The 72089-nt window shown below is 37.9% G+C and overlaps 2 long non-coding RNA genes across 2 annotated transcripts; one reads left to right on the top strand and one right to left on the bottom strand.

The window, feature by feature from the left end:
* Positions 1 to 6745: 6745 nt before the first annotated feature.
* Positions 6746 to 17204, bottom strand: LOC149920188 (uncharacterized). Its single transcript, XR_016470064.1, has 3 exons — positions 17061 to 17204; positions 7699 to 7839; positions 6746 to 6931 (listed from the first exon to the last, which is right to left on the bottom strand). It is a non-coding gene; the product is annotated as an uncharacterized LOC149920188 (long non-coding RNA).
* Positions 17205 to 17301: 97 nt separating this feature from the next.
* Positions 17302 to 27273, top strand: LOC149920189 (uncharacterized). The gene is made up of 5 exons (XR_016461525.1): positions 17302 to 17713; positions 22725 to 22802; positions 22955 to 23059; positions 23712 to 23800; positions 24866 to 27273. It is a non-coding gene; the product is annotated as an uncharacterized LOC149920189 (long non-coding RNA).
* Positions 27274 to 72089: the final 44816 nt, after the last annotated feature.

A 72089-nucleotide genomic window follows, 5' to 3' on the forward strand; every position in this document is an offset into this window, starting at 1 on the left:
AACTGCAGTGATTGCGAGGTACAGGGGGGTTTCAGTCTGTTCCTTTACTAGGGGAACCCTGAGCTAACAGAGTGGTCTGGCAGCTCTCGTGAGAGTGGCTGAGGTGGTGTGGGCATTGCCAAGTCAACAGATTTGCATCCATGCCTCTTGCCTTGGAAAAAGATTCTGGGACAGTCATGAAGCAGCAGTGTAGTGAGGAGAAGGCAGCATGTGTGCAGCACCCACAGCATACTGCAGCAGCAGGTGTGGTAGCTTGTGCAGCAGGCAGCAGAAGTACTGTCCCTTCTCTCTCAGGAGACCAGCTTACTTATTGACAGTCTCCAAGACCAGAGATTTACCATGTTCTCCACTAGGAAATGTACTAAGTTTGCAGATGACACCAAGTTGGCTGGAAGTGTCAATCTGCCTGGGGGTAGAGAAGTCCTACAGAGGGATCTGCACAGGGGGGATAGCTGGACTGAAGCCAGTGGGATGACGTTCAACAAGACCAAATGCCGGGTCCTGCACTTTGGCCACAACAACCCCAGGCAATGCTACAGGCTTGGGGCGGAGTGGATGGAAGACTGTGTAGAGGAAATGGACCTGGGGGTATTGATTGATGCTTGGCTGAACATGAGCCAGCAGTGTGCCCAGGTGGCCAAGGCTCTCTATAACTACCTGAAGGGAGGTTGTAGTGAGCTGGGGATTGGACTCTTCTCTCATGTAACTTGTGATAGGACTAGAGGGAATGGCTTCAAGCTGCGGCAGAGAAGATTTAGGCTGGATGTTAGGAAATACTGCTTCTCTGAAAGAGTGGTCAGGCACTGGAATGGGCTACCCAGGGAGGTGGTGGAGTCACTGACCCTGGAGGTGTTTAAGGAACGTTTGGACATTGTGTTGAGGGATATAGTTTAGTGAGAACTATTGGTGATAGGTGGATGGTTGGACTGGATGCTCTTGTAGGTCTTTTCCAACCTTGGTGTTTCTGTGATTTCATCCCACAAAGACTGTGGTGACCCAGATGGAAGCCCTGCCCAAGAATGTGACTGTTCAGGTCTCTGACTGCAGGGAGTGACTGGGCCTGCAGCTGCCCAGAGAGGGCAGCAGGAATTCCATCTGTGTGAGGTGTGAGCAGGTGGAAGATATGCTCAACATGGTGGCAGAGCTCAAGGAGGAGGTGGAGAGGATAAGGACCATTAGGGAGTGTGAGCAGGAGACTGACCACTGGAGTAACTCCCTGGCAAGCCAGAGAGAGAAGCACCAGGGAGACAGCCCCCAGAAAGTGATGGATCCCATACCTTATCACTGTCAGTCAGAGAGGGGAGACCTGAGAGATAGGGAGAGTTGGAAGAAATCGAGCAGAGGAGCCTGGTGACCAACATGGCTGAGCAAGGACCTGCAGCTTAAACTTTGGGAAAAGAGAGAAGTGTACAGAAAGTAGAAGCAGGGTTCTGTAGCCTGGGACGAATACAGGGACATTGTCTGCATTTATAGAGATAAGATCAGGAAACCCAAGGCACAGATGAAGCTGAACTTGGCAAGGGATGTGAAAAATAATAAGAAGGGGTTCTATAGGTACATAGGCAGGAGGAGACAGGCCAAGGAGAGTGTTTCCCGTCTGATAAATGAGGATGAAGAACTGGCTTCCTCAGACATGGAAAAAGCTGAGGTGCTCAATAAGTGCTTTGCCTTGGTTTCACTAGTGGTCAGGTTTCCCGTGTCTGCTGGGATCCCTTACCTCTAGGTGTGGGTGAGGGGAGCAAATTTCGACCCACTGTAACAGTGGAACAAGTCCGAGACCTCCTCATGAAACTGAATGCAAACAAGTCCATGGGGCCAGATGATATCCATCCAGGGTTCTCAGAGAGATGGCTGATGTGGTTGCCGAGCCTCTCTCTATCATATTTGAAAAATAATGGCTGTTGGGTGAGATCCCCAGTGGCTGGAAAAAGGGAAATATTACTCCCATTTTTAAGAAAGGGAAAAAAGAAGAGCTGGGGAACTACAGGCCCATAAGCTTCACCTCTGTGCCTGGGAAGATCATGGAGCAGATCTTCCTGGTTACCATGTTAAGGCACACACAAGATAAAGAGATGATCCAAGACAGCCAGCATGCCTTCACCAGGGGTAGATCTTGCCTGACCATTCTGGTGGACTTCTATGATGGAATGGTGGCATCGGTGGACAGGGGAAGGGCAAAGGATGTCACCTACCTGGATTTTTGCAAAGCCTTTGACATGGTCTCTCACCACATCCTTCTCTCTAAATTGGAGAGGCGTGGATTTGGAAGATGGACTGTTCAATGGATTAAGAAGACTGGTTGGCCAGTCACTGCCAAAGGGTTGTGTCATGGTTTTATGATTTTTGGTTAACGGTATTACACATCATAACATCATGGAATGCACTGGGGGTTTGACTGTTGATGCTCAAGTTCCAGGTGCCTCTCCGGAGGAGGAGGAGAACTACATTCCCCAGCAGGCTTTGTGGTCAGCAAGGAGATATAACTCCTGGCAAGATCACCTGATGTTCTTCTTCTTCGTCTGCTCTTCTTCACCTGCTCTCCTTTGTCTGCTCTTCTACATCTGCTTCTCTTCCTCAGCTCAACTGGATTGCACTTCTCACCTCAGTGTTGTGGTGAGGCCTATCCACCTTTCGGACACACTCTCACTCTCATTATATTTTGATTTATTAGCTTCAATTCCATTATATTGTATTATCTTACATTCTGATGCTATATTTAGTAAATTAGTTTGTTTCACCTCAGATTGTTGCCACTGTTTTCAATTATTTTGGAGTCCCCTGTTTCCCTTTTCCAGAGGCACGGATTCGCGGATTCCTCTGTCCCGCTAGTCATGGAAACAGGCCGAACCAGCCCGTAAACCGCTGACAGGTTGTAATCAACGGTTCTATGTCTGGGTGGAAGCTGGTCACAAGTGATGTTCCCCAAGGGTAGGTCTTGGGACCAGTGCTCTTCAACATCTTTATCAACGACATGGATGGCATCGAGTGCACCCTCAGCAAGTTTGCAGATGACACCAAACTGAGTGGTGCAGTCTATATATAGGAGGGAAGGGAAGCCATCCATAAGGACCTGAACAGGCTGGAGAAGTGGGCCCATGTGAACTTAATGAGGTTCAACAAGGTCAAGTGCAATGTGTTGCACTTGGGCCAGGGCAATCCCAAGTATTTATACAGACTGGGGAAGACCTCCTCGAGAGCAGCCCTGCAGAGAATGTCTTGGGAGTCCTGGTAGATGAGAAGCTGGACTTGTGCCAGCAATGTGTGCTTGCAGCCCAGAAAGCCAACTGTGTTCTGGGCTGCCTTAAAAAAGGAGCGAACAGCAGGGAGAGGGAGGTGATTGCCCCCCTCTACTCAGCTCATATGAAGCCCCATCTGGAGTATTACATACATGCCTGGGGTCCCCAGTACAAGAAGGACGTGGAGCTCTTAGCAGGGCAACTAAGATGACCAGAGAGCTGGAGCACCTCTCCTACAAAGAAAAACTGAGGGAACTGAACTTATTTAGCTTGGAGAAGAGAAGGCTCTGGGGAGACTTCATTGTGGCCTTCCAGTATTTGAAGGTAGTGTATCAACAGAGGGGGAGTTTACATGGGTTGACAGTGATAGGACAAGGGGGAATGGTTCTAGTTAAGACAGGGGAGATTTAGGTTAGATATTAGGAGGAAGTTTTTCACACAGAGGGTGGTGACACACTGGAACAGACTGCCCAAGGATGTTGTGGATTCCCCATCTCTGGAGGCATTCAAGGCCAGGTTGGATGTGGCTCTGGGCAGCCTGGTCTAATGGTTGTCAACTCTACCCACGGCAGGGGGTAGGTTATTATTGAGGTCCTTTTCAACCTAGGCCATTCTACGATTCTATGATAAACACAGTCCCTTAACTTTACCCCTTCTTTTCTGAATAACTCCACATATTAGACTTCTGAACATCTGGTCAAAGAGCTGAAGGGGCATAGCAGCACTCCATTGTACAAATGTTCTCTTAATGCTGCAGAAGATCATAATGCTCAAGGCATTATATTTGTCAAATCTGCATTTCTTGTGCTTGTAAATTAGCTGTAAATTCTGAAAAACCAATAATCTCACTAGATGCTGTATGTTCCAATGTAGAGTTTGCTTGAGCTTGTGGCCACAGTTTGAATTAAGTTCTGTTACTGTGTTATGCAACTAAAAAGCATCACAATCTTTGTGTTTTAGGGGAGGCTACATTGCACCCCGTGAAGTAGATGATTATATCTATTAATTTCAGTATTAGTGTGTTTCCTGACAAGGTTTTGTTCCATCCCAACTAGTACTCTTCTGGACAGGCACAGTGAATAGATAGCACTGCTGAAGGATGATTCCCAGTATGCAATCCAGAAAAGCCACAGTAATTCTGGAATGGGATGCAGCTTGGAGACACCCTGGAAATGAAAGATTTTAGGTAAAAAGGCCTACGGAATCCACCTGAGTAAAGAAACTCTGGTTTTCTGCTCTGCTGGGAGGAACTTCTTGGAAGTGAAACAAGACAAAGATCTAGCAGAGGAATTTAAACTCAGAGCTCATGTTACTAGAAAACTGCAAGGAAAATCTAGCTTTCTGAAATAGAGAATGCTTCTAGCTGTTGTTCTTTGAGTTCATTGGAGGTTTTGAAGCCATCATTTTCACTTTCGGATTCTGGTATTCTGGCAGCAAGATTGTCAATTCCAAGAAAAAATATCATCCGTGATGTGATACTGTCAAATACCTCACTCTAAAATGGCACAGTTGCTGTATGCTGAAAGGTTTTCCTTACCCTCCGTTCCTTCAGTGTAATGCCTTCTCAGGAAGTCAAATCTACCTTTACACAGATGTTTCTTCCAGATCACCACAATTTTATTTATTTTACTGTTCAGTTTTCAGTAGGAAAAAAAAGAAAAAAAAGGATAATTATAGTAAATTGCTAAAGGCATCTCAAATCTTCTTGCAAAAAGAAAACATGATGTTTTTCACTGAGATTGTTTTCAAATATCAACAATCAGACATTAAAAATTTTGCAAGATTCCCTAATTTTTTTTTATTTTTATTTTTATTTTCATTTCCCATAGTTCTTTTATTCAAGGGTCATAATAATCTTAAATACTTTTGTTCAACTGCAATATTACCAACTCAGTTCATCCTTAAAAATAGTAGAAGTCTTTCTAATGTTCACTTAACTGCATCCACTTTCCATTTCATTCTACAAGAAACACATAGCTAACATCCAAAATATGTGAGAAAGAAAGAAATTCTAACAAAATCTAGGCAAGATAAACATAGATTCCTGACCTCAGCTTATCCAAGCAAGGATTCCAGTGCTACAGAGATTAATGTTCCGTATACACTAAAAACTCAAACAATCAAGAAATATTAGTCTAAAAGTGGAGTCTATAGACTGAGAGGATAATAGTAGAAGAAATACAGCTGCTGTATATATGTAGGAAAATAGAAGCCTTTTACATCTAGTAGTCTTAGACTTACCTGAGTCAGTAGAAGAAGGAATGATGTAGTTACCCTGGTAGAAGTTCTTAGAAAAGGATGACAACATACAAGAACCTAGTTTTGGTGCTTGTAGAAGAGGTTCAGCATTGAGAAACTTTTGGACAAAATGGGCTAAAGGAGAGGCAGTTATTAGCTGGATGGTTAACAACAGAAGTATATTTTCAAAGAATAAACTGTAAATATACATTGAGGTCTAATAGTGCTGGATGTGATCTGTATGCAGAGGGGAAATTTGAAAGTAATGATACTGGAAAAGACTGTAAGTGACTGTGTTCCTATTCACTTGAGAAACATTGCTTCAGTATGTAGGTAGAGGACATTTAGGATGTGTAATTTCCCCTTAATGCACTGTCAACATTATCTATTTCTTGCAAGAATGACTGGAAAATTATGGGAGTTTTGGACATGGCTTGTCAACCCAAGTTTCTTTGAACATCACTAGTTGAGATTTCTTTTTTTCCCCTTAAATGCTTAATAGTGTTCATGCTCAATTATAAAGGCTATTTATCTTGCCATAATTACAGAGGCCCAAGTGTACATCCCTTCTAAGTAAAAGAGGAACAATAATCTCCTTTCTTGGGAGACAACAACTCCAACTTTTACTGGAGTTAGCTTTTCACCTATTTCTGCCTTCACAAAATAATGAAACTTGTTTGCACTTTTGTCCTGCAAAGCTAAAAGTGGGAACTTTCTAAGTACCTGCCACACCATCCTGAGGAAGTTAAAAAAGAAGCTTGCACCACAGTTCTGTCAGTGGAAAGGACATTACTCACTCTATCACAGTGTTGGCATTACATTAACTTCCTCATTACTGCTAATATGTGTGAAATATCTTAGTAAATTAAAATATCTAGTAAAAGAAAGCATTTTATGTTGCATTTAATATGGCCTAAAAGTAGTGGCAATATTTCTTCCCACAGCTCAGGTAAAGAATGATGAATCACGGAATCACAGGGGGTTAGAAGGGACTGCATGAAATCATCTAGTCCAAACGCTCTGCTGAAGTGCATTCCACAGAATAGGCTGCTCAGAAAAGTGTTCAGGGGAGCTTTGAATATCTCCAGAGGAAACTTCACAATCTCTCTAGACAGCTTGTTAAAGTACTCTGTCACTCTCATGTCACTGAGCTCCAGTAACATTTATTAGACCACACAAGACCTTATAAGATCAGACATAAATATGTTGCTAAAGAACACTCACTGAACTTTTGCATGAGGAAAGGAAATTTCTTTCATGAAATTAAATAAAGAAATCACAGAGGATACCTGAAACGTTGAACACAAAACAAAGAAATAAAGCAAATAATAATGGAAAAAAAATCAATATTTTAATAGAAGTGACAATTTTAGGGTGTTACATGTGAACGGTGAGACTTAAAATCTTTTAGTCAATGTTTGCATTAAGTTGTTTGGGTTTCTTTACATTTAAAAGTCCTGGAATGAAAGCAAACAAAGTAAAATCGGTTTCCATATACATTAGGGAAGCTTATACTGCTCCTATCAGGTAAGTTATACTATCCCAAAAAGCTCTAAAGAAGTATGAGGAAATATTGCAGTTCTTTTCCTATACATTGCCCCAAGGCTCTCCCACTTGTAGAAAAATAACTGTTCTGTCCCTTACAAACCCATGAATAGCAAGTTGATACTAGACTGAGGGTGTATATTGCACATCGCAGAGAAAAAAAAAGGTGTAAGTAATGAAAGTCATATATTTATCAAGCATCTACTGATACCCAATCCTTAAACAACCTGATGAGTAACTTGATTGTCAACAGAACAAACAATCTAAAACTCATTGCTGCCCCTACTCAGATAACAAAAGATAACAAAAGCAGCTTTTTGTAAATTTACTCTCAGACAATTAGTAGATAAATGTACTATCTTGCCATGATCACTCTTCAAAACACTTTGTCTTTGATTAACCTTTAATTGTTAAAATTTCAGCTGGAGTTTAAAACAATGACAAGGAGCTATGCTGAACACAGTTGGTTTTAGAACAAATAATTGCAGTCAGTATAGAAAAAAAAAAACTTAAAGTGTTTTTCCTTCTGAACTTTCTTCATTTCTTCAAAAGAATCAAAAGAAAATCTATTCTATAAGGTTGAAATAATCTCTCTAATATTGGTACCAAAATAGCAAAATGCAGTAATTGCATCATTATTTTGTCAGTCTCTGTCAATCCATTCTAAGAAAATACTCACTCTATCACCTTTCATTATGTTCCTTTTTCCAGGTCTTAACACCTTCATAATGTATCTCTATTGTCTTGGAAAGCATTCTTTTCAAGTCAGGAATATGTCTTCCACTTGTCTGTAAAATTCCTGAATATATACTGGACTTCACTAGTAAAGCAATAAAAAGTAAGATTAATTGAGTTTTGTAGTCCTTAGTGCCCTTTACAAATTGGAAGAGCCCTTTAGTACCCTTTAAAGCCCTTAGTGCCTTTTACTTTGGAAAAGCAGGCTGCCTAAATTACACATCTACTCCATATAGTGAACATTTTTATTGACCCTTATTCAACACAAAATCACATTCAAAGCTCACTCACCAAAAGAGTGAAAAATCATATTTCTTGGGCAATAGTACTGAACAGAAATGTCTAGCTTCTACTCACTAGTCTTTTGGGCTGTATCTATTATAATATATCAAATAATATCTGGGAGCATTTTCTGAACACTAGAATAGTGTTATCTAAGTAATTTCTTTCATGTTTTTGGCTTGTTGCAAAAAAGCATAGGCTCCTAACAACAATTTTAAAAAAGAACAATCCTCAGAACACCCTATGATTACAGTTTCTAGAGGGTGAGTTTATTGTATGAACACAATAATAATAAAGCATGCTAAAGAAAGTTTTTCAGTAGTATAGATACAGTTTTAGACAGCAAATTAACAAGTAAATTCTGTGGATGAAAATCTAAGATGGATCTCTGTTTTTATTATAGAAGTCTGAAGCATTTTTGAAATTAGTAGTTCTAATTTGGATTCACCTCTGCTGGGATGGCAAATTCTCCTCCTCCAAAGTCAAATTCATAAGAAGAAAATAGTCCACCAATATTTGGTGTTCTGTGCATCTTATTCTTAATTTTACACTAATAAATTCAGCAACAAGCTAAATTTATCTAAAAGTCGTATTCTTTGTAAAATCACAAAAATCTCAGGAAATGAAAGTGTGTCCATAACCTTATGTCTTATAACAAATATATAGATAGACTTTATATACATTGAACACCAAATGATATTTAGCTAACATGCCCATTGATAACTCAAGATACATGATTAATTCCAGGTTAACAGTTTAAATGGCCATAGGCCTTCTGAGTCTGCAGTTTATCCTAATGAACTAACCAAATCATTTGCACATTTTAACCATTTGAACATTTCTTCAGTCTGTCTAGAAGTTTAGAAAAAGTTCAGAAGGAGTTCTTTGCAGACTGGTCTCTCAGAACTTGTTCGATTGTTTTAATAATTGAAACCGAGATAATAAGTTGTACAGAAAAAAAAAAGGTGAAATATAAAAAATCTAGAGAGGATCTTGTACATTTTTAGTGACAAATGTTTTTGGCATAGATTTCAAGCAGTTCTGCTTAATGCAGGAACACTATATGCAGTGTTATGTAGTGAGTTGAAAAAACATGAATAGCTTAACTAATCTAATTTCTTTACTTTGTATTAATATGAGACGTCAGATATTGAATACATGTGAAAAGTGCCCAGTAAACAGAAACACAGTCAGATTTAAATAGAGTAATATTGGCAAAGATACTTTAATTATTCAATGAACACAAATAATTTTCATGGAGATTTCTCTCTTAACATTGCAGTTTTGCATAACTGTACCTGGAGGTATTTTGCAACAAAAGTGTATTAAGGTAAATGGAGAATTTCAGATATATTATATCTACAGCTCTATGATTCCCACTGCAGAAATCTCCATAATTATGGAGATTATAGAGATTACACACTAATACTAATTCTCCACTAAAACTGATGCAATTAAATGATAGTAGTGGTTCTAAATTAAAACCTCAAATTTGCATTTGAAAGATAACAGTTAGATTAGTCAATAAAACGTTGTGAAGTATAAATGTAATCTTTGTTATTTTTTCAGGGAAAAACAAATGAAATAAAAAGTAGGAGAAAAAGAGTGAAGGAAAAATGTACTTATTTACGGTGCAGCTTTGCTCTCCTAGTCACTGAGACATTTTAGTTCTGGATTTTGGGAACATCTGTTCATACATGTAATATGTATATCTAAGCTGTTATAAAAGATAAATGATAATTTTGGCTTCCAAAGCTGTTGCTGCTTGTATCGTTGAGTTTCTCAATGTACAATATCTTTCAAGTATACATTAGGCAATGGAGGTGCAGGAGAGAGAAGGAAAAAAATGGCACAGCTGACCTTTAAGCACGGTGCAGTATCAAGAGCTAAGTTCATTGTAAGTGATGATAATGATTTTCTGAAATGGTGGACAGCAAAGTTATGAACAGCTTAATAAGAAGAATTAAACATTAAAAAAGTTTGATCAATCACTAGAAACAAAAAATGTTGAAGAAAAATTTGAAGGAGAATCTTTAACATAGTTTATAGGCTGAAACCCTAGAATTATTTTATTTAAAATAAAGCATGGAAAGTTAGAAATTTGATGTGCCTTTCTGTTCTCCAGGAAATAGAGATATTTTAGCATTTAGCATTAGTGGCCTAATGTCAAATCCAAGAAAATGGATTACAATTGCATTTACTTATCACCTGCTCATTGCAAATGCAAGGATCAGAGAGGGTCGTGGCTATATGTATTTTTTCCCCCTGTGGCTTCAAAAGTAGAGGAAAAAGCTCTCTCCTTAAATCTTAACGAGTCAAGGTGAATTCAAACCAGATGTTTTCTGAATTTATTCCCACTTACAAATTGCAGCTACACTTGCCTCATAGAATACCCTAGATACATCAGCTACTGCTCTCTCTTTTAGGAGTCCATATTCATGGGTCAGGCTCCAAGATGAATGTTTATTTTTCTAACAGTTTTATAGTAGAGTTTGGTTAAAAGACTTGGCACAGTGCACTTCAGTTTAATTTTAAGCTTGACAGCAGTGCTGGCCTCAGTATGTGTGTGTGTGTAATTTAGTTGCTGTGCTACTGAAAGTCTATGGAAGATTAATGAATGGCAAAGCTCTGTGGCAGTTGTGAAGAGATGCAGGATAGAGCAAACCAGTTACCATCTGTTCAAAATGTCTCTTACATCTCTTTTAAGGAAAATCATTATCAGCAGGAGATAAAGGCATACAATAGTTTTAATATTCTTCGGGTCTCAATGGAAAATTCTGTTTCTGAACTTATATTATTGGGACAATTGTGTCTCATACACATGTATATAGTCATACGTGTAAGTATGTAATGTATGTTTAGCTCTCCATTTAGCATGGTATTTACAAAAGATAGAGAAAACGAAACACTAAAACAATAGGCTCTTCATACTTTCTGTTACCAAAAATCTGCTCCAATCCCCTTAAAAATGAGAAAGGCTAAATTCCATATATATATTGTTTGTATATTACATTAATTGAATCAAAAAGTGGATCAGTGCATCTAAAATTTAAAGCTTGATGATTTTATATAATCTTACTTTAAGACATTCCCATTTTTCAGATGGATGTACTACTTTCAGTATAGGCATGACTGGATGACAGGAGTGGAGGCCAAAATAGTAGAATCATGGATGGTCTGGGTTGGACGGGACCTTTTAGATCATCTAGTTTAGCATTTATACTTATATATATAAAAGTTTGTGACAGTGTGTGCATATAGTTTATTAAACTGGCTGAACATAACTGATCCAGGGAATATCACTACTGATCTTGCTGAGTAATGAGCTCTTTGCCTCTCTTTACCATAGAAGGGAAACATACTCTTTGGAAGATGATGGTTTGCTAGTCATTTTAGATAGAATCGCAGAATCACAGAATGGCCTAGGTTGGAAGGGACCTCAAGGATCATGAATTTCCAAGCCCTCTGACACAGGCAGAGCCACCAACCTCCCCATTTAATACTAGACCAGGTTGCCCAGGGCCCCATCCAATCTGGCCTTGAACACCTCCAGGGATGAGGAATCCACAACCTCTCTGGGCAGCCTGTTCCAGCACCTCACCACTCTCTGTAAAGAATTTCCTCCTGACACCCAACCTAAATCTTCCCTCCCTCAAAAGCCATTCAGTATTGTAAAATAAGCTAACAATTTTTTTTGTATTTGGAAAAAATCTTCATTTTCTGTGACATAGAATTTTAAGGTTTTTCTAATCCTTCACACAAAACGCACTATCCCATTTGAGCAGAAAATTATTTCTTTCAATTACAATGATATATATACAGTCAATTCTATTTATTCATTGTTCTAGATGAACAGTAAAATATTCTCTTAACTAGTGTATCCTTTTTTTTTTTTTTAAACTTGAGAATGATGACTAGAAGTTACTAAGGAAAAGCATCTTTGAAGAAATTAGACTCTTATTCTGTTTTCCTTAAATCATGTAATTGTTTTTATAGTTTAATATACGTACAGTCTACTCTTTCTAAAAGACAAAATGCCACCTCCAACAGAATATTTATTTTTTATTAATCACATACATTATTTCCTAGAAAACTTAGCGCATATAAAACTTGTATGACTGCAAGACCTAGCAATCTAGTTCCTATATTCCTCTTTCCTGAAATGAAATAATACATAGGACATTCAAAGTCAAAGTCAGCTTGATGACATTAATCCCTGTTCAAGTCAGACTCATGTATGTCATGAATTGCGATGAACTGCAGGTGTCAGATGTATGTGACTAAATACTCATTCATGGACTAACTATAAATTAGCCTGAATCATTTAATCTTCATGGAGACAGAAGCTGTTTTTACTTAAAATTCTGTACAAAGACTTACTTCTCCTTTAAATCCTGTTGTATAGAATGTGAAGGTCTACCATGATGAAGGCTATTCTATTTGTTGTGAGACTCGGAGTCTGCCAGAGCCTTCATGTAGACCTATCATACATTTTCTTCAAATTACATGTAGGAAGAAACAGACTTCCAAAAGTTAGATGATATTACAATGCAAGGAGAGAGAAAAATCACTCTTTTAGTTAAATAAAATCTACTCTGCTTCATGGCAAAGGCACATCTTTCCTTTTAGCCTTTCATTTTACTTATGCAGTTATCAAAGACTTTTCAGGTTACTTTGGGAATTCTGCTTTTTTTGTACTACCATGACTTCTTGTCAGGGCTTTTCTAGCATCTTCTCCTGTCTTTCACCCATCTGCTAACTAGAGTCATCTCCTCCCTGTATATAATTAGCTGCTCAGAAGAAAAGAGAAACCTATTAGCAGAAGGCTCTGTTTCCATCCCATCTATGCAAAATACATTAGGGTTTGATTCATAAGAAGACTTCTAGTTTTAACTATAAGAGCAGCCATCAGATCCAGACTAGTTGTTTACTAGTTGTTTCCAGAGTCAGTTTAGCTATTCTGACACTCAGTGGAAAGCCCCATAAGTGTATTCAAATTTTATAAAGCAAGTGACTACATTCCCTAAGCAATCACTTCAACTTACTGTGTTACTAGAAAACCACAATGTAGTTGTTGTCTCTGAAACCTGGTGGAATGATTCCCATGACTAGAATGTGGCTATCTATGGCTACAAGCTGGTCAGAATACACAGGTGAGGAAGGAGGGAAAGGAGTGTTGCTATCTACATCAGGAAAGGAATAGAATGTGAAGAGCTGTCCCTAAAGAATGGTCATGAGCAAGTCAAAAGCCTGTGGGTGACAGAGGTTGAGGCAGCAATGGGAGCTGGCCACCAGATCAGGCAGAGCCTATTGATGAGTCCTTCTACCTCCAGATACAGGAGGGATATGAGACAGACAAAGAGTAAAATTAGGAAGCTAAACTTTAGGAAAGCTAACTTCCAGCTCTTCAGATAATTAGTCAACAAAACACCCTGGGAAACTGTCCTCACGGGCAAGGAAACAGAACAGAGCTGGCAGATTTTTAAAGAGGCTTTCCTCAGGGTGCAAGAGTTCTCCATCCCCACATGTAGCAAGTGAGGAAAAGAAGGCAGGAGACTGGCATGGTTGCAGAGGAACCTGCTGGTCAAATTGAAGAGCAAAAATAAACAGAGACAGGTATCATGGGTAGTGTATAAGGAAGTTGTTAGGGTGTGTAGGGATGGGGTCAGAAGGCTCAGCTTGGCAAGGCATGTCAAGATGAACAAGAAAGGCTTCTACAAGTAGCTCAACCAGAAAAGGAAAGTCCAGGAGTATCCCCTCTAGTGAGTGATAAAGGGTAACAACAGTCAAAGAGAAGGCTGAGGTACTTAACAACCTTTTTGCCTCTGTCTTCTCTGATAACTGGCTGTCTCAGATCACATGCTCATTCCTCATGTGATCAAGCATGTCATCCAGGATGATCTGTTCCATGATCTTCCCAGGCACAGAGGTGAGACTCACCGGCCTGTAGTTCCCAGGGTCCTCCTTGCTCCCTTTCTTGTAAATGGGAGTGACATGACCCTTCCTCCAGTCATCTGGGACCTCACCTAACAGCCACAACTTTTCAAGTATGATGGAGAACGGCTCAGCAACCACCTCAGCCAGCTCCTTCAGAACCCTGGGATGCACACCATCTGGCTCCATAGACTTGTACACATTCAGTCTCATGAGGCGGTCTCAGACCTGCTCTGTCCTCACAATAGGGCGGAGGGGGGGGGGGAGGATTTACCACCCTGGTCCCCACCCACAGGTTTAGTGATGCAGGGCTCAGGGACGTGAGAAGTACTGGAATCCTGGCCACCAGTGAGGACCGAGGCAAAGAACCCATTCAGTACCTCAGCCTTCTCTTCGCCCGTTGAAGCCAGTTCTCCTTTTACATTTACCAAAGGAGGTACACTCGCTTTGGCCTGTCTCTTTTGGCCAATGTACCTGTAGAAAGTCTTCCTATTGTTTTTCATATCCCTCACCAAGTTCAGTTCCACCTGCGCCTTGGCTTTCCTGATCCCATGTCTGCAAGTCCGGACAGTATCACTGTGTTCTTCCCAGGTGACATGCCCTTGTTTCCAGAGCTTGTACGCACCTTTCTTCACCCTCAGCATGCCCAGCAGGTCCTTACTGAGCCACGCTAGCTTCCTACCTCCTCTGCCCGCTTTCTTATTCAGAGGGATGGAGAGCTCTTGTGCTCTCTGGAAGGCATCCTTGAAGAGTAGCCAGCTCTCCTCAACATCTTCGTTTTTAAAGACAGCATCCCAGGGGATCTTGGCCAACAGTCCATTGAACTGCTTAAAGTTTGTTCTTCCAAAGTTCAGGGTCCTGATGCCACTCTTTGCCAGGCCCACATCCCTCGAGATCATGAACTCAACCAGGGCGTGGTCATTGCAGCCCAAGCTGCCTCCAACATTAACACCTTTAATTATTTCCTCCACATTGGTGAGCAGCAGGTCCAGCAATGCCTCACCTTTGGTTGGCCTGTCCAATACCTGGACCAGAAAGTTACCATCAATGCCTTCCAGGAGCCTCCTGGACCTCTTGCAGCTTGCTGTGCGGTCTTTCCAACAGCTGTCCTGGTGGGGGACTTAAACTATTCGAATAAGAGCCCATAAGCACAAAGCCTCCCGCATCTGAAGCAAAAAAACCTCGTCAACAGTCTCCCCTTGATCAGGTGGCCTGTAGTATATCACCAGCTGGCCTTTGTTAGACCCATCCCTAATTCTAACCCACAGGCTCTCAACCTGTTCCTGACTGTTTCTCAGTCTATCCACTCCAACATAGAGGGCAACTCCCCCACCCTTCTTACCTTGTCTATCCCTTCTAAAGAGCCCATATCCCTCAGTGATGGTATTCCAGTTATGGGAATCATCCCTCCATGTTTCCGTGACAGCAACAAGGTGATAAGTTTCCAAGTGCATCACGGTTTCCATCTCGTCCTGCTTATTTCCCAGGCTGTGTGCATGAGTATAAAAGCACTTCAGCTGGGCTTTTGTTCTCACCGACTTTATAGAGGATCTGGGTTCCCCTAGAACAGCAGCATCTCCAGCATCCCCCTGCCTCAGTCCATCCCATCAAGTTTGGTACGAGTCCTCAAACGACCTGCTCAACCCCAGCAGCCCTCATTTTGTCCCCTCCCCTTTCATACCTAGTTTAAAGACCCTTAAATGAGTCCCACCAGTTCCTTGGCTAAGATCCTCTTATCTCTCAGAGACAGGCTACTTCCATTCACAGCCATCATGCCAGGCGCCAAGTAAATTGCCCCATGGTCAAAAAACCCAAAATTCCTGTTGGTTTGCACCAACTTCTAGACCATTTATTTATGAGGTGGGTTTTTTTTTTTTTTTTTTGATCTTCTCAGTATCCTGTCCTGCCACTGAAGTTATAGAAGAAAACTCCACCTGCATGCCCGCTCCATCAGCTACCCACCCCAGTCCCCTGAAGTCTTTCTTAATAGTCCTGAGGCTTTTCTCAGAGACTTTGTCACTGCCAGCCTGAACTTTCAATAAGGGGTCAGAAGGGCAAATCAGTCCAGGAAGTTTCCTAGAAATGTCCCTGATCCGTGCCCCAGGGAGGCAGCACACCTCCCTACAGGTAGGGTCAGGCTGACATATAGGGCCTTTCTCAGCAGGGAGTCACCTACAACAACCACCCTTCTGGGTGGAGGCAGTCTTGAGGCATGGGGTCGACCACTTTATCCGAGGCAACCTCACAGGTGGACCTCCCTCCACACCCTCACTCACCTCTCCCTCCAGTTCCAGGGTCTCAAACCTATTGCGCAGAGGCACCTGGGGAGCCGAGGATGGTCAGGATGGGGGATGCCCACCCAGCCCATACCTGTTTCCACTCCTCTTCCTTTCTCAAATTGTTGCTAGGGGGAAGAGAGGACAGGGGGCTCACTGCAGCACCATCAGCCTGCCAGTTCCCCTCTACCACTTGCCATTTCTCCTCTCCCACCTGTTTATGAGACAGCAGGGGATGACATGCTCCATGTGGTGCCTCAGCTACGCACCTATCAGGGCTGATAGGGACTGGCACCACCAATCAATCTCCTTCTCACACTCCTTTATGGTACTCAGCCTCTCTACCTCCTCCTTCAGGTCGACCACAAGGCTGAGTAAGTCATTTAGCTGGTCATATCTTATATAAGTGCTGCCTCCATCGCCCAGCACTGCAAAGGCCCGGCTCTAGCACTTGTGACAGCCAGTGACCTGTGTACTAGCATCTTGTGTTGGGGCCTCAGTCTGAGTCTCCACACTGGTCTTTGCATCAGCTATCCTTTCAAGCATGCACGGGAGCTCATTGTGGGTCTCCATGTTCTTTTTGGCTGCAGTCTTCCTTCTGCATGAGCATGGGACTTCCATCTGGGTCTCCACAATTTTTATGGCAGTAGCCTTCCACTGGGGTGCAGCCATTGCCAACCAGCAGGCACACTAACACTACTAGATAGCCTTAACGAGGTGTGACTGATCAGCCCCACCCTGCTGCCGGTAGTGCCGGCTCTGCCCTCACCCCGTTGCCAGGTCGTTAACAGGAGCCCGCGCACTTATCACTCACCTGAGAGTGATAACAACCGTCCTTGCTAGGGAGTCCAGTGTAGGAGTGACTGACTGTTTCTCCTCGTTAAAACAGCCCAGATGATTCTCACACCCCGACTCCTCTTTTCCGTCCCTGAGGCTTTTTCTAGGCGAGGGGGTGGACGCAGACCCGTTGCCCTGGCAACGCCCCCGCCGCGGCAGCCGCTCTCGCGAGAACTGACCGGCCGAGAGCTGCCCTGCCACTGCTTTGTGTCCGGGATCCCTGGGTGAAGGAACCGACATAAACCCCCATGTACCTCGCGGTCAGTCGCTGCGGTTTTGGCTGGAGCAACTCCGAAGCAGCGAACCTCGGCGATCAAGGCACGGTAAGGTGCCCTTGCAGTCCAGAAAGCCAATCATATCCTGGGCTGCATCAAAAGAAGCATGAGAGAGGTGATCCTGCCTCTCTACTCTGTTCTGGTGAGGCCTCACCTGGAGTACTGCGTCCAGACGTGGAGTCGTCAGTACAGGGGACACATGGACCTGCTGGAGTATGTCCAGAGAAGGACCGTAAAAATGATCCACGGAATTGAACACCTCTCCTACGAGGGCAGGCTGAGAGAGCTGGGGCTGTTCAGCCTGGAGAAGAGAAGGCTCCGAGGTGACCAGATAGCAGTCTTTCAATATCTAAAGGTGAGATACAGGAACGGGAATAGACTTTTTAGTAGGATCTGTGGTGATAGAACAAGGGGAAATGGCTTCAAGCTCAAAGATTATAGATTTAGGTTAGGTATAAGAAAAAAATCTTTTACAGTGAGGGTAGTGTGGCACCGAAAAAGGTTGTGCAGTTATGTGGTTGGTGCCCCATCTCTGGAGACTTCCAAGGCAAGGCTGGATAAGGCCCAGGGCAGCCTGATCTAACTGTGGTGTCCCTGTTTGTTGCAAGGGAGTTGGATTTGGTGACCTTCAATGGCTCCTTCCAACTCTATGGATTCTGTGATTCTATAAAGCGTTTTTGAAGCTGAATGACTGTAGTCAATAAGACTAAATAATATATAAAATCATTTATACAAGAGACATTGGACTTCCTGCCCTTCTTTAGAGGTTACCAATCTGATAAAGGCTGTGCTTGTACAGTGGTGCAATTAGGTTCTTGATCCTAAGTTTAATCAGAGCGGATTTGCTAACACATCAAATTTATGTCCATGTTTGAGATGTTAACATAAAATAAGCCTGTCTACACAGTCAGTTAACGGAGTCTAATCTGGGAGCTGGAATCTAACAGCAGAAATACATCCAGGAACAGCTTCTTAAATTACTTTCAGTTCTAAAATGCTTAGTGAGAAATTCTACTTAGTTTTAACTAAATCAAAGGAAAAAAGGAATAATAATAATAATAAAAAAACTGAAAAGAAAAAGATAATAAAGCCTACAATGAAAAATTTAACATTGTCTTGAAATGAACTGGGAATTTCAACACATTGAATTCAATGTTTTTGCAGGTAGTTGTTAGCAGCTTCCTGAACAAAACTCAGCTGGGAGTCTTCCAGCTATGAACCTGTTGCAGTCACTGAAGCAGGAAGAGTAGATTTTGTTTGTGAGCCTCAGTCTAGTGTTATCAGTTTACCAGAAGTGCTATGCTTAGCTTTCAGAGAAGCTTCAAATTATACCATGTTGCATTTTATTAGGTTGATGGTTCTGATGGTATGCCTCAAAGGATAATTTTAAAGGTTTACTAACATGACTACACAAACATATCTTCAGAGGTGTTTCATCTTTTTGGACATCTAGACCTTGGAGCTCTCGTGTGGTTAAGAAAACATTTTTCTGTGTCAGAAGACTAGAAGTGGATATCATAGTAGTATCTAACTTCTATACAATCATTATGAAACTCAAATGTTGTATTCAAGGAGGCTAAAAGATCATCTTTAAGATCATCTAGTTTCGCATTTATATTTATAAATATATATCAGTTATATATATATAACTGATGCAGGGAATATCACTACTGATCTTGTTGAGTATTGAACGGTAATCAATTCATACAGTATAGCTCTTCACTTTGAGGCCTTGTAGTATAAATTTAACAATGTGAAACTGAAGTTCTCAGACCACTCACTTAACCTACTATGAATGCTTAAATGTATGTGCCTAACTGGCCTAGATAGCAGGAAAATTACAAACAAACATAAACAGAGGATCTGACCCAGGATTTTCTCCCAGACTCATGCAGGGACAAGGATACTATAGTCATTCTTTACAGGTTTTCTCTCCCAGCTTCCTTGAATGAAGGACTTTGAGAATTCTCAGTTTGGCATGATATGTTTAATAGTCCCAGGTGGAACATGAACTTTCAAGTTCCTTTTTTTTGAACTCATTTAGAAATCTGGTCTTCAGAATATCCTGTGGCATTGATTTCCATAGTTTAATTACACATTGCGTGAAATTAATTTATTTTGAGAAATTGTGTGTATTTTCCCAAAAGGAAATCCATTCTAAAAGAGGAAATTCCAAAGGAAGGAGTAATATCTTTCATAAAATCAATGACCTAGCTGGAAAAAAACAACCAAAAAAACTCTGCACGTTAAGCCCAGTCTTTTTGTTTGTTTATTTCTTGCCAAATACCTTGTCTAATTACCTCTACTGTAAACCTTACCCCGTGTTTGTGTTTTCACTTACACCATTGATCATGTTTAACAACAATGCTACTGTGTCTTCTAGAAAGAGGTATACTTTATTTCTGGTGTTCATGTCATGTGAGTTCAACAGATGAATAGAACTCGGAATCCCATCTTTGGGGGGACTCTTAATTCACTTAATAATTTCCTTTTTTTTTTTTTTAAGTTGGTTTCATCAATTGTCTTTGGCCATATGAAGTTAAATAAAATATATACTTCCAGTAGCTTCTGTCCTTAACAAAATCCATGTAATTTTCATTTTTCTGTGTAATTTTATGGATTCAGACTTGATTTTTTTGTCTTGTTCTTGGATCTTCATTGTCTCACAGAAAACAATTCTCATCATAACTTTATTAGCAAAAGCCACATGCGGTTTTATAAGTAACCTCACTCCAGATTTATTCATTTATTTGTAAGTAGGCTGGATTTAACCCTGATATTTAAAAAGGTATCAGAAGTGTAATCAGATGCATAATCTAAACATCAGAAATTTAATGTAGTTCTGCATATTCTGTTCAGAAGATTCTGCTAATAAGGACATCTTGCTCAGTGACAAAAGTTGTAAAGCATAGATCAGAAAACCAGCACCAGCACAGTTCAGCCACACAGTCCATTATCTACTAAAGGAAAGGATTTTTAATGAGATTTCCTTGACATTGCTATTCTTCTATCACAGCCAGGGCTGCTAATATACCATTCAGAATGAAGCAATGTTGCTGCTAGCACTCTTCTTTAAAGAATATATTTTTTTATTATGCCTTGTTAAGTATTTTGTAGATTTGCACTGTACACAAACCCTTAAAACAGTTTAGGTTTTTCATATGAAATGAATCAGCTTTCAGATACCAAACACAGTTCATTGAAATGGACATGCACTTTTTCTTCCAAATTTTGATATTAATGGATATAGAGGTGAATGGGTTGCTCTAATCATCTTCTTTTCATGCCCTTTAGGAAAAAAAAAGCTCTTAGCTACAGAGTAATGTAACATAACATCTTACTTACTCCAAGTTACAATTCTCAGCCCAGGCAATTAGGGACTCTGCCACTGTTGAATGTACCACGTGGGATGTATTTTTTTTTTTTTTTTTATACAAACTTAATTTCAGTTGTTGTGTAGATGGGAGGGACCTCTGGAGATCACAGAACTGTAGGGTCTGGAAGGGACTTCCAGAGATCATTGAGTCCAGCCCAAGATCACCATGTTCAACCCTCTGCTAAAACAGATTCCCTACAGCGGGTTACACATGCAAGCATCTTGGTGGGTTTTGAATATCTCCAGAGAAGAAGACTTCACAATCTTTCTGGGCAGCCTGTTCTAGTGCTCTGTTACCATCACAGTAAAGTTCTTTCACATGTCCAGATGTTACTTTCTGTGTCCCTATTTGTGCCTATTGTCCTTTGTTCTGTTGCTGGGCACCATTTAAAAGAGCGTGGACCCATCTGCTTGACTCCCACCAGAGTGCAGAATTTGGCACTTGCTGTTGTTAAATTTCATGTATTTGGAGATTGCCCAGCCCACCAATTTGTCAAGATCTTTCTGCGAGGCCTCTAGTAGAAAATGAGGGCATTTGATTCACAGTGTCAGTTCATCAAAGAGGTTCTTTCCTCTTACATTTTCTAGAACTGTGTTAATAGTCTCCAGGAGTTTAAAATGTCAAGAGGTAGGAAAAGCTTTGCAAATACAAACATAAGGCCACAAGGATATCTAATATCACAAAGGTATGAACAAAGATAACATATGATCATTTAAGAATGAGATTTTAAGGGCTAGATAGAACTGACTTTAAAGTACAGCGAGAACAAAAAACATCTGTAATGAAGCCCTCATGGTGACATACAAAGGAGATATTATAAATGTATGGAAGTCTGCTACAGCTCCCACCAGTAAGAGGAAAGAAGAAAAGAAAGAGAAATTATTAAAGCATTTTTTCTTTCAGTTAAAGATGCTGTGCCTCATCTGTACTCATTTGCAGCAAGTCCTCCCTCCTGTTTAGCAGAAAGTACTCCTTTAATTGCTTTTGTTACATTTTGCTAAACAACATAAGTTACGAAGTTCCAGTGCCCAAACATGTGCATTTACCTTGTTTTATTTACAGGAAGCTTGTGTCTCTAAAGTGAATAGTACATATTTCCCTTACAGGGAAAATAAATCCCTCTGACTTGATTGACAAATAGTGTTTAGGAATTTGAGATACATTTTAGAAAGTTTGTAGTTTCCTGAAGTCCTCAGCTCCCATAAGTACTTGATTATAAATTTTTTCCATCATTGAATTAGATTTGATGAAAGCATCCTGAATAATGTCAGTATTTAAGTAATTTCCCTCTTAGGTGGCCAGATTCCAAACAGACAGCTTTCCTGTCTTAGAAGATTGAGTTATTTTCCACTTTCTACTGGATATAAGCACAGAATTCCTTTCTTTGCTAGATCAGTGTTTCAAACCACTCTATAAGTAAAGAAGAGGAAGCAGCAATGCCCTCCCCCCACCTTCTCCAAGTAACCAGTAGTTAGGACATTTATTCAGAAAGATTGAATTCTTTGCTTCAGTGAGTCTTACTTTATGCATAGCAGAGGAAATCACACAAGCGGGAAAGAGAAATGCCTGCCCCAGAAATATTTATTGTCTGTTTTTTATTGTGCTCACTTGGAACATAATCTTATATCCCATCCTCCAGTAGAGAGATCTATGGCTAAATTACCATCTTGGGTAAGAGACTAGGGAATGACCTGCCCCTCATGGCTTTTTTGTGTGGGGGGAACGGAAAGTCGTTACATGGATCGTGTTCATCATTCATATTTGGCAAAAGTTTGTGAACAGTGTTAAATTGTAACCATGAAGTTGAGCATTCAGATTTTCAGGATATATCTGTCGAACAGACATTTAGTCACTCAGGGGCTTATGTAAATAAACATCAGTGTTTTAAATCTAATAAATAAAAGGATTGTGATCAGTCATTCATCTTAAGAACAAATAGCTATTATTAACTTATAATCCAGTGCTTGGATCTGACTCTTCTTGTTTTAGATAAATTGGTTTGGAATAAAACAAAGCAGACAAAAAGAAACATCAGACAGTTAACCACTGTGGGTGATCATCACTCATGTGAGTAAATTCATTTCCTCTTATTTATTTATTTATTTATTTATTTATTTGGGGGTGTTTAAGTGCAAGCATGTATGTTGACCTCGGGGATTTATGATTGTCAGCAGAGCAAATGTATTTGATTTAGTAATTTGTATTCTCTTTTCCTACAGAATGTCAGATACACAGATCCACTGTGGCAGAGGAGAAAACAGCAATGTTTCTGAGGTTAAAAAGCAGATTACTAACATAGTGGTAATCTGTCTGTTTCTTCACAGGTATTTACTAATTAGTCAGTCTTCATTTTCTTTATGACAGCTCAGTTTTCCAAAATGCTTACTGACTCTGAAGTGAACGGGGGATACTCTTTCAACTTTTAAGAAGGGATTCTGTGATTCTGTTAGTGGGATTCACCTACACTAACCTGTCTGACTTTAAATCATTTATGTGTCTAACCTAAAGTAGATTTTATTTACTCCATTAAGTCCCACTTTCTTTGGCAGTCAGACCCATAATTTATCCATTTGGGCAGTCAAAATAAACAAATCTCTGGACCATAATCTTTGTTTGTTAGAGTCCCTCGTTTGCAAAATGAAGACAGTAACTTCTTTTTATTCCATTGGGGAAAGCTGAAAAGTACTTCTGGCATCTGTCAACTTTTAAGTGCCTTCCTGTGTCAGGTTAACATTCCTCCAGGCATGGTGTTGCATGTAATAACAGGGATAAAATGTTGCTTTTACTGTCATAACAAGGACTTTGGAGTCGGAGTTTTGCTGCTTGATCTCTGTGTCCTAGAGATTTTTCATAATTTCAAACTGTCTATAGTTCATCTCAAAAGCTCAAAGAAGAGAGAAATAGAGAAAGAAAAAAAAAAAAAAGATGGCAGAGGCTTATCACAGCCCTGAATCTTTGCTCTGTGTATCTTTCCAGAGAATGCTTCCTGGAGTTTTGAATCTGTCTTGAGCTGCTATATGTTTCTACTCATTATGACATTAAAAATACTTCTTCGGAGCTTAGAGGTAAAGCTTTGGCTATTTTTATTTCAGAGATTTTTTTTTTCCTGGATTTTGGTTTAAAGTTTTTAATTACCTTGCTCTGAACTAATACCAATTTTGTATGATTTTGATCTATTCATGTGTATGCTCCAATCTCCTTATTCTGTGGCAATGTATGCTGAAATGCGCTACTGACACTGTTATGAGGAATGCATTATTAGAGGCTGTATCTGTATCATATTTTGAGAGTAGGGGGAATATTAAGAGGCTACATATTCAGTGTAGCAGCAATAATGGCTCTGCTGAATATGATAATATTTTTTGATTGTTACATGTTAGACAGGTACTTGAACACACATGACCTATTCACACCAAAAAGGCCCCATATCTACCATAATGCTACAGCTTTTCACACTCCCCCTGCTGAGCTTCTAATGCAAACTATCACAGTGTGTGGTCCCTGCTACTGTAAACATGAATTCCTTCCTCATTGTGACTTTATATCTTCTACACTTATTATAAAGATTCTCTCAGCTCAAAGCTGTCAACATACTCCTGAAAGGACTGTTAGTGGCAGCAAGAAAAAAAAAAAGTAATTCTTGAATAGCTGAATACAATGGTTGTAGGATGACCAGAATGAGAAGTTCAAGCACCTTTTACTGCTTAGATTAATGTAAATGAGTATATATTTAACTGCTGCACCCTTTCTCCCTCTCCTTAAAAAATACATAATAAAAAAAAAAATTAAGGTAAGTAATTTAACAAAAATAGTCTTTTCACACCCATGTCACGTATTTCAGAAGTATATAGATGCACACATCTCACAGTCCCTTTATTTTATCCATTTATGTCCTTGCCAGCATCAGTTTGCATCCATTATATTCACCCAGCCCGATGCAATGACAGCAGTGAAGTAGGTCTGATCACTTCTTTTAGAAAACTTATCCACAGACAGTCTTGCTTAATCATACACACCATTCGATAATGGCAAAGTACTGGAGAGATGCTCTCTTTGCGCAGAAGAGGATATGTTATTGCAAGAAAGAGAACAATAATGTCACTAAAGTTATTTCGTGTCTCCTTCATCAGCCACAGCAGGAAATGGTACTGCATGTGGTAGTTCAAATCTTCCTCACTGACTTGACAGCTTCCTGCTGAGTAAAAGAGTCCACATTTTCAGATGGATTTAGAGGACTTGGAGAACAGCCTTTGACTTCAAGAATTTGGAATTGTGGCACAGGCACAACTGCATAATCTCATGTCATCTCTTTTTGAATGTCTTCCCACCCTGCTACCACCTCCTTCCCCCCTGCCTCCCCAGAAAAACATCATCAGCAACCAAAACCACCTTTTTTTGAGTTGTGTTACATTCACATGTGATGAAAAAGGAACAGCGATGTACTTTTCTTTTGAGTCAGTCTTGTCATTATCTAAAATACAAGAAACTTTAGGGAATCCAAGCATGGCAATCTTTTTTTTTTTTTTTTTTTCCCCCACCCTCTAAAATATCAAGTTCTCTACTAAAGCTAAGAAGAATACATAAGAAATGATAGTGTACTCACTATAAACCTGTGCCAGTTAGCCATTTATAAGTTATCAATATACTTTAGGACCAAATCTGTCTGTTTTCTAACATATCCCATGCTTGGAAATAGGAAGTACTGGTAGTAAAGAAATAGTTATATTTTTCCAGCAACAGTAAATGTCTACTTTCATTAATTACAGCAGGGATGGGAAGCAGACAGCTTGTCTGCTATTAACTGAACTAAGCAAGTGATCAATAAGAGTGTTAATTGCACAAATATCAACAAGTATGCTGAGTGTCCTCCTGTAAGGTACCAGTGAGGAGTATTTTTATGCGCCTGCTTTCTTCATGCCAATCACAGTCATAGACAAAGCCAGCATAGGTCTGGTGTTCACAGACCAATTTTAATCCTGCTTAGTGATAATCAGGGCCTTCAGAAACAATACTAATAGTAATATCAAGCATTATTAAATTTTCAGATGTATGTGAAATCGTTGAAATGATACTTACTATCACTTTTTGTATAAGATTCATCCAGTTGTTTATTCAGTATGTCAATATTGATTCTACACAGTGAAGTGCTTATAGCAGGGGCCCAGTGGCTAGTACATCTAACATATCCAGTGCTAGCAGCAAGTTAATTATGCCAAGTGTTAACGGCAACGTGCCAAGTCATCAAGCACCCAGTACATGGTTCGATGGTTCATTTTTGCTGTGAGAGTTTGCATTTTTATTTTTAAATCACTTAGAGTTGTCCTAAGTATTTTCCCTTTACCTAACACAGCATACAATAAAAGAGACAGGTGAAATGTATTTTTTACTATTTTTGATGTTCCTTTCTCAATGAGGAAAATATACACCTAGTAAATATACCACTCTAGAGTCATTGGATGCTGTTATATGTGATTGGTACTGTGTCATTTAGTTAAGTGTTGCTCAGTGGGTGCAGCAGCTAGCTATATATGATTTTCTATACCACCTGCAAAAATATCCCATACCATATAATCAAACACCTGGATAAAAAGAGAAGGGTAGAAAAACACAGTTCATTATGTAGAAGCATCCATATTTTCCCTAAACTTGTGGGTACACAGGAAGACTTTGATTGCACAAACATGTGCAGGATAAGGTTTGTTAAAGCTTTTCATTTCAATAAAGCATATACTGCCTGCTGTTTGGACAGTATTGAACAGATATTCTTTATTTCTAATGAAGGTGTTTGGGCAATTTTCTGGTAGAAATGAAGTAAAATTATGTACTCAAAATGTTAATTAAAAAAAAAAAAGGCATTCAACCACCACTTTCCTGTAACAGATTGGAAACTACAAAATATGCAAACAGAAGCTTAGTGATAAATTGGTATCATTAGTACTGTTAGGATTACCCATTTGCTTAAAAAGATCCTGTCCAGTGGCAACATTTCTAACAACTGTTTTAGCAACTTCTGATTAGCATGCTGCCCTCTAACATTTACATAAGTTATCTTGTATTATCATTGCTCAGGCAGCCCACTTCTCTCAGTCCCAACTGCTACTACATTACTTGTCACTGTGATTTATTTTCATGAAGCTGCAGCAGTTTACTCCAGCTGCGAATCTGGCATTTGTTCTTCAGTATTCATATTCAACATAGTTTTTTGCTGAATATTAGTCTGCTCTGTGTGGTCATCTACTTCTCCCTCTATTACACTGTCTGTTTGAGGATTTTATATTTCAACACTGGTTGCTTTGTTAGGTAAGTTGTAGTTACACATTAAAGTTCAGATGAGATTAAAGAAATTTCACATCAGAAGTTTTTAGATAATGTCTACTATCTGCTCTAAACATTTGCAAATACCTTGTTTCTTTTGGTTTTTACGTCCAAGTTCTCAGCATACTTCACAGCTGATGTTTTGGTGAAATTATCATTTACTGAGCCAATAAAATAGGAACATTTTTGCAAATTAATTAAGTTTTCTTTCAGTTTTTCTTCTGTAATAGTTACATTCAGTTTTCATTTTCCAAAATTGCTTTTCTGTTACCAAAAATAAATGAATTTCAATAGAAGGAGTAAATGACAAAGAAAAGAATGCAAAAAGATGTGGAGCCTTTCACCGTTTGTCACTAATTCATATCTGAACAAGTAATTAATAGTTCAGAATTTTTTACCCTCTTTTTATTATACAAAGTTTTACGTAAGCTGAGCTATTGAACTCTGTCAGGCTTCTGCTTACTCAGTAAAGTCATCACATGGCACAGATTTTGTCAATAAAAGCAAAGATTACGTGACAAAAGAAGAGAATATATTTTAATCTGCCATGATCAGGGTAGTCAGAAGATGAAAAACTAAACTCTTAAGAAGTGTCTGGTTTTGGGCTTCTCAGTTCAAAAAAGACAGGGATTTCCTGGAAGGAGTCCAGCAGAAGACTACAAAGATGATAAAGGGCCTGGGGCATCATCCCTATGAGGACAGGCTGAGTAACCTGGGTCTGTTCAGCCTGGGGATAAAAAGACTGAGAGGGGATCTGATAAATGCTTATAAATATCTAAAGGGTTGTGGGAGCAAATGGATGAGGCCAGGCTCTTCTATATGATGTGTGGCGATAAGACATGGAGCAATAGCCTAAAACTTGATTATAGAAAGTTCCATAAAAACGTGCACTAGAACTTCTTTATGGTAAAGGTGACAGTGTTGGAACAGATTGCCCGGAGATGTTGCCAAGTTTCTTTCTATAGAAATACTCAAGACCCATTTGGATGTCCATCTGTGTGACCTACTGTAAGTTACCTGCTTTAGCAGAGGGGTTGAACTTGATGATCTCTTGAGTTCCCTTACAACCCCTGCAATTCCGTGATTCTGTGTAAACAAAAATACAGAAATCAAAAACTGAAAGGAGGATAAAGAATTGCTGGAGTTAAAGAGCATTTTCAAGACTATTACTTCAGCAGTATTCTTTTAGGAAATTATAGTTGTATGGGAAGAAAACCTTTGTGAACTTAAGAAAAGGAGTAATATTAAAGATAGAGTGGCATGGAGAGAAAAAGCATAAAAAATGCCTTACAATCACCTAATCCTTAGAAAGAGTAGCCATATTGTTTACAGCAGTCATGTTTTTGTGTATCTCATTTCAGAGAGCTTATAAGGGGTTTTATCTGAAAGCTCTTGTTTAACAGGCAGTGTAGAATGAAGCCTAGTATAGGCCTTCAAAACACACATTTAGAAGCTCAGAACAGATTAACAAACAGAAAAACAAAAATATACACAAAACCCTCATCGGTAACCTTGGTTTGCTACTACACTTACATATATTTATTTAGTAGCTGCAAAGATAATTTAATTTTTCAACATTGCCAGGTCACTTGTTTTATACTAGTGAAAGTCTCCTTAAGAATTAAAAAGAAAGAAAAGAAGTGCTAACACACTAATTAAGTCTGTTATCCAATTATGTTAATGAAACTACAAAGAAAATGCAAATCTAGAAGTCTCTAGAAATTCCAGCAGTTGTGGGGCAGCACCATGGCTAGTAGTCCCACAGCAGTACTTCCACAGTCCCCTAAGAGAATACCATATTAGTGGTTCACAAATGTGCATTAAATGAATTTGTTTGATCAGTTGATCAGTAAGTGGTTTTCTTTCATTCATTCTTTTTTTTCTTTTCTTATTTTTTTGCCTTTTTTTTTTTTTTTTCCATTTGAGTCACAGATGTAAAGCAAGTAGGAATCTGTCACTATTTGTAACACTAATAATCTTCAAGTGTCATGCCATCAACCAGTAAGATTCACTTCATTTTAAGTAAGATATAAGTACACTTATAAGTAGTGCTATTTCAGCCCACTAGAAGTCTAAGAGGTCCCACTACAGCAGTATAACAGTCACAAGTCTAGTGATGCAGCACTTTAGGAGAGCTTTGCCCGCCTAATCATATTATAAACGTATTCATAGTAGTCCCATGGAAGTCCATGACTGCTGCTACAGTAGGGTACTTAAGCAGTACAAATGAAGCTCACTTTGTCACTAAGGAGAGGCTTTTTAACATTTTCTTTGGCACAGGGGACTCCTGTTACTACAAGTTTTCCATTATGTTTTTCCATACACAAACACCAACCATATATTTTGTCAGATTGACCTTTGTTTGATATTAACTGAGCAACAAAACAAACAAGAACAAAGGCAAGCATCAGTGAGAAAGCGTACAAGTGTGTAAGTGCTGTACTAAGCACAAGAAAAAATAAAGCAGTAGAAAACTGAGTGAAAAAGGAATATTATTTTCATGTAAAAATGAAGAAAAACAGATTTCTTACATATGTTACAAATGCCTTCGTTGAACTCTAGTTACATTCATTTTAATAGTTGTTTGAAGCTATGCTAAACCTGATTTATCTTTACTTGCTTACATCCCTGAATCTCTAGGTGGCGGGTTGGGGGAGAAAAATCTCTGCCATTGTAAGAGCAGAGAAAATCAGAGAATACCTCATGAGATTGAATAAGTCTAAGAGACCCAATAACATGCAATCCAGGGTCATGAAGGAACTGGATGGAACTGGCTGGAACTCCCCTCCAACCTAAGGCAAGATGCTCTCCATCATATTTGAAAAGTCATGCCTGTCAGACTAAGTTCTTGGTTACTGGAAAAAAGGAAACATTGCTCCCATTTTTTAGAAATGGAGAAAGCAAGACACAGGGGACTACAGGCCAATGAGCTTTACCTCTGTGACTGGAAAGATCATGGAGTAGGTCCTCCTAAAAACTGTGTTAAGGCACATGAAAGATAAGGACGTGATCAGAGACAGCCAGTATGGCTTCACAAAGGGCAAATTATGCCTGATCAATAATACTGGCTTTCTATAATGAAGATGCAAATCGGTGGACTTAAGAAGGGCGACTGATGTTGTCTATCTATGTTGTCTACCTGTGTGAGGCCTTAGACATGATTCCTCTAAGTTGGAGAGATAAAAGTTTGAAGGCTGGACTATTCAGTGAATGAAGAATTGGTTAGATGGTTGCAGCAAGAGGGTTGTCGTCAATGGATCTGTGTTCAGGCAGAGGCCAGTGATGAGTGGTATACCTCTGGGGTCCATCTTGGGACTAATACTCTTTAGCATCTTTATAAATAACCTAGAAAGTGGGATCAAGTATGTTCCCAGCAACTTTACTGATGACACCAAGCTGACCAGTAAAGTTGATACAATAGAAGGAAGGGATGCCGTCTACAGGGACCTGAACAGGCTTGATAAGTGAGCCCACAGGAATGTTCAACAAGGCCAAGTGCAAGGTTGGGGCAGTTGGGTTATGTCTGAGAGAAGAACTCCTTGAAAGTAGCCCTGTGGAGAAGGATTTGGGGATTCTGGTGGATAAAAAGCTTGATGAGAACAAATAGTGCGCGCTTGTATTCCAGAAGGCCAAATGTATCCAGGGCTAAATGAAAAGTGGGGCGGCTAACAGGGTGAGGGAGGTGATTGTCACCCTCTCCCCTCGTAAGGCTCCACATGCAGGCAGCACTCCATCCAGGCCTGGGGACTCCAGCTCAAGAATGATGTAGAGTTGCTAGAGTAGATTCAGAGGAGGGCCACAAGGGGGGATAAGAGGGCTGGAGCATCTCTTATGAAGGAAGGTAAATGGTGCTAGACTTGTTCAGCTCGGAGAAGGCTCGAGGGAGATCTTACCATGGACTTTCAGTGCTTGAACAGAGCTTATAAACAAGCTTCTTACGTGGTCTGGCAGTGATAGAACAAGGGAGAATGAACCATTGGTGATGGGTGAATGGTTGGACTGGGTGATCCTGTGAGTCTTTTCCAACCTTAGTGATTCGATGATTCTATGATTTAGATTAGATATTATGAGTAAAATTTTTACTCAAGTGGTGATGTACTGGAAAAAAAATGCCCAGAGAAGCTGTGGATGTCCCTATCCCAAGAAGCATTTAAAGCCAGGTTGAATGGGGCCCTGAGAAGCCTCATCAAGTGGTTGGTAATCCTTCCCATGGGGAGAGATCAGGGCTTGATGATCTTTAAGGTCCCCTCCAACCTAAGACATTCTATGATTCTATGATTCTGTGAGTCTATGAGTCTATGATTCTGTGTTTTACAGATTCAAGAGACCAGTTTCTTTCAGGAAAAAAACGTTTGTTTGGGATAAACAGAAAGAACTGATAATTTGTATAACAGGGAAAGACTCATTTTCTCCAAATTTCACTTAATACTTTTATCTTCTTAGGTGATATAAAATTTGAGTTTCAAGGGTCTTGGATGCTAGAGATGCAGGAAGGTCTCAAAGGTCTCATTGGGATACTTATAAGAACATCAGGACATAAGCTGCTGAAACTCTGTTTAAACAGGTCTCCTGTAAACATCTATTCTTCCTAGTACTTAAAAAAAACCCAAACAATTAATTACTTCAGTTATTTGACATGATGGAAAGGGATCCTTTACTTGGAGCTCTCTAAAAATATAACACTTGTTAAATATATGTTGTGATTAAAGCTTCCTTGCCAACTTCTGTCGAAGTGCTAGTTAGCCCCTGAATATTTCAGATGACATCTTTGCTAGATATAGAACATATATTGGCCATTGACTATTATCCTGAGCACTGGAACTGGTTGCATTTGCATTTCAGGAGAGGGTCTATAAACTTCAAATATTTGAGCTCCTATAGATTTCTCTATAGTTTTCATATCTTAAAATATATTTCCAAGTACACATTATATTTCTTATCTTCATATCATTAAGAGAATATATACATAACTGTAAATGATGATGACAGATATATAGTTAAAGATATAAAATATGATTAGTAATATTAAAAACTATTACTAGGCTAATATACTTTTAAAAGTTTACAATTTAAAAAGTTGGGTAAAAAAATAATTGCTTAAATAAAGATTCCTCAAGTTTTTTCAAGTAAGGGATATTTTGATAATTATTTTTTATCTTTTTACTTTATTTCTTTTTCATGAGCCTTTACAGTCATGTTTGAATTTGGTAAACGCTAGTATTTATTCTTTGCATCACAGTGATAAAATGATAACAGATATTAGAGATGCGTTTCAGTTTTATCCACTGATTCTGATATTAATTTTCCATTCAAGCAATGAACCCTGGGCCATTTTTCACTCAGGTGGGAAAATCACTGTAGTTTTCAAATTCAGTAATCAAAGTGGGAAAATGGACATCTCTTCATGTGTGAGTAATTGCAGTACCTCCTACACTGGAGGCAAAAAAGTCAATATTATTTTTTTAAATGACCGTGTAATGAGCCCTTTTATAGTGTCCATCTACTATAGCATTCTTTCCAAGGAGTGTGATGATTTCTTCTTATGTACTGGAAATTTGAAGATTAGATAGGAAGTTAGGAGTTAGAATGGTTTAGTTTTATGAGTGCTTTTTCAGTGGCTTCTTTATTATGCATACTTCACAGGAAAAAAAAATGTTTTTGGAATACCTATTGTCTGTTGTCACATAAAGATATCACTAAAATGTCACTAAATATGCAGTAATGTGAAGTTATTCTAATGTGACCTCTTTCAGTACGTTAAAGTATACTTGTGGGAGTGTCACATTCTGATCAGTTAAAGATTGAAAGAATCATAGAAGTTACAAGGGGAAAAAGCATACTGTTCACTCCTAACATCTTGTCACAGACTTGATGTAGACAATCCAGTTGAATATCCTCCCTGCCACACATACATTGTATACAAACATTTTTTCCATTCCAAAAGAAGAATGGAAGTTTCCTGCTTTTCCAATATTATCTTTTAAATAATCTATAATTGTCAGAAATACAACTGATATAATGCATCAGAACTGATGCCCATCCAAGTAAGATCATGTTTCAGAAAGTGATATGCTGCACATGCTTCTTAGTGAAAGAGTATTGGAAAGAAACTACTCAGTGATTTTTCTAGCTTTTGTCAGCTGTCAGGAACAAGCTCCCTGAACAATGACTCAAAATGGTATAATCCCTATGATTTTGCCCAGTTTCTTTCTGAAGTAACTCTACTTTTTGCTTCCCATTCACCCAGTGGTTAATACTTAACGACACATTTGTTAACTCACTTATTAACTATGCTATGTCAGAAGTAGATATGTAACTAGTCAGAGAGATGGCATTGTACCATGTCTTTAAGAATCACAATCTAAGACATGTCTGGAAAAAATTCAAGATTCATGCAGATAGCACTGGGACATTGATACAGATTCTGAGAGTCAATCCTTACACATTTTTTGACACACTGCCAGTAGTGTTTCCTGAAGAGCTCTCAGGATACCATTCAGGTTTATTCTGGAAGGAGTGAGCTGGTTTGTTATAAAAACGAGAGCCCAATAATAAAGTAATGCATGTACAATGTGGAAGATAAAGATTTCTGTATGCTGTAATATAGAAAGGGTCAAAATCATCGGATTACACAGATGCATCCTATTCTGTGTGTCACTATGTTTTTCTCAAATCATGATAGTAAGAAAAGTATGGATTAGTCAAGAGAAATATTCACAATGCATTTTTTCTGTTGCATGGTGTTACTTTCTATTTTCATTTGTATTTTTTTTTTTTTTTTTTTTTTTTCCCTCATAGTTACTAAAATTCTGTTTTCATCATGTTAATGGAACAGCAGGTATCATAAAGACTCTGGAGAATCTCCTCTATGAGAAAAGGCTGAGTGAACTGGGTCTGTTCAGCCTTGAGAAAAGAAGACTCAGAGGGGATCTTATTAATGTTTATGAATATCTTAAGTGCGAAAGTCAAAGGGACATGGCTAACCTCTTTTCAGCAGTCTGTGGGAACAGGAAAAGGGGAAATGGCCATGAAAGGGAACATAGGAAGTTCCACATTAATATGTGAAGGAACTTCTTCACAGTAAGGGTGATTGAGTACCGCAATAGGCTGCCCAGGGAGGTTGTGGATTCACAGAATCATAGAATGGCCTGGGTTGAAAAGGACCTCAAAGAGCATCTAGTTTCAGCGGACCAGTTATTTTCAATAGAACAAATGTCTGTTTGCCTCTCAGACATGTAAGCATTTGTCTTGCTTTCAGAGTAGAAATGTAAGATCAAATCTGTGCTGCTCCAATGTATCAGTTCCCACACTTCAGCATATTAAACTGATCAGTTTACAGTTCATCACTTGGCTTGTTTTAAGTTCTATAGTTTAATGAGCACAATAGATAGTACTAATGAGAGGGAAAAATTATCATAGAATCATAGAATGGCCTGGGTTGAAAAGGACCAAAAAGATCATCTAGTTTCAACCCCCCTGCTATGTGCAGGATCACCAGCCACTAGACCAGGCTGCCCAGAATCACATCCAGCCTGGCCTTGAATGCCTCCAGGGATGGGGCATCCACAACCTCCTTGGCCAACCTGTTCCAATGGGACACCCGCCCTCTGTGGGAAAAACTTCCTCCTAATACCTAACCTAAACCTTCCCTGTCATAGTTTAAAACCATTCCCCCTTGTCCTATCACTCTCCACCCTTGTAAACAGTCATTCAAACAGTCATTCAAACAGTTGAGGTACTTAATGCCTTCTTTGCTTCAGTCTTTAATAGTAAGACTTGTTAATCCCTGGGAACACAGCCCCCTGTACTGGTAGATAGGGATGGGGAACCGAATAAGCCCTTCATGATCCATGACGAGATAGTTTTGGACCTGCTGCGAAAGCTGGATGCTTACAAGTCCATGGGACCAGATGGATTGCACCCTAGAGTGCTGGGGGAGTTGGCAGATGTGATTGCCAAGCCACTGTCCATCATTTTTTGGCAGTCCTGGCTAACCAGGGGTGTCCCGGTTGATTGGAAGCTGGCAAATGTGATGCCCATCTTCAGAAAGGGCTGGAAAGATGATCCGGGTAGCTACAGGCCTATCAGTCTCACCTCGGTGCCTGGGAAGGTCATGGGACGAATAATCGTGGACCAATTAAAGGTCAACCAGGGGATCAGGCCCAGTCAGCATGGGTTTACGAATGGTAGATCCTGTCTGACAAACCTGATTTCATTCTATGACAAGGTGACCCGCTTAGTGGATGAAGGTTAGGCTGTCAGTGTGGTGTACCTGGACTTCAGTAAGGCCTTTGACACTGTCCCCTGTAACATCCTCGTGGAGAAGCTGGCTGCTCATGGTCTGGATGGGTGTCCGCTCTGCTGGATGAAGCACTGGCTGGATGGCTGGGCTCAAAGAGTCGTGGTCAATGGAGTTGAATGTAGTTGGCAGCTGGTCATGAGCGATGTCCCTCAGGGCTCAGTACTGGGGCCACTTCTGTTTAACATCTTCATTGTTGATCTTGATGAGGGGATTGAGTGCACCCTCAGTAAGTTTGCAGATGACACCAAGCTGGGAGGGAGTATTGATCTGCCACAGGGGAGAAGGGCACTGCAGAGGGACCTGGATAGACTGGATCGATGGGCCAAGGTTAACGACATGAGTTTCAATAGGGCCAAGTGTTGGGTCCTGCATTTTGGTATTTTCCTGCATTCAGCAACCCCAGGCAACCCTACAGGCTTGGGGAGGTGTGGCTGGAAAGCTGCCTGATAGAAAGGGACCTTGGTGTTCTGATGGACAGTTGACTGAACATGAGCCAGCAGTAGTGTGCCCTGGTGGCCAAGAAGGCCAATGGCATCCTGGCTTGTATCAGGAATGGTGTGGTGAGCAGGACTAGGGAAGTCATCTTGCCTCTGTACTTGGCACTGGTGAGGTCTCACCTTGAGTAATGTGTTCAGTTTTGGGCACCTCAGTACAAAAACGACATGGAGGTACTGGAGCAGGTCCAGAGAAGGGAAAAGAGGCTAGTGAAGGGCTTGGAAAATCAGCCCTATGAGGAGAGGCTGAGGGAGCTGGAGCTGTTTAGTCTGGGGAAGAGGCGGCTGAGGGGAGACCTTGTTACTCTCTTCCAGTACCTGAAAAGTACTTACAGTGAGAGCGGGGTAGGTCTCTTCTCACTGGTGACAGGTGACAAGTCGAGGGGAAATGGCCTCAAGTTGCACCAAGGTAAGTTTAGGTTGGACGTTAGGAAACACTTCTTTACAGAAAGGGTGGTTAAACATTGGAATAGGCTCCCCAAGGAGGTGGTTGAGTCACCATCCCTGGATGTGTTTAAGAGCCATTTGGATGTGGTGCTTTGGAAATATGATTTAGCAGAGGGTTGTTAGAGTTAGGGTATTATGGTTAGGCTGCAGTTGGGCTTGATGATCCTTGAGTCCCTTCCAACCGGAGTAATTCTATGATTCTATGATTCCCCCTCCTGTTTATACGTTCCTTTCAAATCCTGGAAGGCCACAATGAGGTCTCCCCAGAGCCTTTTCTTCTCCAAGCTAAACAAGCCCTATTCCCTCAATCTTTCTTCATAGGAGAGGTGCTCCAGCCCTCAGATCATCTTAGTGATCCCCCACTTCCAAGAGCTCTGTGTCCTTCTTGTGCTGGGGTTCCCTGTCCTGTAAACTCCAGATGGGGCCTCTCAAGAGTTAAGTAGAGGGGGACAATCACCTCTTCCTGATGGCCACTCCTCTTTCAATGCAGCTCAGAATATAGTTGGCCTTCCGGACTGCAAGCACACACTGCTAGTTCATGTCCAGCATCTCGTCCACCAGGACCCTCAAGTCCTTCTCTGCAGAGCTGCTCTCAGGGGGTTCTTCTCCCAGTTTGTATAAACATCTGGGATTTCCCTGGCCCAAGTGCAGAACCTTGCACTTGGCCTTAATGAACCTCATTAGGTTCATAGGGGCCCACTTCTCCAGCCCACCCAGGTCCCTCTGGATGGCTTCCCTTCCCTCCAGTATATCAACTTCACCACTCAGCTTGGATTCTCTTTTTTTTGGAGATATTCAAGACTCGTCCAGATGACTACCCGTGTAACCTGCTGTAGGGGGCCTGCTTTGGCAAGGGGGTTATACTTGATGATCTCTGGAGGTCCCTTCCAGCCCCTAGAATTCTGTGTTTCTGTGATCTGTACAAATGGAGTGTCAAAATCTACTCCCTAAGAGCAGTAATATCTAATCTGTGTCCATCAATTTTTTTTTGTAGAAATTTGTTTGCACAGTCAAGTTTCCATTGTGCTTATCCATGTGGCACATTACTTGCCGTTCACTTTTCACTTGTACATGAAAAATAGCACATCAGAACAAGAACAGTACAAATGAATTCCATCTACTCCAGTCTGTAAGTCAGCTTTATAAGGGGACCAACTGAAATGCTTCTTTGCAAACACACATAATATGGGAAATTATAAAGAGGAGTTAGAGACGTGCACACACCTGCAGGGCTGTGAACTTATTGGCATTACAGAGATGTGGTGGGATGGCTTCTGTGATTGAAATGTTAGAATGGAAGGATACATGTTCTTTAAGAAGAGCAGGCAGGGGAGACAGCGAGGAGGAGCTGCCCTTTGTGTCAGTGATCAGCTGTGGCTGGAGGTGTCTGGAGATTGATGAGCAGCTGACGGAGAGTTTATGAGTCAGGATTGAAGGGAGAACAGGGAGAGGCTGAGGTCTGCTATAGGTCATATGACCAGGAAAATCAAGTAGATGATACCCTCTATAAACAGGTAAGAGCACCTTCTGGTCCTTACTTCAACCACCTCAATATCAATCCAGGAGATTCCTGGAATGCACTGATAACTTCCTTCTCAAAGTGATACAGAAATCAACAGGAGAGGTGCTGTACTGGACCTTGTTCTAACTAAAAGGGAGGGCTGGTGGAGAATGCGAAGGTTAAAAGTGGCCTTGGCTGCAGTGAGTATGAAGTAATAGGGTTCAAAATCCTTAGGGCAGTGAGGTCCTACACAGTAAGCTCACAAACCTGGACTTCAGGAGAGCAGACTCCTGCTCAAGGAAAGATAAAACCCCAACAGAATTAAATCTGGCCAGGGATGTCAAGGGCAGCACGAATGGCTTCTGCAGATACTTTAGTGATAAAAGGAAGAGTAAGGAAAAAATGGCACTCTCCTGAAGGAAACAGAAGACCTAGTTATCCAGGGTTATGAGACAATGGCTATTCTGCCATTGTCTTTGTCAGCAAATGCTCTAGTTGAACAACCCAAGTCACAGAAGGTAAAGGCAGGAACTGGGAAAATGAAGACCTGCTTGCAGTAAGAGACTACCAAGTCCAAGATCATCTAAGAACCTGAATGCACACAAGTCCATGGAACCTGATTGGATTCATGTGTGGGCCCTCTGGAAACAGGCAGACTAAGTTGCTGACTCACTCTATGTTGTTTAAATTTATCATTTATAAGACGTTTTGGGGTAGCCCAGTGAAGTTCCCAGTGACTAGAAAAGGTGAAACATAACCTTTAATTTCAAAAAGGGAAAAAAAGAAGACAGGGAATTACAGGCTAGTCAGTCTGACCTCTGCTTGTAGCATATTTATGTTTTTTAAATAGTAAGAAATGACTGTGTAAGGTATGCCACAAATAAATTTTCGAGATCATTCACTAAACTGGTAAGTGTACTGTAGCCTGTGTAGCCAAATAGGGTGAATTTCTCTACCTATTTTTTGGATGACTCCTGAATTAATCTTTTTAGTTCGGCACAGTTTCTGCAGAAATGTTAGAAAACAGCATTAATTTGAAGAACTAATATTCCGTTGGAATGCTCTGATTCAAAGTTCTTTACTTGACTATTTTGCTCTATACACCACATACGGTAACTGATGGATCACTGAGTGTAATCTCTTACCTTCACTGTATGGGGGGCTGCCTATAATAAATTTTAAACGCACAATACATTTATTTAATATAGTAAGGGACTAGCTTCAGTGTCCTGACTAACTTTCTCATTAAAATAATTATTGCGTTCAGTGTTGAATGTGAACTATTGTGTATTATGACAGTACATTTGACTACAAAGTCATTGAACTCCTGGAAGCTATTGTAGCTCATTTCTGTAGGAAGACTTTATTATTTTGACTGTGAAGGGGAGTGGGAAAGAAGCGAATTCTGCCTTTCCTGTATTCTGCATTTATTAAACATCATGTAAAAAGAAAGCATTTTAAACACATAAAAGCTTTTACATGCACTCTGCATCCAAGGGAACATGGTAATTTTTTTTTTCTGCTACTTTAGCAGTATGCATGTGGCAGTGGTATTATAAAAAATAGATCAGGACCATTTCAGACTTAACAAAGCGAGAATCTTTTCGCAAAGTGCTAGGAAAACTATTTTCCTTGTATTTTCTTATGTTTCTCAGCTACAAGTTGTCCACATATTTAAAAATTTCTAAATGGCATTACTTCATATGTGTTGAGAAGACTGGAAATATTTCACACTGCTTTAATATCTACTGGCTGGAATCAGTACCACAAAACCCTGTTTACCAGGTGAATATTTTTATGCATTGTGCAAGGCTGGTTAAATTACATGACCTTGGGAATTACTTGTGGTCCTAAATTGATTATCTGTCTTTAGAAATATTTTCTTTTTTAATTTTGGAGTTTGATGGAAAAATTTCGAGTCAAATGTTTGTTCACATACTCCACGTACAAACAAAATGCTGTTCTTAAGACGTAATGAAGTTTCCAGTTTTTAGCTCCTACAAGCCCTGAAAATTCCAACTTGAGCCATCTTGTTTATCATCAGCTACTCATGTATGCTCATGATTTCAGTCACCCATATATACTGCTGCTTAGTTGATTTAATGTTATGTTTATGTGCTTTACTTACTTTTTGCTGGGACTGCAGGTTTCTGAGACTAGGTTTAACTTGTACATTTAATGTGATGTAGCCATTATCACTACTTGGTGCTAAAGGATTCTGCAACAGCATGAGGTTTATGAAAATCTAATGAAAATTTCAGAGACATGCAAGCTAAGAACCAACTTTACAGACTGTTTTAGAATGAAGATATCTTACTCCTTTGAATTTTTACTTCTGAATAGAGCAGGGAGTGAAAAAAAAATAATGCAAATATCCTATCTGTGATTGAGTCAGTAGTGATGTGACTGTCACAGAGAAACATAACTGACTAATGATATTTGCATGAATGTCAGAAGTATACAGGACACCTGCTGTCTAATTAACAGAAATAGAGGTTGTAATGACCCAGTGTAGGTTTTACTGCTCACCTCAAAGGTATTTTCTTTTTCAAGCTCTGTATTTAGACATCAATAATGAAAAGGATCAAAGACAATTTGAGATGAAAATTGGGTAAAGTTATTTTTATGTTTACAAATGGTATAGAGATGTATTTTTATAATTATTGTGTGAAATATGAATAGATAATATTATGTTGTACATAATATAATTGTATATATACATGCACACAAAATTTAAAAAAATACACTACAAAGTATTTTGTGAATAAAATCATTGGAAAATGTGATTGAGAAAAGCTCCTGTACTAAGGCAAACTCGCAAATGTTTGCAATGATTTTCATGTGTATTAGTAAAACTACAAATATAAATTAAATTAAAGCAAAATTAAATCAGAAATTATGACAAGAACTACTTTATTGCTTAATTGTGAAATAAGCCATCAAAATAATTGGATTTTTTTTAAAAAGTACTCATTCTTGTTTCCTAAGATGATGAAAAATACTGGGTAGGTACAATGAAACACCACGTAGGTGTTAAGATTTAATAGCAGTTCTGTTTCCTCAAGTGCTGAAAACACATTCCTTGCAAGTTTCTTGAGAAACTATTATGAGTTAAAGTGGCAGGAATGTTTTTTCTTCTTCTAATCTGTGAGAAAAAAAAAAAGAGAGAGCAATAAAGAAGAACAATTTGTGTAGAATGAGAAGTACTACATAGTTAGTGGAGGAAATCCGTCAGCCCCTCAACCACAGATAATGCCTCTTTTTGCCTAATAAATCAACTACTTTTAAAAGATAAATTTATCAAATATTTTTTATTCTTTCTTGAGAACATTGAACAGCTTTACTTCGGTAACAAAAAACTTCCCACACAGTATTCTAAGCAATTTTAATTTGTTGTTATTTCCAACCAAATTCAGCATCTGTATTTCTTAAGAAATTCTTCCAATATTTCCTAGCATATATATTAAAAAAAGCTTTAAAAATGTAAATTAGAAGACTGAGTAAATCTTCACTGGGCAATATGACTGCTGGAATAAATTTGAATAGACACAGCACATTTTTCTAGTTAACAAACAGGAATAAATTATCCAAGACATTAAGCAGAACATGTTAGAGTAGAATTTATTTTACCTAACTGATATTTAAAAGTTGAGACTTTCTATTAAGTAAAGAGATGTTCTCAAAAATGTTTAATCCAGTCTGTATCAGCCAATCATTTTCTCTATGCTGAATGTACATGATCAGCTTAGATTTACATCACTTTTTCTTTTAGATTTCTAAGGCAACTGGGCAAGAAAATTCCTACCTACAGTTATTGATACACAGGGTTTTGAAACTTGCAGGTTTAGATAGACTTAAAGTCACAGGCTTGTCTCATTCCCTAGTAAAAACTGAAAGCAGCAGCAAAGTTGCTTTGCATTTACACTTCTATTAGAAAGTAATTTTCAGAGCTCTTCTAACTTATTGTGGTGTGTGGGATAATTCAAGGGAATCGTGATTTCTCTTTGTCTCATTCTTGAAATCTATGGTTTAGATCACACTCAAATGCTGCTTGTGGATGGGTTATTTATTTATTTAGTTTCTTTCTAATGCTGCTATTTGCAGTAATAAGGATATATTTTATAACACTATCTGAAAATATCTTTTTTTTCTGAATAATAACCTTATTAAGGATAAACTTATAACACAATACCTGAAAATAACTTTCCTTACCACTCTTCTGTGTAACTGACTAAATAAAGTGATAGGAAAAAAAATAAAAGGGAAAAAAAGAAAAAAAGAGGTTCTCCTCTATTGTACAATTGTTGTTTATTACACTTGGGCCAAAATTTGACTTTCCATTGAACAAGACTGCTTTTAAAATATACGTGTTAAGATATATGTGTAGAGAGAAAAAGCAGATATAAGCAAGAGTTAATTCCTGAAAAGTATAGCTTCTACATTATGTCATGCTAACACGTATAACACATTTACACACTTGAGTGGACACTTTCTGTGGTTGACAGAATCTAACACCCTTTTTTCTTTGTTGGATGCATTGTTATTAGACTGGTTAGTTCATGTGCTTGTGTGCACATTCATAAATCCTCATTTTTTTTCTCTTCTAGGAAAATTCTTACTTATTTCGTATAACATTCATTAAATGTCTAATCAGAACATCCTTTGTAGAAAGATTGTCTAATGAAATATAGAAAACTACGTTCCACTGTTAATTAGTCACAGTTAGATATGTGATTTTTTTTTTTAAAAAAAGGAAAATATTTTAAGCAGATAAATTGAGGGTCATTTTAGAAGACACTTCTCTGTGTTCATTGTTTGTATTATCACTTAGTAACTGATGAGTCATCAGGTCACTGAAATTATTACAGGTATTCAATTTAAGTATGGTACAAAATCAGGAATTTGTTCAATCCAGTAAGTGACTCTACATTTCAGTAAAGTCCAAGGAAGTTTCTCACAGTTTGGTGCCAGAACTGTGGCTAAGAGGACTCCTTTGACTGAAAGTGTGTATTAGCAATGACACTTGGTGGCCAGAAGCAAAATTTTACAATAAGCATGCAGAACTGTAGAAAGGAAAACATTCTTTCTTTAGATTTTTTTTAAACTATTCTGGATAATATGATAGAGATTAAAATCCTTGATATTATCTGTACTGTTTAACAAATAATCCAGTGGAAAAGCTACAGAATTTCTACTACAACTATGAAATCCTTCTACAGGGGAAAATTTATTCTTAAATTTACATATATTTTTGGTCCCATTGAAGAAGCACTGAAAGTAGTTATCAGTTCTACACTTTTTTATTACAAATATTGCTTATCATTAGCATGTACATGCTCCTAAAATTTGTGTGGAAACTGACTTTCTCAATGGAAATCTTCCTAAAAATGCTTATTATCTAAATTAGAATTCCATTACTCTGGGTTCTATTTCTCCATGTTTTTTTGTTTTGTTTTGTTTTGTTTTTCCTTCTCACTAAACAATAAAAAAGTAGTCCTTGTATTGAAAGGAAAATGTTAACATCATTTGCCATTAGTCAGAAGTGTAACTTCATTAAAGCAGAAGGCCGTGTAATCCCAACAGGAGCTCTCTGCAGGAAATACTTTATTCTTACTTAGCATATCTGTGAATTCTATCAGCATTAGTGTCTTTCACAATGTTTGTTTCTTATGAATATTTATGAAGGACTGTCCAGTGACCTGTTTAGCATCACCAGGTTTGTTCTCCCTTAACAGACTCTCAAGTAGAGTGTAATCAGAAGACTCATTCTCTCTCAGCAGCAGCAATCAATATGGCAGAGGCCAAGGAAATGCCTTCAGAAAAGAGATTTCTATCAGTAAAATGGAGGAAAAAGTGTAGAGTTATAATCACAAAAAGGAAAGCCCCAAACTGTAAGAAATAACAATCTCTTTAATTTTTGTGTAAGCAGTTCACCACATTATAACACTATGTCACAAAAAATTATCTGCAGAGAATAAAAATATTATTTTAATAATGAATTTAGAGAGCTTTTGAGGTCAGAGAAACATTGTTACCATGGTTTATGCTTTACTTCCCAGGAAGTAAATGTTAATTTTACAGATCAACTCATATAAAAAAAAGAACTAAGCTCTTCCTGGAAGTCCTGTGTGTAATGCATATCAACATAAAAGCTGCAAAATTCCTTTCTAGTTAAATCCTTGTCTGGACTCTAAGTTTCTACCATTTGATACCTTTGCATAGATAAGTTTGGAACTGCATATCTCTTGCAAGGGCAAATGCCCTTGTTATCAGTGATTAACTTTTTTTCTTCTGAGTCTCAAAGTCATCCTGAATTCTGAGTTTCATGTGTACATGTAGCTTAGATTAATGATGCTAGATGTGAATTAAAGGTGTCAATTTTTTCCCCTTCTCTATCTTGCTTATATACTAACAACCACAATTTCATTTTTTCTACAGCATATATTTAATGTTATTCATATTACTAGCAAATAAATCTAACGAAATTTAGTGTCATAAGAAGACATTGAACAAGCAAAATAAAGATCTAGGCAACTCTGAAGAATGCAAATACATTCTTATAGATTTCCTGGAAAAGAATAATCATCAATCAGCTCTATTAATCATTAAATTCTAATTTATTTCATTAGTTATTTTAAGCTGACTGTTTTAAGTAAAAAACAAAGGCGTATATATAAATAATACTTTTAAGTATTAAGCATTAGGTTATGAAAAATCTTTCACTTCAGGAAAACCACTTCAGGAAAAATAGTCAAGATCACTTGACTATGAGAAGGCGAAAGCAACCGTTTATTTGACCTGAAGTTGACGGATACTAGTGAGTTTAAAAACAAATAGATATAAATGGTGTCAGATTTTGTACAGAAGAGGAAAAAAGGACTCAGCAGAATTAGCACATGAAGGAAAAGTGAGAAATTTGATATCTCTTGATAAAATGGAAAGCTCTGAGTGACAGTTAAGAGAGCTTGAATCTAAGAGAAAAGAGCTTTTCCTGCTATTTGACCTTTGTCTTGCTCAATGAGACAGAAATTTGGTGAACTGGCTTCATCATGTAATTGTCCTCAAAAGCATATCAGTTCCTACATTTTCCCCAGTCGATTAGGCCAAAAACGACTAAACTGTTCTCTGAGAACAGAGCCTGTTCACATTATTATGTAATATCACATTCAATCAATTCTGATCTAACTTCTGGATTCTGAAATCCAGTCATATATACATAAAACAATTATTATGTATTTAGGACAAAAATGTTCATACACTACTTTAAGAAAAATGAATGAGTTTTGCCTCTTCATGATGATAACAATGACCTTTGTTTTCTGTAACATCCAAGGGACTTAATGTGAATTTCCAAAATTGGTCTAAGCTGTTAGTCTATGCTACTACCAAAAAAAGGAGTGTAACAGGGGAGCTCTGCTATTTTTTCTGCATTGTCCAGTATATGCATATTTGTTTGTTGCTTTTTTTTCCATTTATTACCTGTAGCTATGCATTATCTGAGTCCTTTCAGCTCAATTCCTAAAATACATATAAGGATGTTAAGGAATGTACATGAAAGTGGCAGGGGTGAAGGAAGATCAGTAAAAATTTTTTTTATCAGTGCCCTGCAGTTAGGAAGGTGTAAACTGTCTTGCAAATCCTGCCTAAAAGAGCTTTGAGACAGACTTTTATGGGCAGGAACACTTTTATACCTCTCTATCTAAATATTTACTTTTGTATCTACATATCTAAAGGGGAATGATTCTTTTCAAAAACATAACAGAAAGGTTATTCACTCTAATCAATCCCTATAGGACAGTTTTGAAAAAGGCATTTTGAAAATTAAACATATGACTTACTCAGCTGTAAAGACAAAAGTCTAAATTTAATATCACTTCTTTCATTTTCCCTTAGTTTGGGGCAATATGGCTTATACCAGACATTCTAACAGAATGCTGCATAGTTGGTTGAGAGCTGACTCAAAGGGAAGCTCTATTCCATAAGTTGATCAACACTGATTCCTATAGCAGACTTTGTTTTTGTCTTGGAAGTCTACCATACAGATACTGACCAGCTTTCATGCTGTCAAGCTGACAAGATCACAGCACAACATTACATGACTGCACATCATATAAACCCTGCAGACTTTAGGTGATGTTACAGAAAACCAGCAATCCATTCTAACAGAAGACCATAATGATCTTTACACCTTTGAAAAGCAGCGTACTGTTTGAAATACAATTATGAAATTCTGTGAGGAAGGATAATATGTTATATTTGAGTGAACAACTACATTATGCATGTTTAGGACATAGCACTCAGTATACATATATATACTTACAGGTGCTGATGAGAAATTACCATTTGTAGTGACTAAAATCAGCTGGTATATAAAAATACATTTACAGTGATACATGGAGGTATACCTGTGTATGAAAAGTATCAACTTTTCAATGCCCAGTTACAGTAACTAAATAAATTTTATTCAATTTTTAAGAATAATTATGTGCTGACAAGAAGCATGCTGAAAAACTGATAGATAATGTTATTTTTGGGTAAAAGTAAGTGATACTGGAGAGAAAGTATCTACAAATGAAATGTTGTCTTCTCCAGAACTTAAGCAATTGAAAGTAGGATTCATTTTCCTCATTTCTCTCATGAAAATTAAGAGAAGAGGTATTTTATTTTATTTTTTAAAGCAAGTAAGATAAGTTTTTGCTTTTTATCCAGTAGTTCTTTGATATTTTTTTTTCTCTCTAGACTATGAGAAACCTGGATTAGTCTCCTTTTCTGCCTGAATGGATTTACAGATTTTCACCATTTTTGAACATGCCTTTCTCTGCAGAGCATTCTCTACTATATGAAAAGGATGCACGAAGAATGTATTTTAGCTAACCTAAAATATTTTTTTATCTATTCAAATAAATGTGAAGAATTGAATAGGATATTTACAAGGAGATTAAAAATATAAAAGAATGAAGGATGTATTCAAACATGGGCATTATTTACTGAATAGATTCTAACATTGCATCCATTCTTTATCCCAGTGACTGTATTTATACAAAATTATGAACATGCCAAAGGGTTGAGACATACAGCATACAGTGAACAGCTTAGAATCAGCAACTTATGCTCATGGAGATAACTTTAATGTCAAAATACTTATTCATGAATAATCTTAATGAAATTTTCACTTTAGTTCCTGAAATTTTTATGTGTATCTGCTCCGAAGTGAGTTGAAGAACTATCAGGAAGATCTTTACTGTTAAATGGGCATAGGAAAAAAACAGATTTTCAGTGACTAATTGCTATTAAAAGTAAGGAGGCCTATATTTTAGAATTATTGGATTTCCAAGTAGAAACAATACATAAGGGAACAAGATTTTGAATTTACTTAAAAAATAACAATTGTGACACATAAATAACTATATTTCATGAAACATGTAATATTTAGTATAGCAATAGGATAAGTGCTGAAGTACAAAAGAATAAAAAATAATCCAGGAGACAGTGCAGAAGAATGTTGTGTATATTTGATATAAAGTAATATTTCAAACTCTACCTTACACCTGAACAGGAACTTTCAGCTTCAGAAATTTTGTATCAGAAACACATACCCAGTTCACAGTTTCTCATCAGCTGTGTCCATGAAGTGCTCCATTCAGTACTACAGCTGATATAAAATAAATATGCTTCATTTTAATGACATTTGTGCGTGCTTTTTGATGAATACTATTGTAGTAGCTCATTAAAAACTAGATTTTTTTTTTTCCTACTTTGGTCACATTACTATCTGCAACAAAGTCAAATTTGTCAGAAATAAAAAAAAGAAAAAAGAAAAAAAAGAAAAAAAGAAAAAAGTTATCTAATGACTTGAATTTTACCTCTTCTTTATTAAACCAACATCGCAACCATGTGCTGCTTTTCCATAAAAGATGGCTGATTTAGCTGTAACAGCCAATGCTATCTAAAATATATTTTGCAAAGTTTTACTAAGGGTTTTGTTGCTGGGGAAAGAGCTTTAGACAATCAGTTTGTTTTTAAGACTACCTCTGTATGCACAACCCAAAGCTTTGTTGGAATTGCTGTCATGAGCTATGTACAATCAAATTTGAGACACAGAGAAGCAGTATAACTATGGAGATGGTGCTATCCAGAAACTCAAAACCTGCAGTTCAACACAAGTAATAAGGCTGCATGGAGCTTTGCACCAACGTGATTACAGTGCTCTTAGTAAGGAGTTTTCTCAAAACCTGTGTGAATAATTTCTCTGTACTGTATTTCTGCTCCCTGACTCTCAGTTAACAAGTTTTGATAAAAAAGATCTGTCCTTTTTTTCCCCTTCTTTCTTACTTGAAATATCGTCTGAAAGTACTTGTAGAACTCCTTATCTGACTGACTGTATTATTTATTTGTATTTTAGAGTCCTTCTTTACTATGATTTAATGAAGAAGTCCCTAGGAGGTAGACCAGAACAATTCCACACATTTACTATGTAACTGAGACAGATATGTCAACTGGCTTGCCTGAAATCTATGGTAAAAGATGAAATAATACCACAATTTCTATTTTAGTTCTTTAGTAAGAAAAAAAAAAAAAAAGGTAAAGCTATTCCCTATTCCTAGATAGATCTTGATTTTCCTCTTTTGTGGGTATCCATAAATAGAAAATGAATTATCTCACATCAAAACATTTTTTTCTGCGCAGTATCACAAGTTAGGGAACTCTGCAAATGGAAATGCTGAGAGGAATGTGTGTGTACCATGACAGGAAGTTCCTAGGTATGAAGTTTATTTTCTGTGATCACGAGTCACTTTTCGTTTTATTTGAATAAGACTTTTATAATTCTTTTTGCCATTTGTATAAAGTTCAAGAATGAAGTTCAAAAAGATTCAGATACGAATTGTGCTGCTTTTGCTGCTACTAATTTCAACAGCTGGTAGGGAACAGAGCACTGCAATAGTCTGTGAGCATATTTACTCCATAGAAAAACAGGTGTTCCACTAGAGAGGTAAGTGAAATAAACGTGGTTTTTTTTTTTTTTTTTTTTTTTTTTTTCCTATAACTAACTGAACTAAGCAAGGAATAGTCAGACTTAGCATGTGAAATCAAAATAATTGTATAATTTTATTGACCAATGGTTGGCCATATTTTTCAGGTATGAATTTGTATTTGAAAATTTGTACCCATCGATCTATTTGAATCAGATATTCTGATTTCTTTGTGTTGTGGTTTAACCCAGCAGGTGGCTTAGAACCACACAGTTATTCACTCTCTCCCCATTTCCTGTGGGATGGGGGAGAGAATTAAAAAAACCAACACCACAGAGTAGAACTCATACCCACGAGAGATAAAACTATTTACTAAGATAAAGAAAATGACTATGACAAGTATATATAAATAGAATCATGGAATAGCACAGGTTGGAAAAGACCTTGAAGATCATCAAGTCCAACTGCAGACTAACCATACTACCCTAACAATCCTCCACTAAATTATGTCCCTGAGAACCACATCCAGATGGTTTTTAAATACATTCAGGGATGTGTTTAAAAGGGTGACTCAATCACCTCCCTAGGGAGCCTATTCCAGTGCTTAACAACCCTTTCAGTAAAGTTTTTCCTGATATCCAACCTAAACTTCCCGTGGTGCAACTTGAGGCCATTTCCCCTTGTCCTGTCACCTGTCACCATTGAGATGAGACCAACCCAACTCTTGCTGTAAGCACCTTTCAAGTATTGGAAGAAAGCAATGATGTTTATAAAAAGTGAATAGGTGAAACATAAGAAAGCTGAATACAGTGTTGACTGTTGAATGTGAACTGGGGTCTCAATATGTGACATGGCAAGAAGCAAATCTGAAAAAGGAAGTGGTGATAAATTGATGCTCAATTTTGATTTCACAGTACTAGAAAAATAATTTCCTCAGTGGAAATTGTGTGATCCTTATCCTGCTTTGATTACATATTTTAAGTATTGTAATGTTTAAGGAATTTGATCACCAAGCACTTAACTACTGAGAGCTACCCTCAGCTAATGACAAGGGATCTTAAGAACATAACCCAAACAATAAATATAAACCTATTTATATAGGTTTTGAAGTGTTCACTACACTTGAGGGAGAATTATAATTACACCTAGGATTGTAAGAACTTGAAAACAGAACAGATGCTATTGTATGAAATTAAACAAACATTACAAAAGTTTCTGAGAAAGACAAATATCAAAAGTTAAAAAAAAAGAAGAAAGAAAATTCACCTTTACAATTTCTGTTTTCAGGTGGAAATGGAATGTCTAGATGCTTCTGACAGTTACTTGCTTAAAATCATAGAATCATAGAATGGTTTGTGTTGGAAGGGACCTTTAAGATTCCAACCCTCCTGCTATAGGCAGGGACACCTCTTTCTACACTAGGTTGCTGAAAGCCCCATCCAGTCTGACCTTGAATGTTTCCAGGGAGAGGGCATTCACAACCTCACTGGACAACCTATTCCTGTGCCTCATCAGTATCACAGTATCACAGTAAAGAATTACTTCCTAATACCTAGTCTAAACCCACCCTCTTAAAACCTTAAACTTAAAACCATTTCCCCTTGTGCTGTCACTACCTCTCCTTATAATGGTTGGTGGCCCTGCGTGTGGCAGGGGGGTTGGAGATTCATGATCCTTGAGGTCCCTTCCAACCCTGGCAATTCTGTGATTCTTATAAAAAGTCTTTCCCCAGCTTTCCTGTAGGCCCCCTTCAAGTATTGGAAGGCTGCTGTAAGGTCCCACTGGAACCTTCTCTTCTCTAGTAGTCTGAAGTGTACCAGTTCTCTCAGCCTGTCCCCATAGGGGAGCTGCTCCAGCCTTCTGATAATTTTTGTGGCCTTCCTGTGGACCCATTCCAACAGCTTGATGTCCTTACATTAGGGGGCTCCAGAACTGGACACAGTACTCCAGATGGGGTCTCATGAGGGTGTAGAGCAGAGAACAGAATCACCTCCCTCAACCCGCTGGTCACACTTCTTTGGATGCAACACAGGATGTGGTTGGCCTTCTGTACTGCAGTTGCACACTGCTGGCTCATGCTAAGTTTTTCATCAACTGACACCATGTTCCTGTGTTTGTGAAATGTAGCACAACGAGCACTTCATAAGAGCTATATTTGTCTGGTGTAAAAGTGGGTTTTGCCGGTGATTTTGTGAATAATTTACATAATTTATGTTTATTTGATCTTTCTAGTAAAAAGGCATATTAAAATATTAAATACACGTGTGACAAAAAACCTGTTTTTCTCTTATTTCTTTTCCATTTTAATAAGGGACTTGTTTCACCACGTTGAAAAGAAATAATTATTTGTTCTTTTTTTTTTTTTTTTTTTTTTTCCCTTTGTTTTTTGTTTAGGCATAGCTGAGGACTTATAGATTCTGAAATTGTATGTTTTACAAACCTACAAAATATATATATATATATATATATTTTATGAAAATAGCAAATTCCTTATTAATGGGGAAATGAATTTATAGGTGAAGTTTATCACTAAATTCCTCTTCAGTGAAAGATTCCCCAGTCTCACTAGATTTCTTTGCAAAATATTATTCTACTGTTGCAGTTGAAAACAGCCTAAGAAAGTGTTGTGGGCCACAGGAAGACAGGTCACAGAGGGCTTTGAATTGTTCCCTGCTGCTAGTTAAGAGCAAATGGTGGCTTTGTCATGACTTACTGAGCTAATAGAATTCTGGTGTTTATTTGTAAGTAATTGGAGTGTAAATCTTCTGTCTACATCTGTGTCCACAAGCATAGACCACAACAATTTCTTAAGAAGGTAATGAGTAGATACTTTGTGTTTATTTTTATTACAATTATTGGTGCAACTCCTCACAGCATTACAGAAACCAAAAAGCCCACAAGATTGTAAAGCAACTTATTAATGTCCTCAGCAGTAGGGTTTATTATAGAGAAGGTAATCTATTTCAAACACTGTTACTTTTTGCAGCAGTATTTAAGTGATTATCCAGTTGATCTGATGGAGATATGACAAAGCTGCAGTATGTATTTGAAAATATGTAGGAAATGGAATTTCTTTTTCACCTCTCGATGTCCCATGAACTTTCAGTATGTTACATGTGACTAATAATGCGAAGTTCTTAGGATACTTTTGATACAGTAAAAAAAAACAGCAGCCCATACCCATCAATATGTAATTTAAATCACATAATCCATTGCACGCAAAATATTAAATGTAAAAGAATACTACACAGAAATATAACTGTGCTTATCACAGACAAATCTAGCCATCTACTGTATATTGGCTACATTTATATTTCTTTAATTATTACTACACATATGTCTATTGATTCAACATTTTGTCAGATAGCTTGTTATTTCTTGTTTCACTAATATCACATATTAAAGAGGGAAGACCAGGTACAAACAGTAAACAATTACTCCACCTTGAAATAAAAGTCAATTTAATGGCCATTTACGGAGTCTTTCACCATAAAAAAAAAAAAAAAGAGAGAGAGAGAGAGAAATTTCCCCAATATTTTTCAATTTTCTCAGATATATACAATATTAACAATATTAAAAATGTTAGAATTACAGGATGTCCCCTTGTTCATCAGAAGGCATAATGTAATCCAAAAGAAAACCACTCTTGTACTTTTTGTACAACCAGAGTTTTGCATTTTTGCAGAAGTGTCTGCTGAAGATGAACTTTCCACTAAGAAAGATGTTTCAGATGCATATGGACTGAGAAATGCAGATTTGTGGTAAATTTCAAATTAGTGAGAAATGATTTATATTTACACTTAATGCAGGTGAAAAGATATAAGCAGTACAACTGCAAAGTAAGTGATACATGTAGTCCTAGTGTCAGCTTACTTTACTAAATATAAACCAATACTTTATATAGGAGAGCCACCATTCAAAATTTGTGTTAGGAACAATTTTTATCACAAATTTAAAAGAAAACCAAACACGATCAGTAACTAAAAATTCATACAGTATTTCATTTGAAATGAGGTTTAATTGGAATCAACAATAGTAGAAAGTAGAATCCATTATGAGTATTACTTAAGTTCTAGAGAGTTTAATCAGATATAATTTTACTTAGGGTTTGTAACAATTTTGTAGGCACTGCACTTATTTTTTTCACATGTTATTTTTGATATATTTAATCTGATTTGTTAGTCCTCATCTTTTAATATGATGTAAAGAGGAATTAGAATATAAGGATGATAATAACCAAAACTTGACAATTTTAAATACAAAATAAGCTATATATTATTTTTCACTAGGATTCAAAAGATAATGTTACAGTTATATTCTTCTATTAGCTTTTTTTTCTCAAGTAATAAGCTGTATTCAATAAAATGCACATATAATTTCTCATTATCTTTATTCGTATCATTGTAATTAAAAACAAAAAGGAATATATTCTAGGTCACTACGTGTTTGTTCATTCAGCCCTTGAATGGAAGCCATTGTATATGACATGTTGGTCCTTTGAGCATGCCAGAACTGTTTTGCACAGCTAGAATAAGTGACCCTGACATTAACTCCACACAACTGATGTTTTGCATGGGACTGTAGGCTTTGTGAGAAAACAAAGGAGTGTATAAATGTGCACAGAATTTTATTACAGAACAGCTTTAAGTTAAAAAATATTCTTCATAAGTGATTTGAAGACAGCATTTCCTTTAGTTTAATTAGTGCATCAGGTGTCTTGCACTCATATTTTGCCAAGATTCACAGTCATCATAACTTGCTTTTGACAGCCTTGTGTTATGTATTTTTTTTTCTAATATTTATTTTGTTTTGTCACTGAAGTCTAGCTGTTGGATTGGCTTTAGCCAATGAGCCCTTACCTGCCTCTGTCATTTATACTGGAAGACAGAATAAGTAATATAAAAAGTAGGAGGTCTGAAAAACTACAGATATTCTGAGTCCCTTGTTAATGGAAGATGCAATGTCTGAATTTCACGCACTGAGAATATATGTCATTAACATGTAAAATCAAAAATCTTTTAAGATGTAAAACAGAAATACTTATGCTGTTGTTTAAAAACAAACAAACAAACAAAAAACACAATATAAAGTCTTCAAAATCTCAATACTTTTTGATTATTGCCTTAAATCTATGGTATTCAATAATCCATCCTACACATAAATTTTAATGTTCATGCAAACATAACATTGATCCACATTACCTACCCAATGTGTAGAAAGTTCATCTGGGGAGGAGGAAGAGGAAAATGGAAACCAATATTCGTCTCTACTGATAGATTCAGCCAGCTGTGCCATTTGAATTGTATTTTGGATCTAAGCGGGCCATTCCATGGTACTCATGAAACTTCTATGGCTCAGGTCTTTCAGAAGTCTCTTTAAAGCTGAAAGGAGTCCTTAAGCTTTACAATCCTGTTAAAGCCTTCATTTTCCACTCAGATTAACCTTTATACTTTGAATCATTGGGGTATTCATCTCCACTTGAAAGCAGAGTGTGAAAGCTATGGAAAGTTAGAGACAGGAGTTCATCTTTTTGAGGCTTGCTTATTTTTTTTAATGTGGGGGAGAAATAAACCTCTCTCTTTGAGCCCTACAAATAAAAATTCCTCCTTTCAAGGAAGCGACATAAACTATCAAATGCAATGAAATGTTTTTGTTAAATAATAAGCAACAGAAGCATAAAGAAATAAATATTTTTCATAGAGGTAAAATATATACAACTATAAAATCATAAATATACTGGAGAATTATAATATGAATTTGTAAATTGTATGCAAATGGCTTGAAAACAGATCTACAAAGACATAAATAAAGCAACAAGACTGAAAGGTTTATATGTTGGCTTGTTTATAGAGTAGCACAAACATTTTTCTTTTTTAATTGGCAATTAATTTTCAGCAGCCATCTAGGTACTTTCATGTCAAATTACTTTCCCTATACTAAACAAGATTAGGCATCCAAGCAGCAAAGCACTTATGTGAAAAGTGAGAAACTGACTGTCAAGTAGATATTTTCCACATATAACCAATTAAAATGTTTCTTTTGTGATGAATGGATGCTGTAATTCTACATCTTGTATTTCCACTTCTGTCTGCACACCTGCAAAACTTCCTCATTCTTAATTCTGAGGATAGATAAAGGCAATACTCAGTTCTCTTGCTGCTCCTCTTGCTCTTTAAATCCAGGACAAATGTACTGTACAAGCAACTGCTATTGAGGTCTGAGTTATAAATAATATATCCAACATGTAATGCTGCCCATACATATTTTAGTTCAGATGAATATCCACAGTACAATGGATGAATGCAAGCTTTTTAGCAGGTCATTGCTTTGATCACTTTTTTCTTTTGCATCACTTCAATGTTTTTTTCAAGATGTCTCTACATTTACAAGTAGGGCCACTGACACATAAGGTATAAAGTAATGTATTATTGATACTCTTCAAATGGATGACACAAAAAGGAAAATATTGATCTTTAAGAAGATGCCTCATTTTTCTGATTTCACAGAAGACTGATGCAGGTTCATGTAGCTATCAATATTATTTGAATTAATGCATATTCCTTACTATTGATTGTTTTAACAATGATTGTCATAACTGATTTATGGGCACTTACGCATGTTAAATTTTTAAAAAGGCAAATATCAGATTTGTGTATATAGATGGATTGACTTGAACAAACAAGATTGCTAAATGTTAATGACACAGTGTTTGACAGAATTTACATTATAATACATTATGTTCAATACTTAGTTTTTAAAGTGCTAGTGAATACCTAAAAGACTTCTTGGAGAAATTTTACAGAAGGACAGTATCTGCCACTCATACTCATGGTATTTTATTCAGCAGTTCATAATTATAAAAACTAACTATAAAAACTATAAAATAAAGAGCAAAAGTCAAACTGTAAAAGCCAAAGCTTCAGTGGGCTTTAGGTCAGGCCCAAGGATCATAGAATCTTAGAATAAAGAGAGAGAATAAAGAAAAGATCATCTAGTCCAAACATCAGCGTGACCTACAGTTCCATCACTGAACTCTTAGTGCAACATCACACATCTCTTAAATACTTCCATGGATGAGAACTCCAATACTTCCTTAGGCAGACTGTTCCAGTGCTTGATCATTCTCTCAATAAGAAATTCTTCTTAATGTCTGATCTAAACTTCCCCTGGTGGAAATTGGGATAATTTCCTTGCATGTTATTTGTCACCTGCAAAAAGAGAATGACATCTATCTCAATAAAACTTCATTTCAAGTAGAGAGCTATTAGATCTCTCCTCAACTTTCATTTCTCAGACCAAACCTCAGTTCCCTCAGCTACTCTTCATACCTCTAGCTTCTGTTCTCTTCAGTAACTCCATTGTTCTTCTCTGTAAAGTCTTAAGTAACTCAATATTCTTCTTCTAGTAAAGGACCCAAAACTGAACACAGTATTCAAGGTGCAATCACTACAGTGCTTAGTGAAGAAGAAAATAACTTTTCCAGTCCTGCTGGCCATGCTATTTCTGATGTGGGCCCACAAGCAACTGTCTTGGTTTTGGCTGGGTTTTTGCTGATTTTTTTCTTCATGGTACCTGGTATGATACTATGTTTTTTTCTATGGGGAAAATAAACAACGAATAATGTTGATAACACTATGATGTTTTAGTTGTTGCTAAGCAGTGTCTGCATAGAGCCAAGGATATTCCAACTTCTTGTGCTGTCCTGCCAGTGAAGGGGGCTGAGGGGACATTGCACTCTACAACTTCCTGAAGGGAGGTTGTGGTGAAGAGGGGTTTGGCCTCTTCTCCCAGGCAACGAACAGGACCTGGGGAAATGGCTGCAAGTTGTACCAGAAGAGGTTTAGGTTAGACTTAAGGAAGAACTTTTTCTCTCAGAGAGTGGTCAGGCACTGGAATGGCCTGCTAAGGGAGGTGGTGGAGTCACCATCTCTGGCAGTGTTCAAGAGGCGTCTGGACGAGGAGCTGCGAGATATGGTTTAGTAGCTTGTGGTAGCAGTGGTAGTGTGAAGACAGTTGGACTAGATGATCTTATAGGTCGTTTCCAACCTTGTGATTCTATGATTCTATGACATAAGGAGCTGGAAGGGGACAAAGCCAGGACAGTGACCTAAACATGGCCAAAAGGATATTCCAGACAATATGACATTATGGAGAAAGACTTTAAAAACTGTGGGAAGTTGACCAGGGGGCAGTTGCTGTTCAGTGACTGGCTGGGCATAAATTGGTGAGTGATGAGCAAAACTGCATTGTGTATCACTTGATTTGAAAAAAATATACTATATTTTTATAATTATTATTTTCCTTTTCCTTTTTTTTTTTTTTTTCCTAGTAATCATTTATTATTTCAACACATGAATTCTGCTTAGTTTTTTCTTTTTTCCCAAATTCTCTCCCATCCCACTGGGAGAAAGGAGTGAACAAACAACTGCATAATACTTAGCTGCCTGCCAGGTTAAACTACAATATCTTCTTGACCATCTTGTCATACTGCTGGCTCATGCTCAGCCAACTGGTGACAGGCACCCCAGTTTCATTTCAATGTATTCCCCTCACATTCAGTAAAAGATGCAGATTCTTCCTAATCCTCCTTTCACGTTAGATGTATTTATGAAGTAATTCTTTTATTGACTTTCACTTAATTGTCACTATCCAAATTTAGTTCAAGTTGGTCTGTGGCCCTTCTGTTTTTCTCCTTTCACAGGCTGAGAAGAGTTCTATAGTCCTCCTGAGCTGCCTATCCCTTCCTCCAGATTTTACAAGTTCTCTTCTTCCCAAGTTTCAGAAGCTCTCTGCTCAGCCAGGTTGGTCTCTTCTGCTGGTTCAACTTCACATGTGACAACCTACTCCTGTGTCTTTCCCATTTCATACTTCATGAAGGTCCAGCCCTCCTGGACTTAAATAAAACTTCCAGTTCTCCTTCATATGCAGCATGAATTTCAATAGAGTCACAGAAGCTGGGATCCTTAATAAAAATATTTAAGTAGATTAAATGGGTGGAATTCTTTTGTGTTGTTCTCTTCCTCTGATCCAAATAGATGTTTCTCAAAGAGAGTCCCATAGTATATAAAGCAAAATCTCTGACTATAACAGCTGTCAAACAGCCTTTAATTGCACTTATGTTCCAAAGCCTATTCCAAGAGCTTTATAGTTCTTCATAATATGTCTTGGACTGCTCTTGACAGTGCCACTGATGCCACATGAAATAACCGCAGTGGACAGTAATATGGGGGTTGTACAAGGCTCAGTATTCTCTTGGCAATGTCCATAATATGATCCTCTGATAGGCATCAAAGCTCTCTTGAAAATAGCTCAGACCAGTAAATAGGTGTTTTGATTTCCCAGAGAAGCGTCTCCTACTACCATCACTCATTGCTTTTTCTTGGCTTGACTGATTGTTGGACAAGGAACAGGCTGAAGTGGCTTAGTTGACATCTATGTCTTCCCTGGTGTGACAGGTCCTTCTCTGCAGTCTCAAGAGCAAAGGAGCAGTTCTGCAAGGATACTTCAGGCACCTTATGTGCCTTATGGCACCACGTTGCCATAAGATGTTTTATGTTTCTATGTTTTCAGTATCATTCCCTTATGCGTGGTCTTGGGTTTCCAGCTGTTGGTCCACTGAAGACTGCTCATGGAACCCCCTGCTTTACACCTCCTCAGCTTTCCTAATACTGTGCAGCCTTCTCACTGCCTCCTTTAGATCAGCCACTTGCTGTAGGAAGTCCTCCACTTGGATCTACCTTGTGCAGGCGGGTTTCCTGACTGTCTCTGCTACGTGACAAAGACACAGGCACTTCCTGCAGCCTGAGGCGTGCCCCACAGCCGCTCCTTTCAGCAGCTCTGTGTAGAAGTGCCAGACATCTCTGGGATTGATAGAGGAGACTCCCTCTCTGGAGCTGCAGCCCTTAAGACGAGTGTCCATCATGCTCTCTAGGCAACTATTAGTGAATCTTGTTGGGCCAACATACCTTCATGGCAGCTACGAGCTCCTGAAAGGCCTCTCCACTACTCTAAGTTTGCCTGGCTCAGAAAAAGCACCCTGTAGGCTGTAGGCTGTGATCCACTGCTTAGCTGGCAGACTGACTGGCTCCAGAGCAGTGTCTTGCCATGGGATAATTACTTACAGTTTCACTGAGTTTAACTGCTGTGTGACTAGTTCTATGACCTTGCTTAGTCATGGTCCATATTCTGTCTGAAAACAAACAGGAAAAATGGAAGGGAGGAAGGGAAATCAAAACTTTCTAGAGGAGGTGAATATCTTTAATACAGAAACAAAACAAAATCAAAAGAAATGACTGGAGTAAAGTAGAAGTAGTTGAGATGTGTGTAAGGAATTTAAGACACAGAAGAGGAATTCCGTATTTCAGAAGAAATGCTTTGTATTGCAAAGAATCCTAGACAGCACACTAGAGTGATTTGAATAAAAGAAATGCTCTGCCATAGTGAAGAAATTAGCTTGGAAAGCACTTAGGAGGTTTATAAATCAGTCTTAATGTGTGTGCATCTGGAAAACCAGTATTGGCTGGGCAAGTTAGTCTGCAACACCTCAGCTGTAGGGCAAATGCACTGGAGAGAAAAGTAGGTATTCATTTCACATTAAGTTCACTACTTGTAATGTAGCTGCTTGTGTCCTAAGTTTAGTCTATTCATCCACATATAATAAATGGGAAAAAAGCATCCAAAAGACAGTTCATGTAATTTTTAAATGGGTTTGCAAAATAGGTGAAGTGAAACATACTGCTGAACTGCCTATTTCTTTCCACTGTCTGGAAGAGGAAACCAAAATGATTGCTTTAGCCTTATGCATTTAATACTTGGCATTAGGTGAAATGAATCTCAGGTATTCTGAAAGTACTTATGAACACCCAAATAAGTGAAACTGTCTGGTTTCTGTTAGGACTCAAGGAAATTAAGGTTGACCAGGATCTAAGTTGGAACTTGGCACTGGAGCCTGCTGTATATCCACCCAGGCAGTTTCACCATTATAGTTACCACATTTGTTTGACACAAGTCAACAAAACTCACTTTCAGAAGAAATCTTGGGCTAAGCAAAATAAGATTTGAAGAATGTTACGTTCCATTCAAACTGTAAGAAAAATTCTTCTGAGCTTATCTTTGAATGCTTTCCTTCAACTTTATTGTGTCACTTCTTGTTTAAAGATAAGTATGCATTTAGATTTCTGTATTTTGTCTGTTTTCTGTTTTTTGAAAAGCTATGCAGAACAGTTTGATCATGAACTAGAAACATGTAACTCTTCTAACTTGTGTTATTAAAACGACAATCCTTTACCTCTTAAAGCTTGAGGGGCAATTATCCTCAATTGACATGTGATTTGATTGTAAAAAATTAATAATATACTATCACATAAAATGTCAATGCCAGTATTTCAGAAATATTTGGTCTTCTTTGTTTACCATTTCTGTTAATTACTATTACAATAATTTTAATATGTAACAACTTTATATTGAGAGCTCAATTATTTCCTGCTCTTACTAAAGTTCAGAAAAGCAGATGACATATGATAGTCCTTAAGGTGCTTTGAGCTCTGCCATTCTTTTAAGCCTTAGATTTGGACTGTGCAGATTGCAAAAAGCTATATAATTATTTTTGGTTCACATCTTATTTATTATATAATTGCATAGTATAAACAGCATAATGACAAGAAAATCACATGCTTCTTTATATTAGTTCAAAAAACCAAGACATTTTGCAGCTATTACTGTTAGAATCATATGACAGTTATACTATAAATGCTAAAATAGTTATCATATAATTAATAGTAAACTAAGTAATACAGGTTTTGTTTAGTAGAAAAGCAGACTCCCAAAGACTGTCACCTTAGGTTTGGAACTTTCACAGAACTTTATGCTATGATTAAGCAAATTCTATCTTCCTGTATATACACATACAGGCACTTCTCCCATACAAGGAATAAATTAGTCTGTGCAACTTATTCTATGTTTACATCAGTAAGAACATTATAGCCATTTGTAAAAATTGTGTTTAGAAGACAGACTTGAAATACAGTGATGTAATTCAGAAAAGCAGCTCTTTTCTCTAGCCAACACAGTTTTATCCCTGTCTCATTTTTTTATAGCTATGTCTAGGTAAAGCAACTTGAACGTATTTCTTGCATTCCATGACCATATATTGGTTGCATCCTAAATGTATGTTAGGTGACATGAAAGTGTGTTGCACTGTTTTCTTTGTTGTACCTGTTCGTTTGTTCAGTGTTTTAAACCAGGTTCCACAAAGAATAAATGCTGAGGCAGTGATAGGAAAATATCCATGTCGTAATCCAAAACATACCTGAACAATTAACAATATGGGACACTAGGTGTAAGAATGAGTCTAGATGTAATCTCTGTGACTTGGTAGCATTGTGGATTAACTTTCTTTTTGTGAAATACTGACTTTTTTGCCCTTTTCACAACATAAAGACTAGTCACAAGAAGACTGCTGTATTCCTACTAGCTGTATTTATTCACAGATTAGAATTATAGAGATCATATGCTATTGATCTAGTAGGGTCCATAGCCATAGAGATAGCTATGATAATAAAAAATGGGTGAGTTTGAGGGAAGCCTTCAGCTAAAACAATCTAATTCTTAGACATTAAATTCTCTTATTTCTGTCATGTAAAATATTATACAAAACTTACAAATCCATTACTGCTAACATTTCTATCATGGTACAGAATTAAGCAGGTTTATATCTCTTCTCTAGAGCACCTTTTGTCCCGTCAGTAGCACAAATAGCAATTTTGAATAATTTCCATTGTAGTGGAAGATGAAGTCTCATGAGGAATGTAGTTTCACTCTGTGTCAGAAAGAGTGGATATGTTAGCTCTTCAAACACAAACACTGATCAAAAATAGGTAAACAGAATTTAAGTTTGTTGTTAATTAGTGCAAATGTGATTAGGCACCTTTCCCTGAGACTCTCTTCCCTCTTTTCTTCTTAAAACTGACTGCACCAAAATCATGTAATTTCAAGGTGTCAAAAATATTGCTTTCCTCTTCCTAATGTGACTACATCAGCAAAGCCATAGTGCTTTCATGTGCCAGAATAGCTTTATGTAGAAACAAAGATATGAGATTTATTGAGCTACCATTAGTCACTGACAAAGTGATATTGCATGCTATGGTCTTAGCTTTTGTGGTGATTTAAGATATTGTGCTTGGCTTCACCCTGAAATAGGCTAAGAATATTCATAGGATCAGTTCTTACACTTAGATAAAAGTGTGGCAGCTAGTTTCTGAGGAGCTTAAATTTCTTAGATCACACAAGTTCATTCTAAATGGAAAATTCTCTTACTATGCTATAAAAAATCTGTTACACATGATGGAAAACTGGATAAATGCAGCATTTTTCTTACGAAGTGGAAATACTTAATCAGAAACACATAAATGACATTCTCTGATTGCCTGATCATCAATAGTTTTGACAGTATTAATGTGCATTAAGCTTGCAATGTACATTCATTCTGATGTCTAAAATGTTTGTCATTTAAGGAAAGATAGATGGATTAATGCACAGGAACAACTGATTTATTTATTTATTTATTTTAATCAGAAAAAGTAGAAGTAAATCCATACACATTTTTATAGCATGAGGAGACCTCAAGAGTGTCTTTAATGATATAACTAACTTTTTGTATTATTGCTGCTAGTGCTTTGCCTGGTAAACTCTAGAGTCAATAGCATTTGCCTTTTTCTACAGCTACATTATGCTGATAGCTCATAGTTTTTGCTTACAGTTCTCAAACCATTCTACAGGCAGTTTCATTGTAGAAACAAATTCTGTTTTGGGCTGGAGTCCATAATTATTTTCAAGCCTGTAGACACATTAGAGTATGCCAGTCCAACTGAATCTTTCTCAGTCATTCTCTACCAAATAATGCATGACCTCCACTTTTCACAGCATAAGGATTTAACATATGTTGTTTATTGTTGTGTGTTACCTTTGCCATTACAGCACTCAGGGGAGTGAGGATTTTCCTTGTATATGTTTTAGAAACATGGAAGCTTTCTGCAATTTCACCTTCCATAAGTAGTCTCTGACAAATGTACTGTGAGATTAGAGAAGTAGAGGACTGGATCAAGATCCATTTTTGCACTGTATTGCTTTCAATTGCAAAGTAACTCAAATAATAACTTCTAAATTAAACAGCTGTAGAGATGTTAAGGTGATCTCTATGGATCTGTGCTGTCATCTGTAAGCTTACAGTTCTGGAATTCTCAGGTATTGTCCCCATGAGGTTTTTTTGCACTGACCTGTACATCTTTTCTCTGTGTGTCCCAGTTTCTTTCCAGTTTGTCCTTGAACCAACCATTGTTGCTGTGAGACTTTGTTTCATAATAAGAATATAGAGTCTGTAAGTGTTCCCTGTGCTACCCTTCCTGCTCTTCTGGTGCATTTGTTGATAAACAGATTTTCTGATGCTCTTGTGACTCCTTGGCATCTTCAGTATCAATCCATATTAAAATAGTGATATCTAGTGAAATTTTTGTGATGAAAACAACCACAGTCATTAGCTGACATTTGTTGTTTTAATTTTGTTTACTATACAGCACGTCTCTTTAAAATCCAGAACTGTCCTTTTACTCTTTATTGAAATCATCTGCCCACTGGCAGTGCACTAACTCAATTCAGACAATATTTATGTTCAGATTCCTTAGTTTCATTTTGGTTTGTTTTGTGTTGTTTTCTTCAGCCAGTTTATAAACATTATAAAATCTCCAATAGCTTCTAAGTAAGGTAAATTTCTAGAATGCCTACATTTTCAGCATTTGCTTAAGAATGTGATTTTGTGCAGCAGCAGAAGATACGCAGCAATTTATAGGTTTAGTCCTTACTGCACTCAACAGAACTGTCACCTTTTCCTCATCACTTATATTGCTAATGACATTATACAGTTCCAGTCTCTCAGTACAGGCACTTCACTTGTCTACTGAGATGTTAAATGAGAATGTTTTTCTAAGGTAGAGTGTTAAAATTCCTTTTCCTTCTATATAAACAAGCACAGTACCAGTGCTGAAAGATGTGACTTTGGCTTTACTTTCCATGTCCAGATAATTTTTTCTTTTGCTGTGTATGTGGATTAGAGTCTTAAGAGTGTCAATAATTACTGAGTGTTGCAGCTTGCTTGTACCACAGAATCTCAAATAATCTTATGTATTATTTGTGTACCAGTGTACAGAGGTGTGTTTCTATCTTAGGGTTGCAATTTTTACAGTAAGCATGACAGGCGGATAACTCCATGCCTAGTGCTTTGAAAAGATGTTACGAATATGTTCATTTTACAAAATGAACTTGTATAATTGAAAGGAGAACGTCAGAGGTAAGCACCAGATGGTACTTGTTAACAAATATCTAACACTCTATTGCATCTAACTTAGAGAAAAAAAGCATACACTTTATTTTGCTTTTGCTATATACAAACTAACAGATGTTTCATTTGTAACTATAAAGAATCCAGACATTCTGAGAAAAAGTTATAAAGATGAAGCTTAACAGCAAAATAAATGCCTATGTTCTATGATTGTATTATACAGGAAGAAATAAGAAATTACTTGGTGATATATTCTACATTTATTTCTTAATACTGTAGTAACAGATATGAAGCCTCATGCTTTATGGCTTGTTCACTTTTGTTTCTGAGTATAAAAGGAACGTCTGTATTTAGATAACTATCTTTGCATTTTCAGCAACAATCTGATTTTATGGAATTGCTCCATTACAAAGAATGGGTTAGTATGTCAGATTTCTCAGAGGGGAGCCTGAAGGTAATTCCTCACACATCTGAGCATTGAGTACCTAATAGTGAGAGGAAAATCTGTTCTCTACATCTTACGAAGTCAGCTTCTTTAAGAGCACTTAGCTGGTAAACTAAGCTTAAGAGGACATTGCCACCAACTAGCAAGGCGATATTTCTAGGTACTACCATCAAGCACATTAAGTTTCTTTGGCTCTGAACAAAGATTAAATATGAAGAGATTTTTTTTTTTCACAGTCTCAGTAGAACAAATACGAGTCTATCTAGCACTAGATATATAGTATTCCATAAACTTGATTCACATAAAATACAAAAAGTAGAGAAAGAAATATAACTTATTTTCTCTCTTCATTCCTTATTTTTTCTAGTTATATTTTTCCAACTGAATAATTGAAGCTTTCATTTTATTACTTAGGCATACATTTTAGAAATGGACACTGAGAAAATGATTAGTGACCTATTGATTTCTTTTTATATTATGAAATATACAGCTTGTATCTTAAAGCTATTTAAAAATGAGAACTTTTTCAGATTTGTCAAATAATTTATGTTCGTGTTTGGGATGTATCATGTCAGCCCAAACTTTGCTCAAGTAGGCACAGAGAAACCAACTACCACATTTAACAATGAATTGAGCAGAGAAAATAATAGGTAGAGAACTCCTCATATTTTTCTGAGGATATGGGGACAACATGGGTAAAGTAGTCATCTTTATTTGTGAAGAGGGGCTGCAGATATCTTTTGTCATTATGTATCTAATTACTTTTTTCTTTACTTTCATTAGATATCAATCCATGTCTTGCTCAAGGATTCATGCACTAATTTATGTTTCTGCTTAATATACACGACAATCCTAAACATCCCATTATAAAGACAGATACAAAAGAATCACAGAATCAGTCTTAGTCTCTTAGACTTTGAGATAAACAATATAGAAAACTCGAAATAGAGAGAAATTTTGCATAATAATTAGTTTTACTGGTAACTATTTTAGTCATCTGAGAAAACTTTTTCAATTCCACAGTGTTTTATTATTTTAGTGTTCGTTGGTATTGTAAGGTTTATTTTCTTTCAAGATGCGACTAGATACCAGGTAGTTAACCATGAACTAGAAAGCTTAATAGCAACCTATATCTGTTAATATTTTTATGAGTGGATTTATTCCTCTTCTCTTGCTTTAAAATCTATACTAAGGCTATACTAATTGGAGTAGCTTTTTTTCCAATTAAAAATCCATGTGGGTCTCTCTACCTGCAGAGAATCCATACCATTCCAAAATGGCAACTAATATTAGGTAGGATTCTCCAGGGATACAGAATGTGGCCAAAGAGTAGGCAACCAAATCATGCATTTTTAAATAGTAACATGACTAGATTTTTTGGAAGATCTGATGGAACTTCAAAAAATTTTCTGAAGATATCAAATGATTGTGTTTTACTTGCACAGCCTAAGGTTTATTTTTCACTCTCTTTGAATGTTCAATTATTATTTCCCTGGCACTAGAAATTAAACAGTGACAGTGTTTGGTTTATCTGTTTAGCAATAATGAACCTCAACAGACCAACAAGATTAGAGCACAGATTATCAAATGCAATCCAAATTTTCCATCACTTTATGCAAATTGTTAAGGAAAAGCTAGGGCAATAATGGAAATCCACACTAAAAATCACTGACCAAATTTTTCTTTACAGTGGGTTTTAGTGCATTTACAAATTTACATTATAAATTACAGAGTAACATGATAGATACACATCTGTAGAGCACTCATGCAGATGTCTTACTTTTCCTCATTTTTGATCCAGTTGCCACAGACCCTCTTGCTCATTCCAATACCTCCTGAAACTTCCCTCACAAATACAGCAATTCTCAGATTCTCTCTCAGATTACACTTTTATCCTATTATCTCTAAAATGTAGCTGACTTCCAATTATTCCAAAATCTAATCAGGTATTAAGGCTAGCAGATATCCCCCAAAATTTAGCTGTCAGCTTCTTTGCAAACATTTCCTATCATCCATTCAAGTTTCCCTTGCAGTCTCCTCATTACTCAGCTTCTCTATGCCCTTTTCTTTGTATGAAATAAGCTTATGGAATTATTGCTTCTCCTAATGCAGAATCCCACTTTTGATGAAATAATTATATCACCTATTTTTAACATCATAGAAAGCAAACAATTTTTTCAAAGGTAAATTTGTTCATCTGTGTAACACTAAGATAATCATGATCATGGATACATTCACTGTGAATTCTCAGACTCAACAGAGAAATCAAATGAGAATTTGGTATATTGCTGTGAAGACAGAGACTATGTAATAAATTATGAACTGCTTGTCTTCGTTCTTCAGTTGGGGAAGAATGAAAGTGAGAAGGAAAGGTGCGCAGAACTTCCAATGTTGAGAAATATGAGAGATTTTCCTCCCTCAGATCTCCTGCGAAAGAGTGAGGCTTACCTAAAGTGATACATGGTACTGATTTCAATCCTAACTGCTTATTGAACTGGTTATTGTTTGTTTTTTGCAAATTTAAGAATGGAATGCTTATTGCACATTCTCGTAATTTTTTTCAACATTTATAACACTGTCGTGAAAAAATTATTTTATATTCTGACATCTACAATGAAATATGTAGCAACATACTCTAACCATTAGGCAGGAGCTGCACTCAATCTTGTTATAAACTCTTATATTATATGTTGAAAAACTAGCACAGTCGACATGTTGCTTAATTGCTGTCTACGTCCTAATAACCTCAAAGAGAATAAGAGCAGCTACTGGCAATTTAACAGCACTAACATCACAAATGAATCTAGGTAATGGATATAACATGTGAGGGACCAGTGGGCTAATTTACTTAAAACAAAATGTGATTAAATGATCTGAATACAAAATACCTTCTGCAGGTCAGGTACATCTATACTATGTGATGAACTGCTGGATAGATGCCCAAACCAGGTCAGGAAAGCTAGTGTTTCTATAATGTCAGTTCAGAAACCAAATTTATTATACCCTGTAGCAAACTTTGTATGTTCTGAGGCAAAGGTGAGAAGGGAGTATTGCATTAAAAATGCTACTATAAAGCACTGAGGAATGTTATAAAAGTTTCTTTCCACTAAGTTTTAAGTAGAAATAAATAAGAAATACCGAAGTGCAATTTGTTAGATATATTTAAATGTCTAAATAAGACAATATACGAATTGTACCCTAGAGTGCCTATTTATTTCCTTGGATTAGAGGTGAACTAATATGAAGATATATGTGGCTTGATTCACTTGAAAGCAAGAAGGATTCTAGTGTCTTTTGAGATACTCTATAATACCTGAGATGTTAGCATGAAGTTTACAGATATAATACACATCTTAGAAGAAGCAGTTATATTCTGATAGGCTAGATAGAAGATCTAAATTTCAAATAGCACTTTTGGCATCTGTTGTGAAAATAAATAGAGCCCCACAGTGTAAGTGGGAAAAAATGAAAGGTCAGGATTATAGACATCCAGTCGATCTCTGAATGTGTCCGCCTGAGAACTCTTATTATAGTCTACTGATGTACAAAGATGTAATTTTATTATTTAAGCATAAGCACTTGGTGTAATTTTTTATCTGGAATTTCCACATTTTCATCAATATTCCATATCATGACATCATGCAGGAAACAACTGGTACCAGGGTGTATTTCTTGGTTCCCAGATTCCAGTTGCTCCTCGGTGGGATCTGGTTTTCAGGGACAACACTGGAGAAGGGACAAACTGCAGTTACCAAAAGGTAACTTCAGTACTTCCTCTATGATTTCTAGTCTGGGAGAAAAATATAAAAATGATTCTGCAACTTGAGATCTTCCTCTTCTGCTCTAATCAGCTGAATAACACAGAACAATTCTAATACTTTTTCTTTTCCTGTTTATTTATTATTCCTAATTCCTCCTGTATTATCTCAAATTACCATTTTTAATAAATTAGTTCCTTCCTTATCTCAATTTAGTCATTTTCTATTTCCCTCCCTTCCCCATGAGGAGGTGGGGAGGGGGAAAGTATGGAGTGCAATTAACTCTTCAAGCCATGACATATACTCAGTTGAGTCAGGAGAGATACTTAACTAATATGGGCCTTTGCTCTGGGCAGAGCTCTGCGGGCTCCACTGAATGCACGGACTATATCTTCTCTGACTAGATGTCCATTGACCATAGACAGACATGTTCTACACACAGTCGCCACCACTGATGTACCAATATATATTTATTTACAGTTTGGAAAGATGTTCTACTCCACAGCCTCGAGTTTAATTGCATAAGTGAAGTACATGTTGCTGACTTCCTACTGATGACTACATCCTGCAGAGATGTAGTGCCTGGAAATTAACTTCAGTGTAGTTTGAATTTGACACACAGAGATAGCTAAGGCTTGAAACTATGTGAAAACATACGCATGAAGAACCTGTAATATAGAGAAGTCAATGAAGAGAAAGATACCTGTTAGTTAGCTTTATTACATTCATCTTGGGACTGATTTTCTCAGTTCTGTGCTAGGTTTTATCTTGTACAATGTTTGTCTCCACATTGTTTTCTTGAGTAATTTGATGGGATAGTTTATTAGGCTGGCAGAATGCTAGGATTGAGTTTTAAGCCTTCTCAACTGAATAAAATAGAATAGAATGAAGTCTATTTTTTAATGTCAATCCATGTTAACTGTGTATTCACAATGCAATATTTCAACTTCCTTGTATTTTAATTGTCATATGAGAATACTACATGAGATTTTCAGAATCACAGAATCACAGAACGGCCAAGGTTGGAAGGGTCCTCAAGGATCATGAATCTCCAACCCCCCTGCCACATGCAGGGCCAACAACCTCCCCATTTAATACTAGACCAGGCTGCCCAGGGCCCCATCCAATCTGGCCTTGAACACTTCCAGGGACCAGGCATCCACAACCTCTCTGGGCAGCCTGTTCCAGTACCTCACCACTCTCTCTGTAAAGAATTTCCCCTTGATGTCCAACCTAAATCTCCCCTCCCTCAACTTAAAACCATTTCCCCTCGTCCTGCAGTTATCTGCCCTTTCAAAGAGTTGACTCCCCTCCTGTTTGTAGGCTCCCTTTAGGTACTGAAATGAGGTCACCCCACAGCCTTCTTTTCTCCAGGCTGAACAAGCCCAGCTCCCTCAGCCTGTCTTTGTAGGGGAGGTGCTCCAGTCTCCTGATCATCTTCGTGGCCCTCCTCTGGACCCTCTCCAACAGCTCCCTGTCTTTTTTGTACTGGGGGCTCCACACTTGGACGCAGTACTCCAGATGGGGCCTCACAAGAGTAGAGGGGGACAATCACCTCCCTGTCCCTGCTGGCCACCCCTCTTTTGATGGAGCCCAGGATACCATTTGCTTTCCGAGCTGCATGAGCACACTGCTGGCTCATGTTAAGCTTTTCATCCATCAGGACTGCAAGGTCCTTCTCTGCAGGGCTGCTCTTAAGGACTGCGCCTTCCAGTCTGTAGGGATGCCTGAGATTCCTCCAGCCCAAGTGCAGAACTCTGCACTTTGCCATGTTGAACCTCATCAGGTTCACCTGGGCCCACCTTTCAAGCCTGTTGAGGTTCCTCTGAATGGCATCCCTTCCTTGAACTGTGTTGACCGCACCACTCAGCTTGGTGTCATCAGCAAACTTGCTGAGGGTGCACTCGATTCCGTCATCGATGTCATTGATAAAGATGTTAAAGAGGACCGGTCCCAAGACTGACCCCTGGGGGACGCCACTTGTTACTGGCCTCCACCTGGACATAGAGCCATTGATGACAACCCTCTGTCTGCAGCCTTTCAACCAGTTTCTTATCCATCGAGTGGTGCACCCATCAAATCCACATTCCTCCAATTTGGAGATAAGGATGTGGTGGGGGACCATGTCAAAGGCCTTTGACCATTGTCAAAGACCAGGTAAAATTTTATCAGATGTCTCATGAAGCTTGAGATCTACTGTGTTCTGCTAACATTTTCATAATTTATTAAGCCTTATAAAAATAAGACATTGTTAGGCATGATTTCTCTGTGACTGCTATATGGTGCCTACCTTTTATCACCTTGCTTTTTTCTATGTGCTTACACACTGATTGCTTTAATAAATGTTCTAGCAATGTGAGAAGACAAGGTGAAAGGTTTCAAACTTTAAGAGGAGAGATTTATATTGGATATAAGGAAGAATTTTTTTTTGTAAGGGTGTGAGGCACTTCAGCAGGTTGCTCAGAGAAGTAGATTTCCCGACTCTGGAGGCATTCAAGGTCAGGCTGGATGGAGCTTTGAGAAACCTGATGTAGCTGTAGGTGTCCCTGCTCATTGCAGGGGAGTTGAAGTAGATAACCTTTAAGTGTCCCTTCTAACTCAAACAATTCTATGATTCTATGAATTTACTAGGTATTGAGTTTAAACTTGCTGTAGTTTAGTTTCCCAGATTGGTTCCTCTGATGATTTAGTGAAGGCTATTGAATATTTTAGAGAAACCATTCTTCCTCAAGGGGAAAGCATAATATTCTTTGAACACTTTTCAACAAATCCTTTTCTATTACAGGCATGCTTATGATCCACTAGTGTCAATTTTAGAGCAGGAAAAATATCTGCCTGATGTGAATGCCTCCTCTTAGTCTTTAGTCCAGTTAAAGTTGCATTTAAATCCTGTCAAATTCCAGCAAAATTTGTTTAGTCTGTCTGAATTGCCCAAATGTCTAAGAAGAAAATGAAGCCTCAGGAACTCTGCACGTTGAATCCTCAGCAGTTAACTGCATGAAGTGTGATCATGAAACTTTGCCATCTGATGATATTTACTCTTCTTTGTGAGCAGCTTGCTTAATTGCCTTCTACAGTGTATAGAACAATGATTTTTCTTTTATCATTTTTGATTAAAGATATAATATTTCATTAAAATTAATTCTGGAGATAAAATGTTGTGGTTCAGGGAAATGCATTCCAAGTGACCTCTCTTTTACATCTCTACTCCTGGGAGTAGAGAATCGTACCAGCTGCTGAGTAACAGAAGGTGATAGAAAGTTTAACAGTAATAAAACACTTGTGTAAGGATACAGCCTTAAAAAACAGACAAGCAGGAAAATCTAGTCCTTTTAGTTACCTACTTATTTCTATACTCAATAACAGGTGTCAGCTACTGTTTAATACTACTGCCTCCTAAGCTTTCTCATCTTCTCACACACTCTATAAGCACCTTTTGTTGTAGGTTAACTCCAGTAGGCATCTCTGCAGCACCACAGCTCCTCCCTCACTTGTCCTTCAGTGAGGTGTGGAAGAGAGTTGGAAGTGCATAGGTGATAAAACTTCTGGGTTGAAATAAAGACAGTTTAATAGATAGGTAAATCAAGTTTATGCATGAAAGCACAACAAAACAAGGAATTCATTCACTACTTCCCAGCTGCAGGCAGATGGCCAGTCATTTCCGGGAAAACTGGGTTCACCACATGTATCAGTTACTTGGGAAGACAAACACCATCACTCTGAATGTCCATCCCACCTCACTTGCCATCTCCTTCCTCTTCTTTCTTTATCTCAGCTTTTATAGCTGAGCA

The sequence above is a fragment of the Phasianus colchicus genome, chromosome 1 (genome assembly GCF_987193195.1).
Source record: "Phasianus colchicus chromosome 1, bPhaCol1.hap1.1, whole genome shotgun sequence".
Lineage (NCBI taxonomy): Eukaryota > Metazoa > Chordata > Aves > Galliformes > Phasianidae > Phasianus > Phasianus colchicus.